This window comes from Molossus molossus, unplaced genomic scaffold (genome assembly GCF_014108415.1).
Source record: "Molossus molossus isolate mMolMol1 unplaced genomic scaffold, mMolMol1.p scaffold_m16_p_21, whole genome shotgun sequence".
In the NCBI taxonomy this organism is placed as follows: Eukaryota; Metazoa; Chordata; class Mammalia; order Chiroptera; family Molossidae; genus Molossus; species Molossus molossus.
The window spans coordinates 7,658,192-7,726,741 of record NW_023425357.1 but is presented as its reverse complement, the minus strand read 5'-3'; the positions used below and the strand labels follow the sequence as shown (position 1 = coordinate 7,726,741).

The 68,550-nt window shown below is 52.2% G+C and overlaps 5 protein-coding genes across 7 annotated transcripts in view; 3 read left to right on the top strand and 2 right to left on the bottom strand.

Moving 5' to 3' along the window:
* ZNF114 (zinc finger protein 114) overlaps positions 1–1,107 on the top strand; it is an 8,725-nt gene extending 7,618 nt beyond the window's left edge. Inside the window, exon 3 of one of the 2 annotated variants that reach the window (XM_036275349.1) lies at positions 1–1,107. This exon is cut by the window's left edge and continues 149 nt beyond it. In XM_036275349.1, the coding sequence (XP_036131242.1) occupies positions 1–939 (939 nt within the window). In that variant the 3' untranslated portion in view covers positions 940–1,107. The other variant, XM_036275350.1, reaches the window with a different exon arrangement.
* Positions 1,108–7,173: 6,066 nt separating this feature from the next.
* Positions 7,174–29,386, bottom strand: ODAD1 (outer dynein arm docking complex subunit 1). Its single transcript, XM_036275839.1, has 15 exons — positions 29,317–29,386; positions 28,396–28,398; positions 28,046–28,142; positions 27,698–27,887; positions 18,385–18,507; positions 17,952–18,065; positions 15,227–15,294; positions 11,858–12,045; positions 11,570–11,704; positions 10,767–10,849; positions 10,482–10,650; positions 8,286–8,449; positions 8,087–8,190; positions 7,739–7,817; positions 7,174–7,668 (listed from the first exon to the last, which is right to left on the bottom strand). The coding sequence occupies exons 1-15, from the start codon at positions 29,384–29,386 to the stop codon at positions 7,174–7,176; spliced, it is 2,082 nt and encodes a 693-aa protein (XP_036131732.1).
* Positions 29,387–30,908: 1,522 nt separating this feature from the next.
* Positions 30,909–37,150, top strand: EMP3 (epithelial membrane protein 3). 2 transcript variants are annotated; one of them, XM_036274592.1, is made up of 5 exons: positions 30,909–31,120; positions 34,608–34,700; positions 34,984–35,086; positions 35,968–36,108; positions 36,905–37,149. In XM_036274592.1, exons 2-5 carry the CDS (start codon positions 34,623–34,625, stop codon positions 37,072–37,074), a joined length of 492 nt encoding a protein of 163 aa, XP_036130485.1. In that variant the 5' UTR covers positions 30,909–31,120; positions 34,608–34,622; the 3' UTR covers positions 37,075–37,149. The 2 variants fall into 2 exon arrangements, with proteins under 2 accessions (XP_036130485.1, XP_036130483.1); XM_036274590.1 differs by lacking the exon at positions 30,909–31,120 and adding an exon at positions 33,345–33,476 and having other exon boundaries at positions 36,905–37,150.
* Positions 37,151–38,137: 987 nt separating this feature from the next.
* On the bottom strand, positions 38,138–58,813 carry TMEM143 (transmembrane protein 143). Its single transcript, XM_036275919.1, has 8 exons — positions 58,777–58,813; positions 58,193–58,433; positions 57,135–57,239; positions 48,333–48,527; positions 47,473–47,603; positions 45,524–45,803; positions 39,878–40,067; positions 38,138–39,181 (listed from the first exon to the last, which is right to left on the bottom strand). Exons 1-8 carry the CDS (start codon positions 58,797–58,799, stop codon positions 38,973–38,975), a joined length of 1,374 nt encoding a protein of 457 aa, XP_036131812.1. The 5' UTR covers positions 58,800–58,813; the 3' UTR covers positions 38,138–38,972.
* Positions 58,814–60,263: 1,450 nt separating this feature from the next.
* Positions 60,264–67,300, top strand: SYNGR4 (synaptogyrin 4). Its single transcript, XM_036276043.1, has 4 exons — positions 60,264–60,356; positions 65,845–66,082; positions 66,655–66,794; positions 67,067–67,300. The coding sequence occupies exons 1-4, from the start codon at positions 60,264–60,266 to the stop codon at positions 67,298–67,300; spliced, it is 705 nt and encodes a 234-aa protein (XP_036131936.1).
* Positions 67,301–68,550: the final 1,250 nt, after the last annotated feature.

Sequence of the window (68,550 nt, the reverse complement as noted above, 5' to 3'; positions counted from 1 at the left end):
CACAAGCAGAGGGGGCAAAAAGAGAAGCGTGTGGCTATTGCCCGAGAGAAAGCTGAGCCTCTGGTTCAAGTCTGTGCATATCCTGAAACGAGGGAGAACCCTGAACCAAGCTCAAAGCGTGTGCCTTCACGGGGAGATTCCACCAGAAAATACATCCCCCAAAGTATTTTGAAGCAAAATTGCATCTTAACAAGTAATCGCAAAAGCTCTGAAAACAGAAAGGATGATAGAGGATGGAGGCACCGCAATCCATCAGCCGCAAATGTGAGAACTCCAACAGAGCTGACATCAAGCCCGTGGGTTGACCATCAGAACCGTGTGCTTCTTACACACAATAAAATGTATATGGGGGGAAATGTCCATGAATGGAATCCACTTGGGAAAGTCTCCCCGAAAGACCGTGTCCTTAGAGCACACGAGACTCACTTTCAAGAGAAAATTTATGTGTCTCGTGAGTACGAAAACATCCTCCAAAGGAACTCGATCCATGGTGTGCAGATGCAATCTCACACAGCAGAGACAGGTAATGAGAATAATCAACGTGGGAAAACCTTTGCCCACGTTCCAAATTCGGAGTCACAAGGAAGCAGCACCAGGATTCGAGAGAAAAGCTATAAATGTCAAGATTGTGGGAAATCCTACGCTTATCATTCATTCCTGGTGAAACACATGAGCATTCATACTGGAGAGAAACCCTATAAGTGTAAGAAATGCGGGCAAGCATTTCGATATTCCTTACACCTTAATAAACATTTATTAAAGCACATTGTGGAGAAGTCCCATAAATGTAAGGAATGTGGGAGGGCCTTCCATAAGGCCTGGAACCTTACCATACACACAAGGATTCACACTGGAGAGAGGCCCTATAAATGTAAGGAATGCGGACGAGGCTATACCAATAATTCAGCGCTGAAAAGCCATCTCAAGAAGCACAACTGAGAGAGGCCCTCGGAATGAAAGGAATATGAAGAAAGCTTTCTTTTTCTCAAAATCCTGAGCCCATATTGGAAGAGAACTCAGTAATTTAATGTGCAGGGAGAAGTCTTCCAGGAACGCTTGTATCTTACAGAAATGGGAACATTCACACTGGAAAGAAAGTCTGTGAAGATTAGGTCTGTGGAAAGCTTTTAACCTTCCTACCCCCCTTTGCCACCCTCCACCCAGCCCCTGCTCCGTCTTTCCCCAGCCTTCACCACATTGTTGTCTGTGTCCGTGAGCTATGCATATATGTTCTTTGGTTAATCTCTTCCAGTCCCTTCCACCTTCCTCCCCTCTGAGATCTGTCAGTCTGCTCCATGTATCCATGCCTCTGGTCCTATTTTGTTCACCAGTTTATTTTATTCATTAGATTCCACATATAAGTGAGATTACATGGTATTATTTTTCTTTCTCTGACTTATTTTGCTTAGCATAATCATCTCCAGGTCCATCCATGCTGTCTCAAAGGGAAATAAATAGATCCTTCTTTTTCACCGCTGCATACTATTCCAGTGTAAATGTACCACAGCTTTTTTATCCACTCATCTACTCATGGACACTTGGGCTGTTTCTAGATCTTAGCTATTGTAAATAGTGCTGCTATGAACATAGGGATGCATATATTCTTTCTGATTGGTGTTTCAGGCTTCTTAGAATATATTCCTAGAAGTGGGATTCCTGGGTCAAATGGCAGTTCCATTATTAATTTTTGAGGAAACTCCATACTGCTTTCCACAGTGGCAATCTGCATGCCCACCAACAGTGCACGAGGGTTCCCATTTCTCCACATCCACCAGCACTTTGTTGATTTTAAATGTTTTTATTGATTTTTTTAGAGAGAGGAAGGGAGAGAAAGATGAAATCTGATGTGAGACGTCTATCGGCTGCCTCCCGCACGCCCCCTACTGGGGATTGAGCCCCCAACCAGGGCATGTGCCCTGACTGGGAATTGAACCAGGACCTCTCAGTCCATGGGACGATCGATGCTCAATCTCTGAGCCACCCCAGCCAAACCCTTTGCCCATTTTTAAATTGGATTGTTTCTTTTTTGGTGTTGAGTTGTATAAGGTTTTTTGTTTTATGGGTTTTTTTTAATCCATATTGAATATTTCTGTGTCTTGCTTCACTCAAAGAGAGAAAGAGAAGCCCAGGTGGGTTGCAGGGGCTATTCATTCTTTCTTTGTCACAAATATATTTTTTTCCCATTTATCTTCAGATAGAGTGGGAAGGATGGGGGATGGGAAAGACACATCGAGTGGTTGCCTCCCACACAACTGGACCAGGGTGGGGACAAACCACAACCGAGGTATGTGCTCTTGACAGGAATCAAACCCGTGACCCTTTAGTCCATGGGCCAATGCTCTAACCTCTGAGCCAAACCAGCCAGGGTGAGTCATATAAGTTTTTTATAAATTTTGGATGTTATCCCCTTATCAGATATATCATTAGCAAATATGTTCTCCCATTCGGTCTTTTCATTTTGTTCATGGTTTCCTTTGTTGTTCAATTTTTTAAAAATTGGGGAATGTGGCTCCCCAAAAGTATATGCAAATGTAAGCACAGAGTTCAAAGTTAATCAGGTGGTCGCCACACACCCACCGTCCAGGTCCACACAGTGCATCATCAAGTGCCAGGCAGTTACATCTGTACTGTGCAGGTGGTGCCCCCTGACCCCAGGAGGAAGCCACTGTCTTACACTCACTCCCTGGCTCGTCTTTATGTTCACCCTGAGCATAAATCCCCAAATATCATAGTTTCTGTATTGGCTGATTTTTATACTGCATATGGTATCATATTGAATATTTCTGTGTCTTGCTTCACTCAAAGAGAGAAAGAGAAGCCCAGGTGGGTTGCAGGGGCTATTCATTCTTTCTTTGTCACTACCCCGTAGGTAAATTTTTAGCTAAATTTATTTAAGAGACGCTTGTCGTGTGTTTCACTGTAGACATTGCAAACATTGATGCTGAAACTGTTTTTTTTTTTTTTTTTAATGTTTTTATTGATTTTTTGGAGAGAGGAAGGGAGAGAGAGAGATAGAAACATCACTGCCTCCTGCATGTCCCCTCCTGGGGGGGTCAGCCTGCAACCCTGAGTGTTCCCTGACGGGAATCGACCCCTTGACCTCTTGGTGCACAGGACGCCCCACCAATTGAGCCACACCGGCTGGAGTTAAAACTGCGTTTGCACAGGGCTCCCGATGGAATCTGTAGAAGTCGCCCTTGACGTGGATGTGCTGGCTTGTATGGTCCACATATGAACAAGACCAACGTATTTTACACAAAATAGGATTGTAAAATTTTATATGGAATTTCCAGAAAAAAGAACTTTAGAGACAGAAACCAGATCAGCAGCAGCGAGGGGTTGGAGGGGGAATAGGAAATTGATTGCAAGCTGTCGAGAGGGAACTTTTGGGGGTCATGAGCTGTGATGATAATTACACACCTCTGTTCAATTCATGAGAAGTCATTGAGTTGTACACTGACAGTGGTGGACTCTGGTAGATTATACTTTAATGAACCTGGGAGGGAAAGAGAGAAACTTGACAGGTTCTCTTCAATGCCCACAGCTGCGTGGCACCCAAAGGCTCTGCTAAGGTAGCTTTTGGTGTTTGGGGAAGATGTGGGGGCAAAGGACCCACCCTGTGGGGGAGAGGACGCTCCAGGTTGGCTCTGTCTCCCTCAGCCCGCCCCCCAAAGTGCGTTTTCCTTCCCCACTCCCACCCGAGGACCAAGGGCCTCGGTTCCTACAGCTGTTAAATGAGAATTTTTTAACAACTGGCTTAACATACATGCCAGGCCCCTTTGAAGTGCTTTATGAATATTAGCTTATTTAATGCTCACGATAACCCTAGGAAGTAGGTGCTATTATTCTCATTTTATAGCAGAGGAAACAGGCACAGAGAGGCTAAGCAAGCTGCCCAAGGTCACACAGCGGGCCCACCGCGGTCTGTCCCGCCCTAGACCAGGTGGGGAGGCCTCCCTTACTGACGAGGTCGGGGATTTGGGGTCTTGTCTGTCCTCCCCACTGGGATGTGAGCTCTGGGATCCGGGACTTCTGGTGCACAGAGGCATTTAAAGAACACGTGGAATGAAGAAGGAATGAATGGGTCTCAGGATGGTCACATCCCTTTGACCGGAGCCCTCCCGCCGCGCTTTGCTCAGGACTGCCTTCGTGGTCAGGGCATCTAGTCCCAGTAAACCGATTCTCCGGGCGACACGACCAGAAAGAAATCACCTCCTTGGCCCATCGCAGGACGCAGCAGAACCGCTCACGGCGGGACACGGGCGACACCTGGCGGCCGAGTGCTGTAAGACAGCGCGGCGGGAGACCCGAAGTATTTGCTATCGAAGGGAGTTAACAGTCAGTTAAGAAAATCAGTGTTCCGAGCTGGGGGCCTTCGACCAGTGGCTTCCAAACTTTTCTGATACACAGTAAGAAATAATTTCATACCAAACACACAGTTCGGTGAAATTCCACCCTGTTCTGCATAATGCTTTTTATTCTACTTTATTTTTAAATGCTGGTTAAATCCCCTTAAATTGACTTCCTGGTTGTCTGAGCCTCCACTGAGAACTAGAACAGTGTTTTCCCCTGTCCTAGATGATCCCTGCTGACAAATTAAGACGGAGAAAGGGCTGGCACCCCGCCCACACCCCGTGAGATTTCACCCGGGTGGTATTTCACTCTGGTTCTGCTTTCCCGCTGAGGAACCGCGCTCACACAGTGAACACACTCAGCTCGTGTGCAGCAGCGACGGCTCCTGCCTCCCTCCTGGAGAAGTCGCCGAATACTCCAAATGTCACTGCTGTGGGGTGTGATTTCATTCAGCCTTTCCTCCACTTTTGCTCATGAGATTGAGCTGCTGGGGTCAGCTATCTTCTTACACTGTGTATGTAAATTCTGACGTTCCAGAGCCGGGGTTTAAAAATGCAAGTCTTCATATGGAGCAAAATGAATCTACCATGGCAATATTTACACCACAGAAACGGGTACACACTACGAGTCAGGATTTTGGGGCCCTGAAGAGCCAGTTGTTACACATTTACCAGCAGACGGATCGGTCAGTCTCACCGGGTTGTAGGGTCAGGTGAAGGCAGGGCAAGCCTGGGTTGTCTGAACGATGAGGAGACACTACACTGACTTTCGCCTTTGTCGTCATCATCCCCATAATCACAGACATTTGTTGGCCTTTACTACATGCCGTTCTGAGGCTTTGCATGTACCAATTTTTATTCTAAAAAATAAACTCCTCTGAGGTACGGACTATTATCAACCCATTTTAAGGGAAGGAGACCCAGAGTTTTACCTTCCTGAGTTAGGAAGGTGGATTATCTGTCTGGATTTAGTTGCATTAAATTTTTTTGTCTTTTTTGGGAGTTGCTGTTTTTTTTTTTCTTTATTGATGTTAGAGAGAAAAACATCGAGAAAGAACATCGATTGGCTGCCTCCTGCATGCCCCCGACCGGAGATCAGGCCCACAACCTGGGCATGAGCCCTGACCAGAAAACGAACCAGTGACCTCTTGGTATATGGGTCGAAGCTCAACCCCTGAGTCACACCGGCTGGGCTACATTAAATTTTGACAGGGCATCCTGGCCAGTGTGGCTCGGTTGGGCATCGTCTCAAGCACCGAAAGGTTGCTGGTTTGATTCCTGGACAGGGCAGATGGCCGGGTTTCGGGCTCAATCCTCAGTAGAGGGTGTGCAGGAAGCAGCCAGTCAATGTTTTGCTCTCACATAAATGTTTCTCTCATCTCCCTTCCTCTCTCTCCCAAAATCAATAAAAATATTTCTAAAAATAATTTTGACAGGGCATCTGACAATGACAGGAAAGAATTATCCATGGCATTCAAATCTCTCTCACTCCCGAACCCGCCCCGCACCAGGAAAGGGACAGAGTCTGTTTTGGCTCTGCGACCCTGAGGCAGGCATTAGGGTTGTCCACAAATATTCCTTTTCCTCTCTCCTTCCAGACTGCACTTCCCACCCACCTTTGAAGTTAAGTATGGTCATGTGACCTGCTTGGGTCAATAAATGTGAGAAGTGATATGTATCGTATCCAGGTAGGAGATTTAAGTCATTACAGCTTTGCTATTTTCTCTTCCCCAGTGACAGAGATTGGCAACCCTCCAGACAGATGCTGTTCCATCTGCCTGGGACACAAGTATGGGTGGAGCAGAGCCCTGAGCTGACTCTCAATAGACCAATAACACTGGCAAGTAATAAACCTTTGTTACGTTAGGCCACTGAGATCCTGGGGTTGTTTGTTACTGCAGCCTAACACAGCCTATCCTGACTGATACAGTGCCCAGTTCTCAGGAGAGTCTGAAATGTGGAGGTCTCAACAAAATAATGAGTGACTGGATGGATGGATGAATGAATGAATGAATGAACAAACAAGGCCATAAATTTTCCTCTGGGCTGCAGGTCGAGAAACATCCACGTCTCTAGATTGCTTTCTCATATAGACACTTGTCACCAGGCTGGGGTAAAAGTTGGGCTCTGACTTTTATTTCCTATGGTCACAGCTCACGCTGACCCTGACCCTCTTTGCCCCGGTTTTTTCCCCAGGCTCAGAACTGGGGACTCTTGGGGAGGGCATGGAATGAGAAGCTAATGAGACAGGGACGTGAGATGCCAGGAATGCCTGGGAGATGGGAATGAGGAGAAGGAATGAGAAATGGGGAAGCAGAGCCCTGGCAGGTGTACTCGGTTGGTTGAGCATCGTCTGGTGCACGGAGAGGTTGCTGGTTCCCGTCAGGGCACATGCCCGGGTTGTGGGCTTGATCCCCTACAGGGGGCGTGCAGGAGACAGCCGATGGATGTTACGCGCTCACATCGATGTTTCTCTCTTCTCCCTTCTTCTCTCTCTAAAAATCAATAAACTATTCTTTAAAAAGAAAAAGAAAGAAGAACAGAAACAGGAAGCGGGGGGAGAACCAGAGGTCAGAATAGAGATGGGGAGACTGATGTGAGACAAGACAGACGCACAATGAATGGGAAATGAGAGGACAGGAGACTGGGAGACAGAAGGGGAAAGGAGGGTGGGGAACAGAGAGAGACCAGGAGTCAGAGACGAGACGATGAAGAGCTGATGGAACAGACCCAGGGAGGGACTCAATGAGGAGGCGGCGGAGACCGCTGTGGGGGCAGACACGGAGAGGGCCGACATGGGCGGGGGTGGGGGGCTGGGTACCTAGTCGAAGCTCTCGGTGTCTTTGCTCACGGTGGAGCCGGGGCTGGTGCTGGAGGCAGGGCCGGCGCTCAGGTCTGACCCGGTGCCTCTCTGCTTGCCCCCCGCGCTTTCGGGGCCCCCGCTGGACTCCGAGTACCCAGTGGACGCCGGGTGGCTGCTAGGGCTTCTGGATCTGAAGGTCATGCGGCCCCCAGTTGAGCCCTGGCTGCTGGTGGAGCTAAGGGTCATGTGGCCTACAGTGGAGCTAGGGTCACCAAAGGTGACATGGCCAATAGTGGAGCTGGTGGCATGGCCAGGGGACATCAGGATGCCGTTAGTCCTATGGCTCATGAGGGACCCAGGGGCAACGCTGGCGTTCCTGGGGATCGCCAGGGGTGTGCCCGAGCCGGCCTTCTGGGTACTGGAGAGGGACATGCTCAAGCTGCTGTCCATCTTCTTCGCTATCTCCATCAGCTCCTTCAGGTGCTGCTCCCGGGACTGCTCGCGGGCCTCCAGCTGCGGGGGAGCTGCGTTAGGCCCCACCGGCAGCTGCGCTCCTGCCCCCCAGGCCGGCTCCCCTTCTCACCGCCTTCATCACATGGCTCAGCAGCTCCTCCTTGCTCAGAGGATAGTCTTCTTTGACCTCAAAGCCTGGGGGGTCCTCCCTAAAATAGGGGACAGGCAGGAAGGGACTACATTCTCCACCCGCACGGGGCTCATGCTCCTCACTGCCGTACCCAGAGACCCTGAGGGCCCCTTCCCTCTGGTGTGCCCGGGGCCCATCTCCCCATACCATCCCCAGGAGCCCTACTCTGGTTCCCCAAAGCACAACCATCTACTTCCTCCAGAGTGACACCCACCCTGGGGTCCCAAAGAGCCCCCCTAAACCCCTGCATTCCATTCGTCCCCTCTGCCGCACGATTCTCGTGCTCACAGGTTGTCCGGGAGCTGAGGTGGGGCCACCTTCTTTGGAAGATCCTCGGGGCTCTGGCCCAGCACCAGGAGGGCAGCGGTAGCCAAGCTGGAAGAGGTGTAGCTCTGGAGGGGATAAGCCGGTGGTCAGCTCGGGTCCATCCCTGGGGCCCCGGCTCCAAGGCTTGGCTCCCTGTCCCCCACACCCCTGGCCTCTCCACCTGGATGTTGAGGTAGGCCTTCACTGTCAGGAGCTCCACCAGTCGCTTCTCAATGAGGCCCAGAAAGAGGTGTATGTCGCGGTCACGCATGTAGGTCTTGACCCCCAGGAGGTCGTCAATGATGGTGCTGTCACAGTTGGCCCTGGTGAAGAGCGTCTGGATGGCTAGGGTCAGGGGAAACCGGCTGGCATGGATCCAGTGCCCGCTGGGTGCCAGCCCTCTCCTCCGCTCGAGTCCCCACTGCCCTGTTCTGTGCAGACAGAGAGCCAGGCTCAAGGATGTCCCCAAAGGCAGACAGCCAGGCAGTGAATGGGAAATCACTGTGCACAGGGCATCACTGTGCACCTGGCACAGGGCTCACAACAACGGAAGGCAAACAGCGAGGGAGGTCAAAGGAAAACCTAAGGCCCCTGCCCTGAAGGAGCCTGGCACTTAGAAGCACCAGCTCCCCCTGCTCCGCAGCCCAGGCTCTCTCCCAGAGGGACGTCCGCGCACGTGCTCCCTCTGTTTCGATACTGGACTCCAGGTGCGCACGGCTGTCCGTGGTTGAGCCGCTGTCATGACCCAGCCGCACAACTGGCCTGTGCCTGACCTGCTTCTGTTAGTTAACCGGTCATTGTTAATGAAATAAGAAGGCGCCCACAGCCCAGGCCGGTGTGTTAGAGTGTCAGCCTGCGCACCGAAGGGTTGTGGGTTTGATTCCTGGTCAAGGGCGCGTGCCTGGGTTGCAGGTGCCATCCCCGACCCTGGTTAGGGTCGTATGGGAGGCAACTAATCGATATGCCTCTCTCACATCAATGTTTCCCTCTCTTCCCGCTCCCCCTCTCCTGTCCACTCTCTCTAAAAATCAATGGAATAATATCCTCGGGTGAGGATTAAGAAAGAAGAAAAAAAAAAAGAAGGCACCACAACTTTGTCAAAAATCTGCACCCAACCACATGGCATCCACACCAGCCTGCCCTGTGCCTCCTCCCCCTGAGCTCCAGGCTCAAGCACAGCAGTTTCCTCCCTGAACACCCCCAGACCGCCCACCCTGAGCTCAGGGTCTTCCCAACCCTGCTCCTTCTCTGGGGCTCCTCATCTCAGGAAGGGGCCCTGCCCTCGCCAGGCCCAACCCAGTGTACCTGGCCCCTTATCCCCCAGAGCCCATCAATCTCATACCTGTGCCCCCTCCTCTTCCTCCTCCTCCCCCTCACCTCCCTACCCACCACCGTCTCCTGCTCACAACCCTCCATGGCTCCCCAGCACTGCCAGGAAGCGCCGCAGCCTGGCATCCCTTCAGGAGCAGGCCCTCTTCCACTCCATTCCGTCCTCTGCACGAAGAACCCACCCACGACCCTGAACGACCCTGTAGGCCTTGGCCCCACCTGCTGGGAGCATCCCCCTGCCTAGTTTTTCAGTTAAATATCCGTCCTTCAAGATCAGCCTCAAGCATCACTGCTTCCAGGAAGACTTCCTGCATTTGCTCTGCTGTTGCCACCTTGAAATTCTTGACAAATTTTTAACAAGGGGCCCCCCACTTTAATTCTGCACTGGCCCCCAAAATTACTGTCCCACACTCCACACTGAGCTAGGGCCCACTCCTGCTTCCAAGTGCCCTGCGGTCCTCCATCCTAGCCCCTGGGTTCCAAGGACGCAGTGTCCATGTCAGGCTCTTCCCACCCCTCCCCACCAGGTCCTCGTCACCCAGCACAGGGTCTGGCACAGTGGCCTCAGTGTCTGGGAAGGCGAAGCTGCCGGTAATTGAGCTCCTACTGTGCGCCATGAGGTGGCGTTCCTGCTGGCTCCCTGTCACCGCTGCCACCTTTCTGTCTCTCTCCACCTTTAGCTTTCCATCCATCATCCCATCTAACTCTCCTGACCACCCTCTGAGGAGGCGCTCCATCCCGTTTCCAGAGGGGATCAGACAGAGGAACCCACACACCAAAGACACAGATGGAGCTGGGATTCAAACCCCGGGCAGCCTGGCTCCGGAGCGCCCTGCGCTGACGGCTGAGTGGATGATGGTGGGTGGCTGGATTCATGGACGATGGTTGGATGGATGGGGGGGTAAAAAATACTCCGGGATGGATGGACGATGGTTATGGCATGGACAAACGTGAGTACACATTCTTGGGAACCTCCCAGTGGCCAGCCCAGGTCTGGGCAGCCACGTGCTCACGGCGTGCTCCCAGATGGAGGGCGGCGGGTGCTCACCGGCCTTGAGCTTCTCCAGCTGCCGCTGTAGCTCCTGGGAGCGGGCCTCGAGGTTATCGGCCTCGGAGCGCGCTGCTTCTAAGCGCTGCTGCAGCGTGGCCCCCTTCTCCTGTTGCAGTGACTGCCGGGTGGACTCGCCAGTGCGCGCTCTCTCCATGGCCCCCTGCATCTGCAGGGCGGGGTGGGGCGTGGGCTCCAGTTCCCGGACAAGGGGCTGACCAGCCAAAGAGGGGACAGGGGCGGAGGTGAGGAGCAAGGGGGGGACTCAGGACCGGCTGGTCTCACCTCCTTGATCTCCTCCTGCAGACGCTCCAGCTCCGAGTTCTGCTCATTGATGAAGTTGAACTCGGCGAAGTTCCGCTGCTCCACTGGGGGCAGAGCGGGAAAGGCAGGGTCCAGGGAGACAGCCAGAGACACGGGACAGAGCACCAGAAACGGGGACACACGGGACAGAGAAAGAGATGTTTTAAAAGACAACACAGAGATAAGACAGAGAGACAGTTACACGAGCAGAGAAACAAACACAGAAAGTCGGAATGAAAGAGCGACAGAAAGAAAGTCACAAAGAGATGCAGAAATAGCGAGAGACAAACAGAAAGGAGGGAGAGAACACAGTAGAGGTGGGTGGAAAGATCGGGACGCCCAGGAGACAGACAGCAACAGGGACACCAGAGAGAAGCAGGGTGGAGGGGAACATTTGGAGAGTGATTCCCAGCCCAAGAATGACAGCCCAGAGCAGGGAGGAAAGGGGACGGGGACATGGGGTAGGCGGGAGACAGACACGCCCAGAGAAATCCGACAGAAACAGGAAAAACTGTCCCAGACTCTCGCAGGGAGACAAACAGAAGGCAGGGGAGAGAGACCGGGGATGGGCGGGGAGGGGAGGGGAGAGACTGGAGGGGGGAGACCGGGGATGGGCGGGGAGGGGGTGGCTGAGGCGGGCCCACAGTAGGTGTGTAGAACCAGCTTGCTCCTCCCGCAGGTGGAAGAGACCCCAGGGCCCTCGGTGACCAAGAGAAAGCACAGTGTATCCCCGACTGAGGTGCTGGGGGCCGCGCCTCACCCCCTCCGGGTGCGCAGGCACTCACTCTCCAAGTACTTGGCCACCAGCAGGTCCGGGTTGCTCTCCCCGGTCATCTGGGACAGTTTATTCAGGGCGTCCTGGTAACGCAACACCAGCTTCTCCTGGGAGGTCTTCCGGAGGCCCTCGGCCACCTCCCGGGCTGGGGGGAAGGGGCAGTGAAGTCGGAGGGGACCTCACTGTCCCTCTCCCCCCGCGGGCAGGGCTGCCGCCTGTCGGGGACCTCGGTGCTCTCCCGCGCCCCCTGCAGGCAGGCCCCGCCCGTGCGCTGTGAGACCTGCGGCCCGGGCCTCACCCCGTTTCTCGCGCTTCTCCAGGACGACCGGGTCCGGCAGCCGGTCGTGGTTCTTGAGCTTGAGGAAGCGGTGCAGCTGCTCCAGGTGCGCTATCTGCCGCTGCAGGACCTGCACCTCCGTCTCGTTCTGGACCACCTCCTTGTCCACCCTCTCCCGCAGCAGCCCCATCTTGGTCTTCGCTTCCTCCCTGGGGGAGGCCGGTCGGGTCAGGGCGATTGGAGGTTGGATTGGAGTCCGCATGGGGTTGGGGGATGGATGGGTGGGGTCAGCCTGGGGTCCCAGGGATGGAGTGGAATCAGGATACTGTTATCCTGAGGTCACAAAGGCAGAAGACATTCTAGGTTCTAGAGGTGGGCCAGAATGGGCCGATGGGGGTGCTGGGCCCCGTAAGCGACGCCTTGCCCGCAGTGGGGGCACTGCAGTGCATGCTGACAGTGGAAACAATAAAATGGAGCAGGCATTGCGAAGAGTCACTTAAATTGGAGTGGAGGCTATTAAGGAAGTGGGGTCCGTGCGGGTCTGCCTCACAACAGCGGTTCTCAGAGCTGCTATTAAGTTGCTAAACTCAGTTCAAGGCTGAGCCTTAAAGAGCCTGGAGCCATCAACATCCTGGCACAGAGCTGCCCCGTGGACCACATGGACCGGATCTCCTCGCAGCCCCGGTCCTGCCGGCCAGCCTTCCTTTGCAGAGAGAACTACGCCTTGTGGGTTTGGCCTTCACACCTGCCTTCCTTTGTCCTCCCCAGAGCCAGCTGAGTTGCCACCTGAACCCGTCTCCCTGATTGAACCCTTTCGCTCAGATCAAAGCCCTGCTCTCTGTTACAGCCTGGTCTCTTCTTTGGTTACCAGGGCACAGGGGCATCCAGGAGGCCGGGCATTATCGCGGGAGCCGTGGAACGGGAGGCGAGATGGCAGTGAGGGCACAGCTAGAGAGTATGCTCAGACCAGGGAGGGGAGACCCGCCGACAAGGTGAGGGCGCTGGAGTTTGGGGACTGTGGGGTTGGAAATATAAGGGGCTTGGACCATTCAGGACCTCATGTGGACAGGCAGGCGACATCAGCAGCAGTTGCACACACACCGTGAGGACGTTGGGGACCCTAGAAGCCTATTCACTGAACTTCCCCTGGCCTGCACCTCTGAACGTGCAGCTTCTAAGCTGTTAAATATTTGCAGCCAACTGAAGGTGCAGGTGCTCCAAGTGCGTGCGTCCCGGGCACAGGGTCCAGTCAGAGGGTCACAGGTTGGGAGACTAGCAGCCCACTTTCCTCAGGTCCCTGCCCCTGGACCATTCCAGTGCCCACCCCCGCACCTTTGCTGACTTGGGCCGCCTTCACCAGACCACCAGCTTCCTGCTCTAGTCTGAGTCCTTAAAGGCTCACTCAGGTCAACCCTCCTCGGTGAGACGCTCCCCCTGGCACCCACCAGCCCAGTGACCCCTCACCTCTGGTGGCAGCCCCTTGGGGATTAGGACTCACATCTCTCTTTTTTCTTTTTTTTTAAAGCTTTTTTTTTCTTTATTGATTTTAGAGAGAGATAGAAACATCGATGAGAGAGAACATCGATTGGCCACCTCCTGCATGCCCCCACTGGTGATTTGGCCCACAACCTGGGCATGTGCCCTGACTGGGAATCGAACTGGCGACCTCTTGGTGCATAGGTCGATGCTCAACCACTGAGCCACACCGGCCTGGCGGACTCACAGCTCTTTATGTGCCTGGGCAGGGAAGAGGGATCCCAACCACCTGACATCCAGGCCCCGCAGGGGTGCTCTACACCGTCCCTGTGAGGTAGACACCATCCTTATTGCCCTGTCACAGTGGAGGTTCAGGGAGGGGAAGTGACCTGGCCCAGATCGTCCAGTAGGAAGCACCGGTGACACTGCCTGGTCTGACAAGAAGTGTTGGGGATGACACCTGTCCCGCCTTCGAGCTGAAACCACCCTGTCCTTGACCCAGCTAGGCTGCCATCGCAATCAAGTGGGGGAGTGCGGCGGGGGCTAGGTCCTGGCATGCGCAGACAGGTCACCGGGCCTCACTGTGGGGCTGGCGGAAAAGATGAGGCGGCCAGTCACATCTGTCCCTCAGGAAGTGAATTGGGAAATGCTAAGAATGGGACCAGAAGCTGAAAGGAGAAGCACGTAGAGAGAGAGGCCACAAAAGGTCCTGTTCCGAAGGCCCAGTTATGTAGAAGCCAAAGCTACGATTGAGCCGAAGCCACGAGGTACAGTCAGGGCTCTGCAGGGGTCATGACGGGGGAGATTACAGAATCGGCGGTAAAATGGAAGGGATGCTGATACACGCTGCTACAGAGATGAGCCTTGAAAGCATTCTGTTAAGTTTAGGAAGACAGGCACAAAAAGTTGCATAATGGCCCGGCCTGTGTGGCTCAGTGGTTGAGCGTCGACCCATGCACCAAGAGGTCGCCGGTTGAATTCCCGGTCAGGGCACATGCCCAGGTTGTGGGCCAAATCCCCACTGGGGGACATGCAGGAGAGCTAATCAATGTTCTCTCTCATTGATGTTTCTATCTCTCTCTCCCTTCCTCTCTCTAACATCAATAAAGAAAAAAAAAAGTCACATATGGACAGAATTTACATGAACTGTCTGGAATAGATAAATCTGAAGAGACAGGAAGAGAGCTGTTTCCAGGGCACTGGGGATGAAGGAAAGAGAGTGTGGCGCTTAATGGGGACAGGTTTCCTCTGGGGTGAGGAAACTGTTTTCGATCTAGATGTGCTGAATGCCACTTGAAAACAGTGAATTTTGTCTGCGCGTCCTGACGATCTCAGAAACCGTAAGGTCGTCTTGGGCTCGAGCTGATGTCAGGAGGAATCATGAACCAGGAGCAAGTGGAAATCACGAGGGGGAAACAAGATACTGAGTGCGCAGAGGAAACCGCCCGGAGCAAGAGAACAGGGCTGGGGCTCTGGAGGGAGAGGGGGATGGAGCCCATGAGAGCCCCGGAGACAGAGCTGATAAGCAGAGCCGATGGGTTCTCCATTCTACACCTGCCTCTTTATCTGACGGTGGCTGGAGAGACTCTCTGTCCCTGTCAACCAATCCAATTACTCGCATTCATCCATGCGTCCTTGTCCAGAGCCCCGTGCTGCGTGTGCTACCTACTCCCTCCTGGTAATTCTCTCCACATCCCGACATGCTACGTGCCATGTACAGACTGGGGCAAAGGGGTTAATTCATACACCCAAGTAGCAGAATCTTGCCCAAGGCTGCTGGGAAATTCGTGGAGAGTAAGGGGCACCTTATGAAAAACAATGTAAGTTCTGGTCAATTTCTTGAGTCCGGAACCTCCCGCCACGGCCTAATGAAAGGTGCGGACAGAGTGAGCCGGGACACCTCCAGGGCCCTACCTGAGGGTGTAGGCTGAGGTGGAGGAGGAGATGAGGGCGCTGAGGTTGTCCCTCTGGTGCTGGATCTCCTGCCGAGAGAACAAAGCAGATGCCACTCTTACGGCCTCCCAGCCTGGGCCTGTCTCAGGGCCTGTCTCCCCAGCGAGAGGTGGAGCTCCGGCGCCTGTGAATATGGAGCTCCCAATGAGCACAGCCCAGCGAGGGATGTGAAAGATGTACACAGTCAATGAACGCCACACAGATGAGCTGGCTGCTGGCTCAGAGGGCTCATCCTGGTGACACGCGCAAGCCAGAATATTCCTAAGAGTACCGACCTAACCTCTGCTCCAATGCAGAAATCGGTGCGAATGTCATCATTGTGACCATGCTCATCTGTCCTCTGCGTCCACGGAAATGTCTGTGCAGTTAGGGTTCTTTCAGGAGAAAAAAGGGAGGAAATGATGTATTTTTTTTACACGTGTACAATGTGTGTTAATGTATATGCAGTATACATACACACTTATATACATGCAGGTGGGATTATGGCTGCAGCGATTCTGAATATTTTTTATGTGCACGTAGGACTGAGCAAATGATTAAGTGTGTTGAGCCAGGGTTTCCGCTGTGGGAGAAGAGATCAAAAGATGAAATGGGCCCTGGCCGGTTTGGCTCAGCGGTTAGAGCGTCAGCCTGCGGTCCAGAGAGACCCGGGTTCGGTTCCCGCTAAGGGCATGTACCTCGGTTGCAGTTTGTCCTCGGCCCTGGTTGGGTCATGTGGGTGGTAACCACTCGATGTGTCTCTTTTACGTCGATGCTTCTCTCTCTCTCCCTCCCACTCTTTCTGAATAAAATATGGTCCTCGGGTGAGGATTAAACAGAAAAAAGATGAAATGGGGAATGTTCCAGAATTCCTAGTGATGCTGGATTGAAGTAGAGGTATCGACATGAACTCATGACTTTATTTTTTATTTTTTATTTTTTTATTTTTTTATCCTCACCCGAGGATATTTTCCTTTTTTTTTTTTTTTGTACAGATAGAGTGGGAGGGAGAGAGAGGAAGGAGAGAGAGAGAGAAACATCGACGTGAAGGGACACATCGAGTGGCTGCCACCCGCACGACCAACCAGGGCCGGGGACAAACTGCAACCGAAGTACGTGCCCTTAGCGGGAACCGAACCCGGGTCTCTCCGGACCGCAGGTCGACGCTCTAACCACTGAGCCAAACTGGCCAGGGCTGAACTCATGATTTTAAACGATATATGAGTTTCCTAGCTCTCTCTAGGCAAAGGTCCTCAATGAGGACTTAGTGCCAGTCAGTATCTTGGTTTCTCAACACCTACTCCCCACTCGAAAGAACCAGGACCCCTTGGAGAATGACTAACAAGACTTGAGACAGAACAAGTATGAAAGAATCTGGAATATCTTCCTGTGCCAGAAAGTAACGAAGTGCTGGAGCACAGGATGGCGCATCGAAAGGACACAGGCCCCAGTCAGTGTGGCTCAGTTGGTTGGAGCATCGCCACATACACCAAAAGTTCCCAGGTTCAATTCCGGGTCAGGGCACATACCCAGGTTGCAGGTTCAATCCCTGGTGGGGGTGTGTCTGGGAGGCAGCCGATCGATGTTTCTCTCTCTCTCTCTCTCTCACTCTCTTTCCCCTTCTCCCTTCCTCTCTCTCTAAAATCAATAATAACACATGCTCAGATGAAGATTAAAAGAGAGAAAGAGAAGGAAGGAAGGAAGGAAGGAAGGAAGGAAGGAAGGAAGGAAGGAAGGAAGGAAGGAAGGAAGGAAGATTGTCTTGCCCAACCGGTGTGGCTCAGTCCACTGAGCGTCCCATGGACTGAGAGGTCCCGGTTCCATTCCTGATCAGGGCACATGCCTGGGTGTGGGCTCGATCTCCAGCAGGGGGTGTGCAGGAGGCAACTGATGGATGTTTCTCTCTCACATCTATGTTTCTATCTCTCTCCTTTCCTCTCTCTCTAAAGAATCAATTTAAAAAAAAGAGCCCTGGCCGATTTGGTTCAGCAGTTAGAGCATTGGCCGGCAGATCAGTGAGTCCTAGGTTCGGTTCCCGCTAAGGGCACGTACCTCGGTTGCAGTTTGTCCCCGGCCCTGGCTGGGTCGTGCAGGTGGCAACCACTCGATGTGTCCCTTTCGTGTCAATGTTTCTCTCTCTTTCCCTCCCACTCTATCTGAACAAAAAACGGAGAAGTATCCTCAGGTGAAGATAAAAAAATAAAATAAAATAAATAAAAATAAAATGGTCTTGTTTTTAGGAAATACACACTTAAGTTCTTAGAGACACAACGTCTGTGTGTACCCTCAACTAGTTCAGCAAACATAATGATACATTATTTTCAGTAGAGATAATAATTACACAGAGTAAATGTGGCAAATGATCCATCTTGGGGAAGGATATGTAGTTCTTTGTTCTATTGTTTCAGGGAAGAGAAGGTGGAAAGAGGAAGGGAGGGTTCTTCAGAGGACTTCAAAGGTTGTTGAGAAACCCGTGGAATGTAAATGGTTTGGCTTGCTCAGTGGTTGCCCTGGGTGATAACAGTCAAAATAACATCTCTGCTTTCTTTTTCAGAGGCTGGGTCTCCATTCCCTCTGAACTAAAGTGAACCTATGACTTCGTCAATTCCGTAGTTGAGGCCTGAGTATTAGAAAAAAGGCAAGGCGACTCTTGTCGTCTCCTCCACCCCAGTGGGGCCAAGGGGTCCTGGGTTTGGGGGCCACTGACCTTCTGCAGCTTGCGGTCCCCATTCAGGTAGCGGTTCCTCTCGATCAGTAGGAGATCCAGCTCCTCCCTCAGAGCTGCATTCTGCACCAGTTGGGAGTCAAAGCGACAGGTGACCTGGGGACAGGAGGCGAAGTCTGTCTGAGGCCTGGCCTGCCAGGTCCCTCCAAACTCAGGCAAGGAGGGAGCATTTGTCTGATTTGGGGAAACTGAGGGCATCACCCAGCACCCCCTTAAGGGCTCAGACATCAGTTTCCTTTCCCTGGGGATCCTCCATCCCTCCAGGATTCTGTTGTCTGACCCCCCTCAAGGAACTCAGTGTTTCAGGACTTCCTGAATCCAGTAATCTGCTCCACTGTTTCCAGAACTTGACCCCTTGTTCATTCTTCCCCTACCCCGAGTTCTGACCTGGAAAGAGCCTAGAGCTGACTCTCACCCTGTCCAACTGGTTTTCCACAACCTTGATCCTTTTCCGGACCTTGGCCTTCTGATCCAGGATGACTCCTGGGGTCCTGGCATCTTTACCACAGACAAAGATCCGGGTCTCCCAGTCCTGGAGCTGGAGGAAAGGGGATTGTACCTGTTTGTTGGCTGAATGTGGGAGAGACTGAAAGACCAAGGAAAGGGATGAGTGGGAAGTTGAGTGGCTGAGTGTGACTCACGTCTTCCATCCTGGTGGCCCCAGACATCTGTCCTACCCTTCTGCTGACAGTCCCCAACCTTCCGTGTGGATCTGGCTTCCAACCACAACAAGCCACCCTGCCAGCCACATGACCCAGGTTTGCACAGTCACAGCGATTGGCCTAGAGATGGCCATGTGACCCGGGCTGAGCCAGCCAGCGCCCTTTCCCGGTATTTGGGGGGAAATGCATGATCTGGATGAATGGGACTCCAGGACTTCTGCTGTCATAGTCCCCACCGCACCGAGCAGCCTGGGAGAACGAGGCTAGTAGGCAAAGAGAAGACAAGAGACTGAGAGATGGTGAGAATGAGCCCTGATGCCATTAGAGTCCCTGGTCTGTTACAGGAAACCAGCTTCCAACCTGTCCTCTTTCCATATTCATCTTCACTGATTGGGCTATGCTGTCTCCCCAACTGAACTGGAAGCTCCAGTCCGCAGGTGTGGCTCACGGGTTGAGCATTGACCCTGCACCAAGAGGTTTCTGGTTCGATCCCCAGTCAGATCACATGCCTGGGTTGTGGGCCAGATCCCCAGTGGGGGGCATGCAGGAGGTGGCCCATTGATGTTCTCTCTCATCGGTGTTTCTATCTCTCTCCCTCTCCTTTCCTCTCTCTCTACTATCAATAAAGGAAAAAATAAATTTTAAAAAATTTTAAATAAACTGGAAGCTCCATGAGGGCAGATTTTTGTTTTCTAGGGTTCGACACAGAATAGGTGCTTAACAAAACGTGCAGACCAGGCGAACTAATGAATTGCTTAAGACTGCGTCTCCCAGCTTGTGCGCGTCACAGGTTGCACGTGTCCGGAAGATTCTGTACATTGAAGTGCTAATCCCCAAGGCATCAGAATGTGACCTTATCCAGAGACAGGGTCTTTACAGAGGTACTCAAGTCGAAATGAGGTCCTTAGGGTGGGCCTGCATCCAATAGGACTGGTGTCTTCATACAAAGGAGAAATTTGCACACACAGACAGCAGACAGGGAGAACGCCACGTGAACATGAAGGCAAAGATGGGGTGATGCATCTGCCCATCAAGGAACACCAAAGGCTGCCAGCAAACCAGCAGAGGCTGGGCGAGAGGCACGGAGCGGATGCTCCCTCCCAGCTCACAGTGACTTTCTCTCAGGTTTCTTTCTAGAAGTTTTATAGGTTTAGGTTTTACATGTAGGTCTATGATGGTTAATATCATTTTTTCCTTTTAAAAATGTTATTGTACACAGAAAAATGCACAGATCCTGTCTGTATGTTTTAATATATACGGAAGTTTTAAGTGAATATCCTTGAACCATCACTCAGGTCAAGAACTGGAGTACTGACAACGTTATGGATGTCCCCTTCTCATCACTACCCCCTTCCTCTTTACAGTGGTACCACTCTCTTGCCTGTTAGTTTTTTTTTTTTTTTTTGTACAGATAGAGTGGGAGGGAGAGAGAGGAAGGGAGAAAGAGACAGAAACATCGACGTGAAGGGACACATCGAGTGGCGGCCACCTGCACGACCAACCAGGGCCGGGGACAAACTGCAACCTGTTAGTTCTTATTGCTGCTGTAAGAAACTACTACGGATTTACTCCCTGGGGATCAGAAGTTTGAAATCAGTTTCACTGGGTCAAGAAATAAGGTGTCAGTTGGGCTGGGCTCCTTCTAGAGGTTCCAGGGGATAATTCCTGCCTTGCCTTTTCCGGCTTCGAGAGGCTGGATTCCTGGGCTTGTGGCCACTCCCGCCTCTACTTCTGTTGTTACACTGCCTCTCTCCGTCACCACATTTCCTCTGGTTCTGACCCTCCTGCTCCTCTTTTTTAATTTTTTATCCTCACCTGAGGACATTTTTTGTTGTTGTTGTTCAGATAGAGTGGGAGGGAGAGAGAGGAAGAGAGAGAGAGAAACATCGACACATCGAGTGGCTGCCACCCACACGACCCAACCAGGGCCGGGGACAATCTGCAACCGAGGTACATGCCCTTAGTGGGAACCAAACCCGGGTCTCTCTGGACCGCAGGCTGATGCTCTAACCGCTGAGCCAAACCGGCCAGGGCTCCTGCTCCTCTCTTTTAAGGACCCTTGTGATCACATTGGGCCCACCCAGGTAATCCAAGGTGATCTCCCCATTTCAAAATCTGTAATCACATCTGCAGAGTCTTTTGCCATTCACAGGCTCTGGAGATTAAGACATTGACCTCTTTGGGGGGCTCATTATTCTGTTTCTTTAAGTGAAATTTGTTTATTTTTAAATAAATTTATCTTTTTTTTTTCTTTATTGATTTTAGAGAGAGAAGAAGTGAGAGGGAGAGAGAGATAGAAACATTGATGAGAGAGAACATCAATTGGCCGCCTCCCGTATGCGCCCCCACTGGGGATTTGGTTCACAACCTGGGCATGTGCCCTGACTGGGAATCGAACCGGCAACCCCTTGGTGCATGGGTCGATGCTCAACCACTGAGCCACACCGGCCAGACAGAAATTTTTTTTTAACTTTTCTTTATTGTTTAATTTAGATAACCCCTAAATAAAAGTTTGGTTTTGGCCTGATTTTGAATTTTATGTAAATGAAATAATGCTACCTATATAGTTTCTGTCTTGCTTCTTTCAAATGTGAAATCCATCCTCGTTGCTGTGTATAATTGGGACTCATTCATTTTTCATTGTTGTATACTATTTCATTATACAAATATACCACAGTTTATTCATTCAATATTGGAAGACATTTTGGTTGCTTCCAGTTTGAAGCTAGTTGTATGAATAATGCTTCTTTCAACATTCTTTTTCATGAACCCTGGCTCCAGGATATATACTCAGAGGTGTAATTGCTGGGTGGGAGAAAAAATTAACAGATAAACCTGTTTTCTATCGGAAGATGGCTTTGGTTTCCATGGGAACATACTGGGTTAAGGTAAATACGGAATACCAGCTGTGTTCCCAGGCAACAAAGTTTATTATAAAAATGACCCCTGAAAGGATTGTGAGTGAGTTCATGGGTCCCAAGGGCGTATGTGACTAAGACTAAATAGAAACCTGGTTTCTCTGTGGGGTATTTCTTATAATTGAATATGTTTCTGGTAGGGCATAGAAGCCACCCTCATGAGCAGTTACAAGAGGTGGCTCCTCTGTGTATGAAGCTTCCTTATGTCAGGGTAGGGAACACCCACACATTCATGCAATATCATACAACTGGAGGTGCTGAGAAGCAGCCCCTGGCCCCTCAAGAAAAATGTTTGATGTTGTCATGCTAAGATGCTGCTGTTTCCTATCCTCTATCTTCCACAGAGCTAAGTGAGCCTGCTGCCAGACTGCAGCCTACTGGATCCCAAGCTGCGTCCAGTGAATGCCGAGTGGATGCAACCCTGGATCTCAGGGTATGTCTGTCTTCAAATGTAACAAATAATGGGGGGGGGGGGATTTCCAGAATACATATGACAATTTATACTCTCACCAACAGTTCGTAAGAGTTTCCACTGCTCTTTCTGTCCCCAACACTTGGTATTTTCAGACACTGATTTTTGAAAATCCAGTGAGGGTTTAAGGGTATCTTGTGACTTTTATTTGCCTTTCTCTGATTACTAATGAGTGATGAATAATTCCTACATTTATTGTACATCGGAATTTCTTATTACGTGATGTGTCAGCTCAAATTCTTTGGCTTTTTTTATAAAAAAATCTTTAATGCCCTGGCCGGTTTTGCTCAGCGGTTAGAGCGCCTGCCTGCGGTCCAGAGAGACCCGGGTTCGGTTCCTGCTAAGGGCACGTACCTCGGTTGCAGTTTGTCCCCTGCCCTGGTTGGTCGTGCAGGTGGCAACCACTCAATGTGTCCCTTTCACATCGATGTTTCTCTCTCTCTCTCTCTCTCTCTCTCTCTCTCTCTCTCTCTCTCTCTCTCCCTCCTACTCTATCTGAACAATAAATGGAACAAATGTCCTCAGGTGAGGATAAAAAAAAACTTTAATTATTTACAACAGTGCCTTATATGGTCTTGATATCTGTCCTTTTTCAGCTGTATGCATTGCAAATAACCTCCCATTTTGAGACCTACTTTGCATACTCTTTATGGCTCTTTTGACAGATGTTATTAACTTTAAGATCATGGGATACACACATCTTTTCTTTAGAAGCAGAGATTTCTGTAACTTAAGGAATTCTTCCCACCTTCCCACATATAGACCTTTGACCCATTTGGGATTAGTTCTGGGGGTGTGGAGTGTGAGGTAAGGATCTGGTTTCATCTTACAGTATGAAAATCCACACTGTCCTCCTTTTCCCATTTCCTGAAGTCAAATATCAAGTGTCTACATATACATAAGTCTCTTTCAGGGTTCCCTGTTCTGTTCCGTCGATCCATTTGACTAGCCCTGCACAAGTTACAAGAATTTTATAATAAATCTTGAAGACTGGTAGAGTAAAGCCTTCTACATTGTTCTTCTTCTTTTAAGTAATCTTAGTCAGCCTGTTCATTGCACTTCCATGTAAAGCTTAGAAGATGCTGATCAGCTCCATCCATTTAAGGGGGGGGAGGCGCTTTTAGTACTTTGGGATTGCACTGAACCTATAAATCATTTGGGGATCTGACATTTTACAACACTAACTCTTCCAATCCATGAATATTGGCTTATCTCTATGTTTATTAAGATCTTCTTTGGTATCCCTCAATAAAATTTACAATTTACTCCACTGAAGTCTTGCACACTTTTGTTAGATTTCTTCCTAGGTACTCATTTTGGCTATTATAAATGTCTTTTCTTCCCTCTCTTTTTTTAAATTGATTTTGAGAGAGAGAAACAGAAACATCAATGTGAGAGAGAAACATTGATCAGTTGCCTCCTGCACGTGCCCTGACTAGGTATCGAAACCACAACCTGAGTATGTGCCCTGACTGGGAACTGAACCCGTGACCATTTATTGTACAGGACGATACTCCAACCAACTGAGCCACTCTGACCAGGGGTTTTATTTTCTAATAGTTACTGCTAATACAGGGAAATATCATTAACTTTGCATATTAATTTTGTATATAGCCATATTGTTAAAATGCCTATGAATTATAAATTAGCATTAGATTCTTTTGGATCGTCTATGTACACAAATATACCATCTGCAAATAATGACAATTTCATGTCTTCATCTCCAATCTTTAAATTGTTTTTGTTTCTTTCTTTTCCTTGCCATATGGCACTGGATAGGATCTCCAGTACAAAGTTAAATAGCAATCATGCTAGTGGAGTTACTGATCTCAAAAAGAATTTTTTATGTTTCACTATCAAATATGATGTTTCCTGTAGAAGTTTTATAGTTGCCCTTTATCAAATTCAGGAAACTTCCTTTTATCCCTGGCTTTCTAAGATTTTTTAACATGAATGGAGATGCTGAATTTTATCAAATACTTTTTTTTTTTTTTTTTATCCTCACCCAAGGACATTTTTTTGTTCAGGTAGAGTGGGAGGGAGAGAGAGGAAGAGAGAGAGAGAGAGAGAAACATCGATGTGAAAGGGACACATCGAGTGGCTGCCACCCGCACGACCGACCAGGGCCGGGGACAAACCACAACCAAGGTACATGCCCTTAGCGGGAACCGAACCCAGGTCTCTCAGGACCGCAGGCTGACGCTCTAACCGCTGAGCCAAACCGGCCAGGGCTCAAATACTTTTTTTATACCTACCTAGACTGGTACTATGAACTGGTACACATATAAGGACTGTCTGTCATCAGTCTCCACATGATAAGTTTAAAAAATGAGCCCTGGCTGGTTTGGCTCAGCGGTTAGAGTGTCAGCCTGTGGTCCAGAGAGACCCGGGTTCGGTTCCCGCTAAGGGCGCGTACCTCGGTTGCAGTTTGTCCTCGGCCCTGGTTGGGTCGTGCAGGTGGCAACCACTGGATGTGTCCCTTTCTTTTTTTTTTTTTTCGTACAGATAGAGTGGGAGGGAGAGAGAGGAAGAGAGAGAGAGGGAAACATCGATATGAAAGGAACACATCGAGTGGTTGCCACCCACACGACCAACCAGGGCCGGGGACAAACTGCAACCGAGGTACGTGCCCTTAGCGGGAACCGAACCCGGGTCTCTCCGGACCGCAGGCGGACGCTCTAACCGCTGAGCCAAACCGGCCAGGGCTGGATGTGTCCCTTTCATGTCGCTTTTTCTCTCTCTCTCTCTTCCTCTCTCTCCCTCCCACTCTATCTGAACAAAAAATGGAAAAATGTTCTCCGGTGAGGATTAAAAAAAAAATGAGAGTAGCCTGGTCGGTGTGGCTCAGTGGTTGAGCATCGACCCATGCACCAAGAGATCACCAGTTCAATTCCTGGTCAGGGCACATGCCCAGGTTGTGGGCTGATCCTCAGTGGGGGGCATGCAGGAGGCGGCCAATCAGTGTTCTCTCTCATCAATGTTTCTATCTCTCTCTCCCTCTCCCTTCCTCTCTCTCTAAAAATCAATAAAAAATATTTTTTTAAAAAATGAGAGTAATCATTTAGAAATGGTGTTTTGGGGTTCTGTTGAATTTGTGTCTCAAAAGACACAAGCCTTTTGAGAAACACCCTGTCTAAATCTACATTATTCTTTGACAGAAAATGTCAATTCTGCTCTCTTGTTTGTGAATGATATTTTCTTTGAATATAGAATTCTAAGTCGACAACTTTCCCTGTTTTGCATTCTAAGGCATCTTGAATCTGTGGATTTGTTCTTTCATTGGTTCCACAATATTCCCAGGTACTATCTCGTCACACATTACCCCTGTCCCACTCTCTTTCTAGTCTTCTTAAATTCTTATTAGATATATATTTAACCTCACTATATCTGCAATATCTCTTTCTCTCTTTTTTTTAAATCCTCACCTGAGGATATTCTTTCGTTGATTTTTAGATAGATGGGGGGGGGGGGCATTGATGTGAGAGAGACACATCAATTGGTGGCCTCCCACCCGACCTCAAACAGGGCTGGGGATCAAACCTGCAACCCAGGTACGTGCCCTTGACTGACGCTATAACTGCTGAGCCAAGCCAGTCAGGGAGCAATGTCACTTAACCACTCGTCCATATTGCCGATCTTTTTGTCTCTCTGTGCTGGATTCTGAGTTGGTTCTGAACAAATTCTTTCTTCAGCTTTTTTTTTTTTAGCTCATCATCTGTCTTTCTAGTAGAATGTAAACAGCATGAGAAGAGGGCCCGTGTCTGTTTTGTTCACTGCTGGGTCCTCAACATGTAGAAGAGTCCCTGGCACTTGGTGAGCACTCAATAAGTATGTGCTTTGTGAATGCATGTCACCAGATAACTACATCCTTTCTTGATCTCATGGGGAATTTTAGAGCTCTCTTCTAGGGACCCTACCCCCCACTTGACTTATAATTCTGCATAATCAATTTTGTTAGGGCAAAGGAATCCATGGGGTCGAGATAAAATCATCCTGCTTGGGCATGACTCTGGTGAGTTTCCATGAAAGACTAAGGAAAACCAATTTAAGCAGCCAACACCCACTAAGCCACTGTACTACCAAGAAACACCCAAAAGTTTGGCATGTGTGAATCAATATTCAGCTTCCTAAAGGCAGCTCAGGGTGATATTGAGAGCTGAACAAACTGATTGATTGGAAGTCAAACATAATAATTATAGACGATGTGGTAGACAGAATAATGCCCCCCCCCCCAATAGATGTCCACATCCTAAACCCTGGAACCGGTGAATATGTGACCTTAAATGGCAAAATGCGACTTTGTAGGTGTAATTAATTCTGTTGAGATAGGGAGATTGCCCTAGACTATCTGGGTGGGCCTAATGTAATCACAAGGGTCCTTACAAGTGAAAGAGGGGGGCAGGAGAGTCAGAATAAGAAACGGAGAGGAGATGACAAAAGCAGAGGTCAGAGAAAAACTCAACTGGTCATAAGAAAAACTCAACTTGGCCCTGGCCGGTTTGGCTCAGTGGTTAGAGCGTCGGCCTGTGGTCTAGAGAGACCCGGGTTCGGTTCCCGCTAAGGGCACGTACCTCGGTTGCAGTTTGTCCCCGGCCCTGGTTGGTTGTGCGGGTGGCAGCCACTCGATGTGTCCCTTCCACGTCGATGTTTCTCTCTCTCTCTCTTCCTCTCTCTCCCTCCCACTCTATCTGAACAAAAAATGGAAAAGTGTCCTCGGGTGAGGATAAAAAAAAAAAAAAAGAAAAAGAAAAACTCAAGTCATCATTGAATGGCTTAGAAGGTAAAGAAAGGAGCCACGAGTAAAGGGACCAGGTGGCCTCTCCAGGAGCTAGAGAAGGCCAGGAAATGGATTCTCCCCTGAAGCCTCCTGGGGGAACACAGCCCTGCTGACACCGAGTTTAGCCCTGTGACACCCATTTTGGACTCCTGTCCTCCAGCACCATAAGATAATTAATGTGTATTATTTTAAGCCATCCGGTTGATGATAATTTATTACAGCAGAAATAGGAAAACTAATGCAGACCACTGAGGCATATACCTTTCAAATTCCTGTTTGTGATCCCATGGTGTACAAGAAATCACTTGGTATAGGCAAGTAACTCTTTTTAATGAAAAGTAGAAAATAAAATAACAATGAATCCCACATAGAAAAAAAGTATGATTTGATTAAACTTTTGTTTCAGATAGGTGTATGTGTGTGTGTGTGTGTGTGTGTGTTTATATCCATATGCATCTGTGTATGTGTCACCAGTCATGGTCATAAAAACTTGAAAGAGCACTGGCATAGAAAAGTCACATTGTTTCCAAGGTCAAGTAGCAAGATCTTGAGGCAGGTGGGATTAGACACCTGTCTCGACTCTGCTCCATTACCAACACCCTCTTTTTGCAGATGGAGGAAGTACGGTCCTGAGAGGTGAAGACTTGCCTGTGGTCACACAGCTCTGACGAGGCAGGACCGGGTTCCAGAAGGTGCACCTTTCCCCTTAACTGCACAAGCCCCCTGAACATGTGGGACTGTGCTCATCACTAAACACCCGCATTCCCATGGTGCCTCAGCACCACTCTCCGAGATGCATGCTTTCGATAACCCCATTTTTCAGATGAGAAAGCTAAGGCTCAAAGCAGTTAAGATATTTGCCCCTAAGTAGGATCCAAAGAGTCTGGTCTCAAACCCACCTGCCTGTCCAGGGCTCTGTTCTGCTTCTGCAGCTCCTTGATCTCAGCCTCCACCTGGGCCCGGCACTTCAGCAAGTGGTTCATGTTCTCCAGCCTCTTATTGTCCTGCAGACGCTTGACCTGGCTCTGGGCAACGCTGATCTGCACCTGCAGTTTGTCCCGCAACTCCTGTAGGCGCTGGATCTCCTCACTGCCCAGGCACGTGGAGGGAAGGCCAGCAAGGAGCAGAGCTCAGCATCACTAAAGGCCAGACACACTGAGCCTGCCCAGACTTTGGACCCAAGAGTCCGGCCTCCAGCCCCTTTAACAGCCCCCTCTCCAGTTCTGAGACCCAGGCACTTGGCTCACGATTGCTTATTGATGCGCTGGTGGACTTCCTTGCTGTAGGCCTGCCTTTCACCCTCCATCACTTTGCACTGTCGCTGCAGACGGCTCAGCTCCCAGTCTATGGAGGGAGGGGCCAAACAAGGGACTCAGTAGGAATCCAGATCCCAGCCCCTTCCTCCCCAGGACCTAGGAATCCTGGATCCCTTAAGATCTCACAAGCTCCAACTGAACTGCAGACCCAGTCCCCAACACGCCTCTAGGACTGCCTCAAGCTTTCTTGTTCCTTCATACTCTCCTGTACCCCAAGCTAACCTGAAAGACTTCACCCCCCAAACCCACTCCTTCGCCAGTTTGGGCATATATCTATCTACCCACTAGAGGGCGCTCCTGGAAGACCTCATGGTCCTCAGAGACCCACCACACAGGCCTGGAACTTGGGAAAGCTGAGGACAGGACACCAGAGTAGCATTCTTGCTCCCTCCCTCGCCTTCAGCCCCCACCGCCCAGCCATCCTCAGTCCCATTCTCCCACCTCCTTGTTTTCAGCCCATCTCCGAGGCTCAGGTCTCATCCTCTCCTGTCTGGACTATCACCCCAGCCTCCTCCCCAACCTCCCAGGCTCCCCTCACAGCCCCAGAGGGTCTTTCTACACCCACAGTGGACCCTGCCCCTTCCCTGCTCCAGTGCTCTCAGGTCAAAATCCCAACTCCTTAGCCTGATGTTCAAGGCTCCACATGCCCTAACCCTACCCAGTTCTCCAAGTCTCCTCCACCAGCTCACCACCTCCCACAGGCCAGTGGTTCTCAACCTGGAGCGATTCTATGGACATTTGGCAATGTCTGGAGACATTTTTAATTGCAGGTGTGGGGGTGCAGAATGTGCTCCTGGCATATAGTGGGTAGAGGCCAGGGATGCTATTAAGCTTCCTACAACACACAGGGCAGCTCCCACAACAAAGGACTACCTGACACCAAGTGTCAACAATGCAAAGGTTGAGAGACCCTGCTCAAGCCACATGCTGGTCTCTGTGCTGAAACTCTTCCCTTCCTCCTCCTGTTGGTAATTCAGGGAGTTCTGGGCCCCACTCAAACATCTCCTCCTGCAGGAAGTCTTCCTGGCCCACCCCACTCTCCAGGCTTGGCCCATACACATGCCCAGCTTTACCTCCATTCCCTCACATGTGCTCCCCCCACTAAAGGGCTCTCTTGGAAGGCCTCCCTGTTCCCAGGGCCCTTCAACACAAGACCTGGAACCTGGGAAGAGAATGAGTGAAATAAAGAACGTATGAATTACCCATTCCTTCCAGGAAGACCTCACTTCCATCCTCGGAGCGGACGGTCCCTGCAGAAAGTCCTAAAGGCATCTTAGCGAAAGAGGGTGGGACTCCTGTAGAGGCAACACAGGACCCCTTCAGACAGGGAGCAGGAGAGGAGGACGAGGAGGTGGGCAATGAACTAGGGACTAGGAATTGGAAGGTGACCCCAGAGCCAACTCTGGCCTCTCTCTGAGTCTCAGTTCCTCCAATGAATCAGAAGGGGACTCCTCTCAGGCCTCTCCCCTCTCCTCTCAGCCTCCTGCTTCTCACATTCTCTGTCTTGCATGGCAGCTCTGCCTGTGGCGTGGGTGCAGGTCCCCTAGGCTCTGGGTATCTATGAGGCGGGCTGTTTGGGGGAAGGAATCACGGAGGAAAGGGAAACCCCAGCCAGGCCAGCTGCGTGGAGTAAGACCCAGTCCCTACCTGCTGGAGTGCCTGACCTGTCCTCGGTGCTCCTAGCTCACTGTTGTGGTCTGGTTACTGGGGAGACAAGGGGCCAATGAGACAGCGGCCCGGGAGGGACTGACAGCCAGAGGAGGCCGTGGAGGAGGAAGCTGGGAGGGAGTGGCCGAGGAGGCTGCGAGACCAGCTGGGATCTCCTGGAGCCCTGAGAAGAGTAGGGCTGAGAGGTGTTGAGGGGCGGGGCTTCGGGGCTTGCAAGAGAGGGCCGGGAGACCTGTAAAGGGCGGAGCTGGAACGGTCTGCTAGGGTTAAATCGGTGAGGGGTGGGATGCTGGTACCTGAAGAAGGAGGGGCTACGGGATAGTGTGAGGGGAGGAGCGAGGGCACCCGAGGAGGGCGGGGCTACGGGACAGTGTGAGGGGAGGAGCGAGGGCACCCGAGGAGGGCGGGGCTACGGGATGGAGTGAGGGGAGGAGCGAGGGCACCCGAGGAGGGCGGGGCTACGGGATAGTGTGAGGGGAGGAGCGAGGGCACCCGAGGAGGGCGGGGCTACGGGATGGAGTGAGGGGAGGAGCAAAGGTAGCTGAGGGGCGTGGCTTCGGGGGCTGGCTAGGGGCGTGGCTAGAAGAACCCGTGAGGAGCCTGTTGGGAGGGCGCTGGAAGGGCTCGGGTTCCCAAGACTTGAGGGGACGGGGCTAACCAGGAGGCCCTCTGGCTGAAAGGGCCTGTGGGGGGTCGGGATGGTCGGCCTGGGAGCACGGGCCTGTGAGGGACGGGCTGTGTGTATCCGGGAGTGGGAGGCAGGAGGTGAAAGCCTGTGATGGCAGGCCTGGGAGGGAAACGTCTGGAAGACTCTGGACCAGCCCGAGAGAAGCGTGTCTTAAGCTAAGACCACGCTATTTTGAGGGTTCATTAGGAAGGAGGCGGTGCCGTCGCCAGAAGTTGTGAGGGGAAGATAACGCTCACCACCGCCTCTGGTCCTCGCAGCGGTTCACTACGCATGCGCGGCCAACGGCCTCCAGAGAAGCCGCCAAAAACTCTCAGCTGCCCGGAATCAGCACTGAGAGGCGGAAGTGGGCGTGGCCTCGCGCGCGCCGCTCCAGTCCCGTTTTCCGGCCACGCCCCTGTAGGCCACACCCCCGCAGCTGGTTGCTGCCACCCACTTGGGCCTCCCCGCCGTGGGCAATGCTCTCCGCAGGCTGGGTGTGCCTGACGCCTGCGGTTTCCTGTGGGAGGAAGCGGCCCGCGGGCACTCAGCTCAGCCCGTTGCCTCGGAGGCCCTAGAAGGGGAGAGCCCTCCACCGCTCTCAGATCCACCGATTCTTCCCCTTCCACGGGGCCCTAACATGGGGGACCTCCTGAACATCCCAGGATACGCAAGTATGGCGCGGACACCATCACGGAACTTGATTCAGGGCCCCCCACCCCCACCTCCCGCCCCTTCTCCGCTCACATTTCCATCTTCCCAACTCCTGGTTCCTGGACTCCTCCCCAGACCAGGTCCAGCCCCCTGGCCCCTCTGCCAGCTCGCCCTGAAAAGCATGTGGCCCTCTAGCTCCGAATTTTTCCCTCGGCAACCTAGCCTTTCTAGCTTGCTTTGGATTCTGAATTCAGATCCCCTCTTTCTGTCCCTCTCAAAGACTCAAGTTTGAGACTACCTACCTATTCCCCAACCCCAGGGACCCTCTTTTGTACTCCAACTTTATAGTCTTTGGACGCAGTAGACCCAAGAATTTGCCTCTTCCTCAAATTCTCAAGATCTTGATCTAGGGTCCACCAGTTCTGAATCCATTCACTCAAGGCCCCAATACCTGATATATCTAAAATAACAGAGCTTATGATGTGCCAAACACTACCCTGTGATGCATTCACGAGTATCCCTATTTTACAGATAGAAAAACTGAGCCAAAATCATCGCTAGTGAGCAAAGCATCTTGGATTTGAATCCAGCCGGTGTGTTTCTAGAGCCTGTGCTGTACTGGTACCTAGCTTCCAGGTCCCCCTAGTACCCATCTAGTCACTGAACTGCCTTCAGGGAGCCTACATGGCCAACCAGTCTCCCTCCCCAGCCCTGGCCCCAACAGATACCCAGACATGTTATCATCCCTTTTCCTTCCTATGGAGGGACCCAAAATTTCAGTTCTCCAGCTCTCGACTCCATATCAGGACCCCTGTTCCTCACTATTCAGCATCACCCAGCCTTTCTAAGAGACCCGGTCCATCACCCCATCCACCCACCCTAACTCAATAATCCAAGAATTAATAATAATAATAATAATAAGAGTTAACATTAAGTCCCTGGTACTGCACTTCTGTTTAAAACCTTCCAGTGACTTCCCATTGCATTTAGAATAAAATCCAAATTCCTCCCCTAGTCTTCAAGGGCCCTCTTTGATTTCCCTTCCTACACTCCCTCTAGCTCCCTATATTCCAGACACACTGGCCCTTCTGTCTGCTCCCCAAACAACCTGAGCTTGTTCTCAAGAGTCTTTGCACTTCCTCTTCGCCCAGCACTCAGATGGCTGTCTTCAGGTCTCAGCTCAGATGTCACCTCCTTGGAGTGGCCTTGCCTGATCTCCCTGTTTAAAGTATCCCCCACCTCACACACACACACACACACACCATCATTATCTCCATCACTATTTTGTTTCCTTCAAAGCATTTATCACTATCTGAAATTTATATTTTTTATTGATGTTCTCTCTTTATTGTCTTTCTCCTCCTCCTAAGAAGGTAAGTTGCACAGTAACAGTTGGCTCACGTCTGGTTTTCTTTTTAAAAAAATTAATTCCTGGTTCATAATAGATGTTCAATAAATGTTTGATGGAGAAAGGAATGAATGTGTTAGGTGTGTTAATGTACTGGTATTACCTTATTCATTTAGAATGTGTCAGACTCACTATTGTCAGTATTAGTACATTGTCAGTATTGTTATACACACAGATTAGGAAACTGAGGCTCAGATCGTTGATGTAATTGGTCAAGGTCCCCCAGGCAGGAAATGGTGGCAGTGGGATCCTTGACTTCCACCCCCTGCCTCCTTCCAGAGTTTCCCAATTCCCCATTTCCCATCCCCTGACCTCCACCATGGTGCCAGCTCCAACAGCCTTCAGCCCACTGCACACCCCAGGAATCTGGCCTTCTCCCTCAGACTCCCATCCTTCTGAGTGTCCAGCCCAAAGCCCCATCAAGGAAAGCAGACATGCAGTCCCAGGTGCCAGGCCCCAGGACAAGACCCAGAGCAGAGGCCTGAGAATCAGGCCCTCCCACCCGCTGAGGCTTGCCCCACCCCGGGGCTCCTGCTCCCTCCAAGGACTGGTAGGGAGCCCCAAAAGAATCGCGTCTAAAGGCTTAGTGGGCGGGCTCAGAGAATGAAGAACTGGAGTGCCTGAGCCCTCCCTCTGGCTGCAGACCTCAGATGGGTGCGGTGAGGGTGGGTATAAAAGGGTCAGTATATATTGAGAGCAGCAAAGGAAGAGAAACCAGGAGAGTGAGACGAGAGAGAAGGAAGAAGGTGTAGGCAGTGAGGACAGGGAGAGACAGAGTGAGAGAGAACAGGTTCTAGGATTGGAGGGGAGAAGGACAGAGAGAACCAGAGGGGAGAGTGAGGGAGGGAGGGAGGAAGGCGGCGAAGGAGGCGGGGGCCTCGAGAGGGTGGAAGGAGGGAGGAGAAGGGCGGGACGCGGAGGCCCAAGCGAGGGACAGACTCCAACTCTGACTTTTTCTGCAGCTCTCGGTAAGTTTCCAGTCCGTTATTCGGACTGGGATTTCTTTATTTACTTGGGAATGCAGCTGTTTGAGAAGTTCACCCCCATGGAAATCCCTGTAATTTCAGAAGTGATCTGTTAGCACTTGGGGTGAGAATTCAAGAAGGGGTGAGGCCCGGCAAGGTTTGGGGGTTCCCAGCAGAGCCCTCCACCTGAAAAGGTCTAGCAGTTTTTCCCCACGGATGTCCACTCTCCCCTGGGCCCCCCCCCAGAGCAATGCTTTGCATGAGAACACCCCAAATCTGGGCCCCCTCCCCTTTCCGGACACTGAATAGTGGTGGCAGACTGGTTCCCTCTTCTCAGTCCTCTTCCCCAAACACAGATCCTATCCATCTTCCCAGCAAGGTGCCCAGTGGGCACCAGTCTGGCAGCAGGGTGGGGTGGGGACCTCGGGGGCACAGTCAGGGTCTGGGGTTTCCCTGGTACTTGGAGGCTGGGATGAGTCACTGATGACTCACCAGGAACCCCTCCTCCCCCTACCCCAGGAGAGGGATGGGGTGAGTCAAGGATGCCTGTCTCTGGGGCAGCCCACAGTTTCTGATGAATCTGAAGGGGTTTCAACTTGAATTTTTATATCCTGAACCCATATGCACCCGGGGTAGGACTCCGAGGCCATAGAGTGAAGCACACTGCTAGTTCTATTCATTCCTGGACTCAAGAGTCCATCCCTGGCCCTGGCCAGTTTGGCTCAGTGAGCATCAGCCCACGAACCAGAGAGTCCCAGGTTCGGTTCCTGATAAGCTCACGTGCCTTGGTTGCAGTTTGTCCCCGGCCCCGGTTGGGATCTCGTGGATGGCAGCCACTCCATGTGTCTCTTTAAAAATGTTTCTCTCTCTCTTCCTCCCTCTCTCCCTCCTGCTCTATCTGAAGATAAATGCAAAAAATGTCCTCGGATGAGGATTAAAAAAAAAAAAAAAAGAGTCCATCCCTGGCCCTCTTCAGCCTCTGGGGAACTCGGGAGTCCAAGCCCCCAGCCCCCTCCTCCCTCAGACCCAAGAGTCTGGAATCAGCCTATTTCTCCACGAGGATTCAGGCTTCTCACCCCCCACCCCCTATGCCAACCTCTTGAACCAACCATCTCCTGACATCCCCTACCCCAGGCTCCCACTGCAGCCATGTCACTCCTCCTGCTGGTGGTGTCTGCCCTCCACATCCTCATTCTCATCCTCCTGTTCGTGGCCACTTTGGACAAGGTAAGCCTACTTGGAGCAGTAGCAGTGGGAGCCCCCACTCTCCTGCAGACTCCAAGCACACCCCTCTAAAGGCACTCCACCCTGCCCCTTTTCCCTAGCATCAGCCTCTGGTGCCCCCACCCTACCCTTTTCCCTGACCCCCTCCCCTTTCCTACTAAACCCGTTTTCCCCCCAATTCAGCCCCTTCTGGGCACCACACCCTTTTTCTAACCCTTCCCACAGACTCCCTGACCTCTTCCACTTTGCTTTCCTATCCTTGCCCTTGTTTCTCTGTCCATCCCAGTCCTGGTGGACCCTCCCCGAGAAGGAGTCTTTGAATCTCTGGTATGACTGCACGTGGATCAATGTCAACAAAACATGGGCCTGCAGTAATGTCAGCGAGAATGGTGAGGGGCACTGGGGACTGATCTGCAAAGGGGAGGGGTAATCCAAGGCTCTTTCCCAGGACCAAGGATTGGGAACCCGCCAAAGTTTGAGTGGGCAGGTCTGTCTCCCAATGCTGAGTGAGAGGGGCCAATGTATGTCGCACCCGTCTTGGTGATAGGGAGCAATGTGCTCATGTTCTAAAGAAGATGAGCTAAAAGCCTCCTCCCTTATATTCAGAGAGTGGAGGCCACGTGCTATAGGTTTAAGGAATTGGGAGAATGCTCCCAAGATTCTGAGAAGATAGGTTATGTTTCCAAAGTTCCAAGGAGATGGGACTGGTGTTCTGAATGGATGGCTGGAACCAAAGTGTGCAAGTTCCAAGAGGGTGGGGCTGGAACCGCATTGAAGTTCTAAAGAGGTGGAGCTGAATCCTCCCAGGGTTCTCAAGGAGGAGCAGTGGCAGATGCATATAAGTTCAAAAGGGGCATCCATCAACATTTCTAAGTTAAAGAAGGTGAAAGGTGAAATGAGTTCACTAAGAGTGAAGCAAGAATTTCTGTTCTCATATCTAATGTTGTACTGGAGGTAAGCCAATGCCACAAGGCAAGAAAAAGAAATAAAAGGCAAAAAGATGGAAAAGAAAGAAGTAAAAATGTCTCTATTGACAGTGGACATGTTTCTGTAGAAAATCCCAAAGACTGCAAAGCAGCTTCTAAAACTGATAAGGGAATTTAGCAAAGTTGCAGGAATCAAAGTTGATAATGTGATACCCCTAAATATCCAAACTTATGTAGCTCTAAACTGGGGGCAGGGGTGGGGTTGTTGCAGATGATGAGCAAGCAGGTGGAGCTGGAACTCTGGACCTGCTGTGACTTCCACCTCTATTTCGTCCTCATTGCAGGCTGGCTGAAGGCAGTGCAGGTCCTCATGGTACTTTCCCTCATCCTCTGCTGTCTGTCCTTCATCCTGTTCATGTTCCAGCTCTACACCATGCGTCGAGGAGGGCTCTTCTACGCCACTGGCTTCTGCCAACTATGCACCAGTGAGCACTGTTCCTTGGGAATTGAAGGGAAGGGAAGGGGCCTATCAGGATGCTGGGGACCCTGAGACTGGACATCTGGTAAAAGGAAACAATTCTCAACAGCCCAAGGACCACCTGAGGTGCCTTCATGGCATCTCTCTGCCCCCAAGGACTTACAGGAGTTGTAGTCTTCAGTGACTCAATGGTGGTTTGTGTCTCTGAGTCATGGGGAAGGGCCCTGGGGCTTCAAGGAGCCAGGGCTGAGAGAGGCTATGATGGGCAAATAGTTTAAATCCTAGGAATGGAGGTGGGGGGAAACAGGGATAGGCGAACAATTAATGCCTCAGAACTCTGAATCATGATAGTAGTGATCCTGTCATTGTAAAGGCAGCCAACTGTTGTTTCTGGTGGATGTACCATGCAACAGACACTTCAGGGAGTTTGATATACTTTTCAATTTTTTTGACTTCATGTGCAAAGGGCTAAGTTAATCATAGTCCTCAGTTTGGGGAACATTATCTTCCCAAGTTCCTGCAAAGCCCTTATCTTATTTTATTAATTTACTCTTTGTGTGCTTGGCTGGTAGAAAGACACTAAAAATAGTTCTTGAATGAATGAATGAGTAGATATTATCCTCCCACTTTATGGATAAGGGGACCCAGAGATTAAAGTGCCCAGGGCCAGTCTGCGGTAGCCTGGTTGCATGGAGTTGGGTGCTGCCCACTTACCCTCCGGAGGCTTCCTGGTCCCATGGGCTGTTGGGATATGCAGTCTTCTTGAGGGTATGGTGTGACACTTGGTTCCTTTCTCCCCACAGGCCTGGCGGTGTTCACCGGGGCACTGATCTACGCCATTCATGCCAAGGAAATCCTGGCAGATCATCCGCCTGGGGGTAGCTTCGGTTACTGCTTTGCCCTGGCCTGGGTGGCCTTCCCCCTCGCCCTGGCCAGTGGCGTCATCTACATCCACCTGCGGAAACGGGAGTGAACGCTGTGCGTCGCGGCCCCAGCCTGCTCCCAGCCCCTTCGCCTCACCTGCCTCCAGAAAATAAAACCATTTAACCACCTGCCGTTGCCTCCTTCCTTCCTTCCTTCCTTCCTTCCTCCTCCAGGGACCTAGGCTGACTGATCTCACCTGAAGCTGGGATAGCCCCCACCACCAGCAGTTCCGCCTTCAGAATGTCCAGCTCCGAGGCCCCAGGTCCTTTTATTTATTTATTTTTTCTTTATTGATTTTAGGGAGGAAGGGAGAGGGAGAGAGAGTTAGAAACACCGATGAGAAAGTACATCGATTGGCTGCCTCCTGCATGCACCCGCCTCCACCTGGGATTGGGCCCACGACCTGGGCATGTGCCCTGACCGGGAAGAGAATCAGCGACCTCTTGCTTGGGTTGACACTCAACCACTGAGCCACACCAGCTGGGCCCCAGGTCCTTTTAAATTAGGACACAGGAGTCCAGGGCCCCAAGGCTGTGAACCCCTCCATCTCAAGTCTCAGGATTCCTCTGCAGTGGAACCTTCAGACGCCTCTGGGAAAGAACTAGGGCTCTGGGTTTCCGGTCCTCCCTTTCCTGGCGAAAGGGCCTGTCTCATTCCCTCAGCTGGGGGGGGGGGGGGTGTTCTAGATTGTTGGTCTCTTTTTCTCTCACTCTGACCTTCCTCTGGGAAGACACGAAACACTTCCCTCTTAGAATGTAGTCTTCGTCCCTCATTACAACCCAACACCTCCTCTTTCCCCTCACCCCCAAATGCTGCCTCTAACCCATAAGACACCCTAGTGCCTGGCTGGTGTGGCTCAGTGGTTGAGCAGCGACCCATGCACCAAGAGGTCCCCGGTTCGATTCCCAGTCAGGGCACATGCCCAGGTTGTGGGCCCGATCTCCAGTAGGGGGCATGCAGGAGGCAGCCAATTGATGTTCTTTCTCATCGATAATTCTCTCTCTCCCCCTCTCCCTTCCTCTCTCTGTAAAAATCAATAAAAAAAAAATTTAAAAAAAGACACCCTAGTAAAAATTAGATGGTACCCCTGTAAACCACTCTACTCATCCAGATTATTAAACATGATTTATTTGGGAGAGGGGGGAATTGACAGACCAATAAATATTGCACAGGCCACTGGCAGAAGGACGGTCTGGACCGAGGTAGTTTCTATAGAAAGGGTGAGGGACCAGCGCAGAGAAGGCACCTGAGGTTGTGGGGCCTGAGTGGAAGGGCATCTTGGGGGTAAGGATGGTTCCTCCTGGCCCACAGTTCCTGCTGGCACTGGGCTCCCACCCCACCTCAGCCTGGACAAGCTGACCAGCAGTTGACCAGATGGTCTGCCTTATGAGTAGTGGTGATTGATAGAAAGATCAGGTTTCTTTTAGGAATTCTGATTGCTTCTATGCAGCGGCAACTGTCTACCCAAAAGCTGAGTGCCCAGAAGCTGCCATTGGCAGTGTGACTCTCATTGGCTGTGGGCAGGGGCTCTGCCCCGGTGAACATGATGGGCAGTTTGCCCAGAACAGGCTAAAAAGACAATGATATATAGCCTCAGGAGGGCACAGCCTAACGACTGTGCCAGGTGGTTGGTAGTGTTAACCGCTGTGATTGGCTGACACTCTCTCCTCAGCGGAAAGCAATTTGGTCGTTTGCATAGGGGGTGGGACTCAGAGCTGGAATAGACTAGAGGCAGAACCAAAAAGCTTGGGTTCGCTGTTCATCAGAAGGGGTGGGGATAGCCAACGGAGGCTGTCTTGACTGGGGCTGTAACACGATTGCCTGGCACTGGAAATTGAGGAGCTGTAAAGCATAGTAGTGTGACTGACAGCTTGTCCTGGAGGAGGCGGGGCTTAGTTCCTAACCAGGTGGCAGGGCAGGGCAGGGCAGGGCTGTGAGAGGGTTCTCTCAGGGGTTGTCACTGATGGGCGGGGTCTTGGGGGAAGTGACTGTAGCCAACCGGTCCAGTTTGGGGAAACCCGGGGGAGGGTACGTCCCCATGCTGGCAGTCAGGGCTTGCAGGTGGCCCAGAGCCCGAGTTCCATTGAAGGTCACGTCACAGCCTGTCTGGGCCAGGAGCCAATTTTCCACTTCCGACTGGAGCCACTGGGAAGTCTCTGTAGAGGGAGAGGCAGGTGCTGTAAGGTCAGAGGGACCTGGGGTGGGGCAGGGCAAGGAAAAGGGCCTGAGTTTGGGAGCAGCCTAGAGGTATATTGAGGGTAGGAGGGGGATGGGACAAGGCCTGGGAGGCTCGGCTGTGGGGCTCTCATGTGGGGACAAGCCAGGAAAGGGTGGGGGCTCCTGTTGGGAAGGCTTCACCTGGGACTTACACAGGGAAGAGACAAGGGGTCCTGTAGGGAAAGCAGGGCTCCTGTAGGAAGGAGAAGCAGGGAATGGGGCGCAAAGGACGGCGTGCCACAACAGGAGTCTGATCCAAGACCCCCAACAAGGTTGAGGTCAGGAAAGGGACGCCACCCCAGGAAAAAACCACGACCATCAAGATTGTAAGCTGGGTTCAGGGGTCCCACCTGCTGAGGGCCAGGGTCACGTGGGAATTGGCCTGGTTCACCCCTGGGAGCAGGGAGTAGGGGGCGGGCAGCATAGGGGTGGTGTCTCACGGGGGCAGGGCTCCTTGGGATTGGGGGAGTCTCAACCGTGTAGTGACAGTGTAGATAGAGTCTGTTTCAGGTGGGGCCCGGTAGGATCCCGGCAGGGATGGGGTGGGGCCGGGCCACAAAGGGGCGGGGCGCCCTAGCGCGCCGGGTGGGGAAGGGGGAGGTGGTGGGAAGGGCAGTTCCAGGGTAGGGTCCTACCATCCGGCGGGCCGCACACGCCGCCGGGCCGCCGGGTCAGAAAGCTGTGCGCCAGCAGCGCCTCCTTGGCGTGCTCGTCCTGCGCGCGCAGGGCCAGGGCGCTGAGCAGCTCCGAGTTGTTGGACGTGCTGCGGTAGTAGAGCATGTGCGCCAGCTCCAGCGCCTGCACGCTGCGCTGCTGTCCGAACATCTGCAGGCGGGACAGCTGCAGCTCGGCCACCGGGAGGGGCAGGGCCGTGCTCGGACCCGGAACACACCCTCCTCGGTCACTCACGCTGGTAGGGCCCTTCCTGTGGACTCCCAAGCCCTCCCCAAACCTGTTCGGTTCAGGTCCCCAGGACTGGGCCCTGGCTATTTGTATTTTTAATCTTCTCGCTCTCCCGCGGGTGACCCCAGGCCGCCGACAATATTTTACAGCCGCTGGGCTGGTGTGCTCAGCTGAGGCACGAATTAATGGATTTGTGCAAGGATTTCCAGTCGATACAAGTTGTAGCCTTGGAACTTTTTGTTACAATTATTTTTTTTAAGTCCTTATCTTTTAGACATATAAGAAAGTATTTGCAGATGATATGTCTAGGATTTGCTTCAGAATAACTCAGTAGTGAAAGAGTGGGGTCTTTAGGTGAAAGGGGACTGTTGCTAATTGTAGACTCCGGATGCTGGCTACAGAGGAGCTCATAATACTATTCTATTTCTGCATTTTAAAAACCTTTCCATAATAAAAAAAATGGTTTAACATAGTACATTGTAAAGAGAAGTGCTACAGACAAAAATACAGGAAGAGCAGCCCTGGCTGGGTGGCTCAGTTGGTTAAAGCGTTGTCTTGTACACCAAAAAGGTTTCGGGTTTGATCCCAGGTCTGGGTGGGTACCGGAGACAACCGATTGATGTTTCTCTCTCACAGAGATTTTTTTTTCTTTTTTCTTTTCTCTCTCTCTCTTCCTTCCTCTCTAAAAGTCAATAAAAAACACATATATTGTGCACGGCTAGTGTGGCTCAGTAGTTGAGCATCGACCCATGCACCAAGAGGTCACTGGTTGGATTCCCAGTCAGGGCACATGCCCAGGTTGTGGGCCAAATCCCCAGTGGGGGGCATGCAGGAGGCAGCCAGCCAATGTTCTCTCTCATCGATGTTTCTATCTCTCCCTCTCCCTTCCTCTCTAAAAAAAAACAATAAAGAAAAAAATGTTTAAAAAATGTGTGTATTGGAAGAGCAGCTTTAAGGGGAGAAGGGGGAAGGGCAGGTCTGGGGCCCAGCTGTCTGTTGGCTGCACCCTTCCCTACTCTTCAGCCCCTCCGGCCCCAACTCCTTTCTCCCTCCTCGGTGTCCCTAAGCAGCGGAATGAGAGCACACCCATGGCTTTTGGGGCTCACACCAAAAACCTCCGACCAATTTCCTCCATTCATCCACAAAACCTCAGACCGCAGGCCTTGAAGCAAGTCCCAACTCTGCCCCCTCCCTGCTGTGACCCCACAGCTAAGACCAAAGACCTCAGGGGGTGGTGTCTGGGCTCTGAGGCAGATGACAGGAAGTGGGCGTCAATACAGGGTTAATGAAACACTTGGCACACGGCATGGGCCCTGAAAGCATTTAAATATTAGCTACGACTAAATATTCATCCACACCTGGGCTGGGGGCCGCCTTTTAATCTTCCCCCACAGAGTGTTGCCCTTCTTACACAGAGACCCGAGGGAAATGCCTCAAGTCAACACCTCCCTGCAAATCCGCTGACACGGCCTGCACGGTACTGATGACACGGCTGTGTGGGGACTGTGCTCTCTTCTCACAAGCCCAGCACAGCTGGTTTATGTCCCTGCACTGGAACGAATCACCATTCCTACGGCTGAAGACGAGATGCAGGAATTGCGCGTGTTAGGGACCGTCTGGCATGAAAATGCATTGGGTTCTGTGTCTGTTTCTGCCGAGCTGATGGTGTCGAGTTCTCATAGGTTAAATGAGCAGGTCGTGCTACTCCACAGCACGCAGATGAGATCAGACCTGTCCCTGGAGAAGGCACGTTCCCTTCAACACTCACTGTGGCCCACGTTGTGTTCAGGGTCTCCCCTCACCTAACCCCTAGCTCACTCCTCCCTCCTCCCCTGGAGTCCTTATCTGGGGCAACCCCACCATCTGTCCAGCCATAGGCCAGACCCCTGGCAGTATCCTTACCCACTCCCACCAGCCTGTCAGCCTCCAGCCCAGTCCCCCTGTCTTCTCTGCCATCCCCTCCTCACCAACCGCCCAGTGCACTGTTCCAGCCTTCTCTGTGAACTCGGTCTCCCCATTCCAGTCTGTCCCTGCACAGCCCCAAAGGTGACCGTGCTCAGAGCACCTCCATGGCTTCCCAGTGCCCTCGAGAGTCCAAGCTCCTTGGCCTAGGCCTGAGGATTTCTCCCACTCACCTCCCACTCCTCCCCTCTGAGTGAAGCCCGTTTAACAAGCCAATTTACCCTGAACCTTACCCTGAGCGTGCCCTGCTCTCGGCCTCTGGAACAAGCCAAGCCACCTCTCATCATTCTTAGAAAATACTCGCTGCCTCGATATCAAGGTTCAGGATAAATATCACTTCCCACAGAGAAGCAGCCGTGTCCTTGGGTTCGGGCCTGCCCTGGGCTGGGTTGAAACCCACAGTGAGCCAGAGCATGGCGGGTACCCACAGAAGCATCACCCCTGCCCATGGAGTCTAGGAAAGCTTTCTGGAGCCCCTGAGCTGAGGGTAAGGACTGAGCGGGGTTGGTCAGCCAGTAAGGGGGAAAAGACATTTCAGTGGGAGGAACAGCATGTGCAAAGGGAGAGAAGGGAAGGGAAGCAGGGGGAGCTGACGCACAGAATTGTGTGGGCTGAGGCTGGGGAGCCGGGGTCTCTGTGATAGGTTGTGAGCATGGGAGCAGGGCCAGCCTGGGGCCCTCAGGGTGGGCTGGAGGGGACGGACTGAGAGGCTGGGAAGAGGGTCTGAGCTGGAGCTGGAACAGAGGAGAGCAGGTAGCACAGAGACTCAGGGTGCAGGAAGGACAGGCTGGGGGCTGACAAACTGAAGGCAGAGCGAGGGCAACTTCTAGGGGTCTAGCAAGTGAGTGGGGGGAAACAAGGCCATCTGCAGATGAAGAACCAGGAGGAGGAGCGGGTGGAGGTGGGGGATGTGCTCCGGGTGGCGAAGTTGGCTGCACCAGGCTAAGCACAGAGCAGCCTGATCTAGGAAACCAGGAGAACTGTGCTTGGGAACCACAGAAGTGGATGAGCTCTTTGAGGGTGAAAAAAGTGGGGTGTGTATCCTGCACCAAAACTGGCTTCCCCGGTGTCTGATATGAGTGACCGTCCCAAGATAGGGACTCCAGAGAAGAAGGGGGCTTGGGGAAGACGGATGCTGAGCCCAGTGGGGAAGAGGTGCATGTGGGAAGGTTTGGGCGTGCCCAAGTAGCAGGTGGGGACAAGGGCTGGGGGACTGGGAGAAAAGCCTGCAGTGGAGACAGCGAGCTAGGAGTGACCTACAAGAGGGCATCAGTGTGCACCAGTGAGGGATGGGGCTGCTGGACTGAGGCTGCAGGCGGCCCATATTTAAGGCTCGGAGGCTCAGCTGGGGGCGTGGGAAAACATTTAACGGATGTACTGAATTAACTACAGAACTGGGTTTTAAACTGGGCCCTTTGGAGACCGAGGGTCAGGCACTCTCATGTTTACATGTTAACCCTTCCCTGGCTCCTGCTGCCCTGCCTTGGCATTCAAGGCCGCCTCTGGGGTCCCCCTTCTCCACTCTGCACCCTGGACTCCAGTCCTGGGAGTTCCCCCAAACCGGGCGCACCCAGCCCCCTCTCCACCAGGCTCAGTCCTCCCCATTCAATGCTGTCCTCAATCCTCCTGATCCCTGGTCCTAGGGATTGCTCCCTGCGCCCTGCCCCAGCCCCGCCCCCTCTCAGCCAGCACAGCCTGGCTGTTATCTGCGGAATTTATTACCAGTCTTCCTAACAGTCCATTGGGATGGCTGAAAACAGCTTGAAAACCAATGAACCGACGCGTGAATGATCGGGTACAACAGACGCCTCATGCCAGTCCATACTCCCAGGGCTAGTGCCAACCCTGGGGAGAGTCAGTACAAGGCAGCCCCCTGGGCCCACTCAGCACCCGGACAGGACACACAGCTCGGCCAGCAAAGCAGAGACTGGGTGCCAGCCCCCACCTGTCCTCTCCCTGTGAATCCTTAGTGAACCTGAGCAGCTGCATGAGGCCGCCCTGCGCTCACACGTGGCAGAATCGAGAAGGGAGCATGTTAAAAATAGTTTCCTGGGCCCCAGTCCCAAAGTTTCCAATTCAGTCCAGTTGGGCTGGAGCCCAAAAGGCTGCATTAATAACAGCTCCCCTGGCCCTGGCCGGGTGGCTCATTTGGTTAGAGTGCCATTTGGATACACCAAGGTTTCGGGTTCAATCCCGGTCAGGGCACTTACAAGAATCAACCAATGGCCCTGGCCAGTTTGGCTCAGTGGATAGAGAGCTGGCCCATGGACCAAAGAGTCCCAGGTTCGATTCTGGCCAAGGGCATATACATCGGTTGCGCAGGTGGCAACCGATCAATGTATCTCTCTCACATAGATGTATCTCTCTCACATAGATGTATCTCTCTCACATAGATGTTTCTCTCTCTCTCTCTCTCTCTCTCTCTCTCTCTCTCTCTCCCCCTCCCTCCCTCCCTCCCTCCCTCCCCCTCTGTCTGAAGATAAATGTAAAAATATCCTTGGGTGAGGATTAAAAAAAAAAGAATAAGAATCAACCAATGAATGCATGAATAAGTGAAACAATAAATCGAAGTTTTTCTCTCCCTAAAATTAATAAAATAAAATAAAATAAAATAAAACTATATAAAAAAAGCTCCTCTGGTGATAGTGATTCCTGGCCAGGATGGAGAGCCCAGACTCAGGGCACAATATCCCAGGTAGTAGTAGTAATAATAATAATAATAATAATAATAATAATGGCAATAGCTAACTCTCATATAGTACCTTCTGTACTAAGTATCAGGCTCTGTTCTCAGTACCGTATGTATTAATTAATCCAACCCCCACAACAACTCCATGAATTAGGTCCTATTGACATCCTCATTTTGCAGATGCAGGAGCTGAGGCACAGAGAGGTTAAGCGTCTTATTCAAGGTCACACAGCTAGAAGACAGTAGAGGTTGACTCAAACCCAGGCAGTCTGGTTCTAAAACACACACCCTTCACCCTGTCACTAGGTGCCTCTCAAAGCAGGTGCTCAGTGAGTAGCTGTGAGTACAAATGTAGCACCTACCACCCGCCAGGCACTGCGCCCAGTGCTTCTCATGGATGCGCTCATTTAATCCTCGTAACAACCTATAAGGTAGGTCTCACTATTACCGCCATTTTCCAGATGAGGAAACGGAAGCACAGAGAGATCAAGAGACCTGCTTAAGATTGTGTTGAGTATATAAAGAGAGGAAGGAAGGGAGGAATGGGAGAAGGAAGGGAGGGAAGAAAGGAGAAAAGGAAGGAAAGACAAAGGAACGGAAAGGGAAGGTGTGAAGCACACCATGAAGCAGGAATAATGCACCAAATAAAAAAAACATGGGGCGTCCTGACCTTCTGGTTGAATGCCTAGAAGTAGGGACCCAGGTGGCATGGGGGTGGCCCACTTACCTTGGAGGCCCGCAGGCCCATGAAGGCAGCGAAGAACAGCAGCAGCAGGGAGGTGCCCACCTTGAGGTCTGTGAGCACCACCATGCCCACATTGACGAAGACCGCCACGCCCGAGACCACCAGCGTGAGGTTGAGCAGGGCCCGCTGCAGGGTGGGCGTGCGCACCTTCACCTCAGGCAGCAGCTGCTCCAGGCCCTCCAGGGGGGTGTCCTTGAAGCTCTTCAGCACTAAGTGGCCCCCTTTTGTTCGGGCTGCTAGGACCACCCGCTTAAAGTATCTCCTGCAGGATAGAGACAGAGAGGCCAGGGTGGTCAGGACTGCCCCGGAGCTGCTTCCAAGCCCAGGACACTCTCTAGCTCTGCAGTCACAGTCATTTTAAAGGCTACATAACAACGATGGGAGGGAAGTCAGATATAAGCTAGGTGCCCAACAGTAGGGGATGGGTTACATAATCCAATCCCCTATTATTGGACACATAGGTTGTTTCTGATTTTATGTACTTGATAAAGAAGAGCTGAGTAAAATTCTTTTGTTTAGTTAATTTTCTTTTTCTTTACAAAATTTTTTTTCTTTATTGATTTTAGATAGAGAGGATGGGAGAGGGGGAGAGATAGAAATATCGATGAGCGAGAACATCAATTGGCCGCCTCCTGCATGCCCCCCACTGGGGATCGGGCCCACAGCCTGGGCATGTGCCCTGACCGGGAATCAAACTGGTGACCTCTTAGTGCATGGGTCGATGCTCAACCACTGAGCCACACCGGCCTGGCTGTTTAGTTAATTTTCAAATTCAAATTCTCCATATATTTTAGAGTGGCTGCTAGGTGCCAGGGAGCCTACGAAGCTCTGAAAAGACAACAAAATGATTCAGTCACTGCCTTTGTGAGCAGCATGAGAGACAGATAATTAAGCATACACTGCGCAAGTATAAATACCTCTTTGGAATAGATCCCTGAGGGTGGAATTACTGGTTTAAGGGATGTAAGGGGTTCTTTGTCTTTGGTTTTTATTTTGGTTTGGTGTTTTGGATTCGTGACCATATGACCGAATCAACTGATTTCCAGAAAGATTGGGTAATGGACAGGCCCACTGACTGACTGTGAGGAGATCTGGCTCTCCTGCCCCTGTTCTGTATTTGAATATCCTCTGTTAAAACTATGATGTTCAGCCTGGCCGGTGTGGCTCAGTGGATTGAGCATCGTCCCATGGACTGAGTGGTCCTGGTTTGATTCCCACAACCCGGTCAAGGCACATGCCCGGGTTGCAGGCTCGATCACCAGAAGGGGGCGTGCAGGAGGCAGCCAATCAATATTTCCACCTCTCTCTCCCTTCCTCTCTCTCTAAAAAATCAATAAAAAATAAAATAAAATAAACAAAATAAAAATATAATGTTCATCAGAACGCTGGCTGCGCCACTTTTTCAGAATGTGGTCTTCCCTCTCTGAGCCCAGCTTCCCTCGTTTGAAAACTGGAGAAAATGTCCCTACCCTTTCTCTTCCCCTGGAAATTATAGTTCTTACTTTCCTTTGGGAAGGAAAAAGCAGCGTTTGGCCCTGGCCGGTGTGGATCACCGTTAGGGTGTCGGCCGGCACATCGTAAGGGTCTCGGATTTGAGTTCCAGTCAAGGGCATGTGCCTGGGTTGCAGGTCCAGTCCCCGACCCTGGTTGGGGTTGTGATGGAGGCATCCAATGGATGTGTTTCTCTCACATCGATGTTTCTCCCCCCACCCCCCGCCCCGCCTTTCCACTTGCTCTGAAAATCAATGGAAAAAATACTCTGGTGAGTATTAACAACAACAACAAAAAGATAAAAAGAAAAAAAAAGTAGCATTTGGATGATTCACCCCTCCCCCTTTCTCGACTTCCCACCTGGGCCCCAGACCCCCAAGTCCCCTCTCAACTCTAACCTTGCCCCCCTCACTGCAGCTGAGGAACAAGGGCTGCCTCACCTCTCTGCAGGGGACGACTTGAGAAAGAAGCTACGCCTGGAGCCCACGCTGGACTTACGAGGCATCGGTCCGACTCTCTGGCCCAGGGCCCAGAACTGCATGTAGATATACTGATCCAGGTTTATTGTCACCTGCCAAGGGCACAAAGGAAGCGGAGAAAGCTGAGCCTGGGCTGGAGTGTGAGTGCAGGATATGGACAGCAGACGCCTTCCCCCCTGGTGACCCTGCCCCTCTCCCAGGCTTATCATCACCTGGTGTCTGGGCAGGGCAGCCATGCACGGTTGTTCAGATCATACACTGCACAGAGCACACCGTCTAAGGTGGCACCATTCACTCAATAGTTCTTACTACCATATTTCCTTGAATATAAGATGCCACTGATTTTAAGCGACTCCATTATTTTATAAAGCAACTAAAAGAGAAAATATATTGCCAATTAAACTGTATCACACCACTGCTTATAAGTTACATCCCAATTTTGGAGACAATAAAATATGATTTTCCAGAACAGCACATCTTAAAATCACAAAAATAAGGAATTTTGGAAGCTGTTAGTATTTTTATTATAATTATGTTGACTTTAAGGATGAGCATTTTGTATTATCTATTATTATAATTTTCTGGCAGGTGGCAATAAAATCTTTAGTTCAAAGAGGATCCATATCTTATGATACTTTTCCAACAGATGGCAGTGAAGTGACCTAAGAAAGAGGTGTCTTTTTCTAATTCACCAAAGGCACCACTGGGCTAGTGTCCTGTGTGCAGAACTACAACTCCCAGCAGCCTCTGCCTCCCCCAAAGGCCCCACCCCTGCCCCAGGGCCTCCTGGGAGTATTGGTTCTCCTCTGGAGGACAGGTACCTGGACCTCATCCTGAGGGTGGTGGACCACTAAAGCGTAGGCCAGGGTGTCCTCGGAGAGTGGGGAGAAGTTGGCCTGGGCCAGCAGGGGCTCCAGCTCCAGAAGCACCTCCTGCTCATTGGACAGACGCTGGGGGTCCGTTAGCGAAGGCTGGTCAAGGGTCTCCCTGTCAGGGTTGATGGGGTCATATAAGGCCTGAGGAGAGAGTCAGAGAGAAGAAAAACAGGCTAGGTCACAGCATGAGCGGTCGTGGGTAAACTTCAGGATGTTCCTGGCCTCATCCTTTAAATGATGGGGTAACCCAGGGCTTGACTCTGGGCCCCTCTTACATTCTCTCTCTCCAGCCTTGCTCTAAGTGGCCTCACCACTCCCATGCCTTTAAACACCCTCTCTGGCAGATGACTGCCCACTCACATCTCCAGCCTGGACCTCTCCTCCAAGTGCCAGACCTAATACCCACTTCCAGTGCGTGAGCATTGGTTCTCCTGATCTCCCACAGAAATGGAAGTAAAGGTGGACACAGACTTCCCAGAGAGACTACATTTCCCAGTCTCCCTTGATGCTAGGTGTGGTCAAAAGACAAAGGTTTCATCCATAGAATGTGAGCAGAAGTGATGGGTGTCCCTCTGCACTTTCCACTCTTTCCTTGTTCTGACAGCTTAGAACACTGTTCTACCCATGACCCAGTTTTGACCACAGAGACATGAAGACAATGTCCTAGGGTATGGCAGAGCAACAGGATGGAAAGAAACTGGGTCCCAGCATAATCTCTTGTGGGACAGGGAAGCCTATGCAGCCTGGCCCATTTACCACCGGGCTGTTAAGTGGGAGGGAAATGATCCTCCATCTCCTTTAAACCATCTGATTGTGGGGTCTGCTTGTTATAGCAGCTAAGCCTCTATACAAACTAATACAAACTCTCTACTTGCCATTGCTTTCTTTCTTTTCTTTTTTTTTTTCTACTTGTCATTTCTTTTTGGATGTCCCAGTCACCTCAAATCTAACATGCCAAATCCACAGAGCACACCTTCCCATCCCCAACCTTCCAACAAAACCACCGAATGGATTTCCTGTCTCAAACCGATTCCCTTCAGTCATCCCTGGCTTCTCCCTGAGTGCCAAACTCTTAGATTCAATGATCTCTTTGACCTCTCCACTTGGATGTCTCATGGCACCTTGTATCTAACATGGCCCGAGGAACATGCTTCATTTCTCAGCCCACCCCAGGCTTCTCCTGTCAGGAAATGGCACTACTATCCATTCGGAGGCTCTGGTTCCTTTCTTGCCATCACTCCCATATCCAGTCTTTTCGCAAGTTCGCTGGCTGAACCTCTGAATCTCTCTTGACTTTATCTTCCCTTCTATTGCCACTGCTGCCTTCTTGTCCAAGTCACCTTTGCCCCTTGTCTAAACAGCTGCACCGGGCTCCTGCTCTGCCTGCTTCGTCTCGCCACTTCCAAACCACTTTCCCCAAAGAGCTTATTTAGAGGACAGAGCCCACACCCTATCCTTCCCACAGCTTCCCACTGCATTTGGAACATGGTCCAGAACGCTTCCATGACCGTCAAGGTCCCTGTAGAGATAACCTCTGCCTTGCCCACATCATCTTCCACATCCGCCCACCTAACCCCAAAGTTGCTGAATGAATGAGCGAGCTTCCAGTTGCCTAGCTTACTTTGCTCAAGGAGAGGTTGAGTTTCAGGATGACTGTCCCAGACCAAACAGCAAGCCTCAGAGGGAAACCACCCCTTCATAAAACAAGTCCATAAACCTGCCCTCTGTGTGTCTCTCAGGAAAGGGAGCCTTAAGGAACAACCTGGTTAGGCCAGGTGTGACTTTGAATGAGTGGCAGGAAATAAGAGAAGGTGTTCCAGGTGGGAGGAACAGCCTGGGCAATGGTTTGGAGGTGGGAAGGCCCAGGGCCTCAGAAACTGAGCAAGGAGCCTGGTGATGCAGGGGAGAGGGAAGCCCAGCTAATTCTCTTCAGAACTAACTCTCAGGGCTGTGGCTTGCTGGCTGAGGCTAAGACTTGAGGCCAAAGCAAAGACCTGTGTCCGAGTCCTTCAGCCCCGGCTGACAGAGCAGGTCCCACAGGCCACATTGAGACTCATGGAGTGACCTTGAGAAATTCCATTCCCAGGGCTGAGCTGCTCTTTGAGAGTGAGGGAATCTCAGAGCTGGAGGAGAGAGAAATCCACATTCATCAAATGTCTGCTGCGAGCCAGATTCTTCTCTGGGAATTTCAAGTTCACCAGGGCTTCAAGCCAGAAACCTGGATGCTGCAGGTGACCCCAGCTGCTCCCTCCCCTCAAACAGTGAACCCCCTGTCCATCCCACCTCCACTTTGCCCAGCGCTCTCCTCCCCGTCCACACCACCACCGTCTCCTCCTTCCTCAGTGAGTCCAACAGCCTTCTCAATGGTCTCCCCCAACCCCCTTGGTCCCCCTCCCCTGCCAATCTGCTCCCTACACAGAAGCAGGGAAGAGCTCAGCAAACAATAATAGTAGTAGTAACACATAAGAAAGGCGCACATTTATGCAGCACTTACTGTGTGTCAGGCACTATTAGAAGCGTGTTGTACACATTTCACAGTGTGACGACGGTACTTTTGTTATCCTCACTGACAGATGTGGAAACTGCGGCACAGACAGGTGAAGTAACTGCCCGAGTTCACAGAGCCAGGAAGTAAGGTACCAGGAACTACACATCCAACTATGTCAAGCTCCTGCCAAAACTCTTCCAAGGTTCCCACTGCCCTCAGAGGGGACGGGGCTCTGCACTATGGCCTGCAAGCCCCCTAGCTCCCTTTACCCCACAACCCCCTTGGTCCCTTTACCCCAGCCATCCTGGCTTTCATTCCTCCAGGCACAGGGACTTTGCACATGCTGTTGGGAGACTCTCCCTGGCCCCCTTCCTGCCTCCTTTCCTTTCCACTACTGAATGTCTACTCCTCTATTGTATTCCAGCTCTTATCACTCTCCAAAAGCCTTCCTCCGCTTCCTAGGCTGAGCAGGGCCACCCGTGTGCTTGGGCAGGATCTAAGAGGCATCACTGTACATGCCGAAGACCTGGACATGTATCCTAACAGTCACCTTTTCGGATGGAAATAAAGGGTACAGCGCAGCACCACCCGACAGACCTTCCTGCAATGATGGAAACACCTAGGTCCGCACCCCCCATTATGTGGCTGGCTACTGAGCACGTGAAATGTGGTGAATGCAACTGAGGAATCGAATTTTTAAATCTTATTGAATTTTGATTATTCCAAATTTAAACAGCCACATGTGCATGGGAACCCTCCTTTGAGACAGCCCCTGGCTAGGGAAAGGGGTGCCTTTTCCTCATTTGCACACAGACCCTGGTACCGAGACCAAGGTCAGCTTTGTTATCCGTTCGCAGGGACTGTGCCCCTCGAATTCACAATCCGAACTGATCCATTCATTGAGAGAGTCTGATCCACGGCTGTCGCCATCACCTGCCTTCAGCTCCCAGAGGGCAGGGCGCAGGCTCGAGTTGGCTCCTCCATGAGGCCCCGGCACCTGGCACCGGGCCTCGCACAAACATCCGCTGAACGAATGGAAAATGTCCCGGCGTTTTTGTGGCAATTGTTGCCATTTTCTAGCCTCAAGCATTCCCTTGGGGCCTCAAATACCATCTGTCTCCTGAGGACGCCCAGATTTGTCTCCAGTCCGGACGTCTTTGCTGAGCTCCACTCTCACTCAGCCAAGAGCCTACCCAACACTTCCACACGATGGCCACGCGGCCTCTCGGTGCATCCACCCGGGCCCGTGGGCTTCCTCTCAAAGCCTCTGTGTGCTCTACCTCCCAAACTGGGCTCCTGAAACTCCGCCCCACACCTGCTCCTCCCGCCATCCTCCCCACTCAGAGGCCAAGTCCATCCTTCTGGGTACTCAGGCCCAAAGTCTGGGGTCCCCCTGGACACCCCTCTTTCTCATACATTCAACCCATCAGCAAATCCTGATGGTACCACGTTCAAAACAGATCCAGAATCCGACCACTTCTCAACACCTGTCTGAGCCACCCATATACCCTGGACGGTTGCAGTGGCCCCAGCGCCGGGTTCCCTGCTCCCACCTCCATCCCCACCCTGTCTGTTCCCCGTGCGGTCAGCAGAGGGCGCCTGCTGCAATCTAAGTCCACTCATGTCCCTCCTCTGCTCAGAGTCTTCCTGTGGCTTCCACCTCATTCAGAGTCCTCACCTGTGTCCCACAGGGCCCGGCGGGATCTGCCCTCACTCCCATCTCTGCTCTCACCTCCAGCCCTGTCGCCTTTGCTCACTCAGCTCTATCCCCACCAGCCTCCTTGCTGTTTCTCCTGCCTCAGGACCTTTGTACTTACTGTTCCTGCCCCTCTCCATATGGCTCACTCTCGCCACCTTCAGGTCTCGGCTCAAATTCCAACCCCTCAGTGAGGCCTTCCTTCCCTGACCACCCTACCTAAAATTACAAAACACCTCTGCTTTCTTTGTCTTTTTAATTAGTTACCAGATTTAGGCAAAAATAAAATAAAAAATACAGGACACCATGTTAAATTTGATTTGCAGATCAATGACAAATAATTTTTCATGCAATATTTGATGTGCATGGGGCATAATTATGCTTTTAAAAATTATTCAAAGCTTTTCTGAATTTCAAATTTAACCGGGTAGAGAGAGTTGAATAGTGTCCCCTAAAAATTCATGTCCTCTCAGAACCTCAGAATATGATCTCATTTGGAAAGAGTCTTTGCAGGTGTAATTGAGGATTAAGATGAGATCATACTGGAGTAAGGCGGGCCCTAAATCCAATGAGGGTGTCCTTATACGAGACAGAAGAAACCAGAGAGAGGCACAGAGAAGAAGGAGATGTGAAGGAGATGGAGCGATGTGTCCACATGTCGAGGAAGGCCCAGGTTTGCCAGCAGCCGCAGGAGCTAAGAGGAGCCCTGGAACGATTCTTCCCTCAGAACCACCAGAAGAAACGAACTCTGCCCACACCTTCTGGGCTCCTGAACTCGGAGAGAATACAGTTATGTTTTTGTTTTTTAAATTGTTTCCCTTTATTGATTTTAGAGAGAGAGGAAGGGAGGGAGAGAGAAACATCAATGTGAGAGAGACACATCAGTTGGTTGCCTCCTGCACAACCCGGACCCAGGTATGTGCCCTTGACTGGGAATCGAACCCATGACCACAGGCTGACGCTCTAACTGCTGAGCCAAACTGGCCAGGGCCATTTCTGTTTTTTAAAGCCTCCCAGTTCATGGTAATTTGTTTGGCAGTAGTAGTAAAGGAATAAACAAGGCAGTCTGTACTTTACCTGGCAACCCTATCCTTAGCACTTAACATCTCTTAACATATTTTCCTTCTTCCCTTTGTTGAGGGTCTGTCTCCCTCACTAGAACATGACCAAATGAGGCAGATACACACATCTGTCAGGCTCACTGCTGTGTCCCGGGGTATGGAACCATTTGGGGGACACAGTAGGTGCTCAATAAATATATCCTGAGCAAATTCAATGAATGAATGAATGAATGAGGGAAAGGAGGAGCAGAGAGAGGTCACCTGCATGACTAGCAAACAACAAAGCCAGCTTTTGAACCGGGGCTATTCTTATTCTTTTCCTGTCCTGGGTTGCGTCCCCTAGGGACTTAGGTCATCAACAAGTGGTCACCCAGTGTCTCACACCCCTCTGGTGCTTCCACCCTGCCCCTCTTAGTACCTCAGTTTAAAACCTGCTGCTTTGCCCTGGCCAGTTTGGCTCAGCAGTTGGAGCATCGGCCCATGAACCAAAGGGTCTCAGGTTCAATTCCAGTCAAGGGCATGTACCTGGGTTGCAGGTTCGATCCCCAGGCCCGGTCAGGGTCATGTGGAAGGCAACCAATCAATGTGTCTCTCTCACATCGATGGATGTTTCTCTCTCTCTCTCTCCTTCCTCCCTCCCTTCCTTCCATTCTTTCTAAAAATTCCCCCGGATGAGGATTAAATAAATAAATAGAACCTCCTGCCTCCCCTGGCTGGTGTGGCTCAGTGGTTGAGCATTGTCTCATGTACCAAGAGGTAACCGGGTCGATTCTTGGTCGGGCTCCATCCCTGGTAGGGGGCGTGCAAGAGGCAGTTGATTGATGTTCCACTCTCACATTGGTGTTTCTTTCTCTCTCCATCTCCCTTCCTCTCTCTAAAAATCAATTAAAAAATATCTTAAAATCTCCTGCCTCCACAGAAATATGCATCTTCATTGATTATTCTTTCTATATAGTTAAATGTTTATATAATATTTTTTTAAATAACAATAAAATGACCTGACTCCAGAGGCCACAAGTGCCCTAGGGAAGAGCTTGGAGGCAGATGGACCAGGGCGCCAGTCCTGGCTCTGCCACTTGTGAACTGTGCGACCTTGGGCACATCCTGGGCCCTCTGCAAATGGGGCTGAATGCAGCTGCACCCAGGTGCCACAGGAAGGAGTCAATGAGCCCAACAGAGTGAGCGCTCAGCAACGAGGGGTCATTGTCCGTGGCTGCTATTCAAAGCAAAGAGGGGACCTGTAGGAGGGCGTGGCAGTGTACAGTGAAGGGCTAACTCAGCAGACCTGGGCTGTCCAAACCCTGCACATTTCAAACAAAAGGCTTCTTGTGGAAACCTCTAGGTCCATGGAATGCCCTGCCTGGTGAGAGTGTCTTGGGCCACACTGGATAGTCTATGCCAACAATGTGATTGATGGTGGGGGTCTTGGGCCATGAGGTAGCAGTCTGACCTCTGGAGGGGCTGGAGACTGAGTAACTAAGGCAGCCACACAGGTGGCCAGCCAGGCCTACATGACCAATCTCTAATAAAAACCCTGAACAAAGCTCAGGTGAGCTTCCCTGGTTGGCAATGTTCCATAAGTGTCATCACATATCGTTGGAGGGAGAATTAAATGCTGTTCTTGAGACAATCATGGGAGAGGACAAGTGGCAGCTCCGGCCTGGTCTCCCCTGGACCCCGCCCCATAGCCTTTTCCTTTGCTAATTTTGTTTACTATCCTTTCACTGTAACAAACTATTACTGTGAACATAACAGCTTTCCTGAACCCTGGGAGTCCCTCTAGAAAATCTGAGGGTGGTCTTGAGGACCCTCAACACAGGCAGGACCAGGGAGGAGGAGAAGGAGGATGCTAAGAATTTATCTCCTGACCACTCTCCCTTGGGGTTCCACTTCTCTCTCTGGCTGCTCTTGCCTACCCTCCTCCTCAGTTTCTGTTCCCTTTCCTGATCTCAAGGCTGGCACACCCCAGGGTTCAGATAATTCCTGCATGGCACCATTTAGTACCGTCTAGATCCTCCCTGTTGCTTCTCAGCCCAAACCCCTCCCTTGACCTCCAGACCCCACATTCAAGTCCATCTCTCTACCTGGCTGTCTGATAGACAGCTCAAATTCCTAAGTCCAAAGCTGAGCTGTCAATCTCCCCTGCAGATCTGCCTCCCGCCCCTGCCCTGTCCTGCACATCTCAGCAAATGGCAGCTCCATCATTCTGGGGGAGCAAGCCAGAACAGCAGGAGGCACCCCGGACTCCTCTCTCTCCCTCATGGCCCTGCCCACACAGCTGAATGCTGCAGCCTTCCAACTATTACCAGCGTCTGACCACTTTCCACCACTTCCACTGCTATTACTCTCATCAGAGCTGCCATTACCTCTCGCCCCGGCAAACATAATAGACCCTTTACTGGATCTCTCTGCCTCTGACAGTCCGTTCCCTACACAGCAGCCAGAGGGATGTGGTTAACACCTAAATCAGCTGGAGTTTCTCCTCCGCTCAGAGCCCTCCTGTGGCTCCCAGCTTGCTTAGAGTAAAACCAAGTCCTCACCACAGCCCACAGGCCAGGCACAATTTGCCCCACTCGTTCTCTGTTCTCATCTTCCACCCTCATCTTCCCTTCTAGCTTTAGCGGTCCCTTGGCTGTTTTTGCAACACTCCAGGCCCTCTCTCACCTCAGGGTCTTTGCACTTGCTCTTCCTTCTGCCTGGCACACCCTCCCCCAGACATCCATCAGGCACACTCTCGGGTCTTAGCTTACCCCTGACCGCCTGGTCTAAAATAGGCCCCCATCTCATCCCTGGCTAACCTTTTTTTTTTATCCTCACCGGAGGACATTTTTCCATTTTTTATTCAGATAGAGCGGGAGGAAGAGAGAGAGAAACATCGATGTGAAAGGGACACACCGAGTGGCTGCCACCCGCACGACCCAACCAGGGCCGGGGACAAACTGCAACCAAAGTACATGCCCTTAGTGGGAACCGAACCCGGGTCTCTCTGGACCGCAGGCCGATGCTGTAACCGCTGAGCCAAACCGGCCAGGGCTTTTTTTTTTTCTTTATTGAGTTTAGAGAGAGAGAAAGGGAGAGGGAGAGAGAGATAGAAACATTGATGAGATAGAACATCGATTGGCCACCTCCTGCACGCCCCCCACTGGGGATCGGGCTCACAACCTGGGCATGTGCCCTGACCAGGAATCGAACTGGCGACTTCTTGGTGCATGGGTCGACGCTCAACCACTGAGCCACACCAGCCAGGCCCTAGCTAACCTTTAATCTCTGCTTTGTTGTTCTTCACAGCACTTACCACTCCTGGGTATCATATTTCATATTTATTTATTATCTCCCCAACTGGAATGCCAGCTCCCTGAGGGTGTGGTGTCATCTGTCCTGTTCACTGCAGCATCCCCAGGGCTTAAAACCGGGCCAGGTTCCACGTGGGTGCTCAGAGAACTTTTGCTGAATGAATAGATAAGCAAACAAGCACGACAGGGCAGGAGGGGCCCCATCCTCACCTGCAGCCGGCTCAGGATGTGCTGGTAGTGGAACAAGGTGCAGAAGTCCACGTGGGCCGAGAACTCCTCCAAAGCCGCCTTCTCCGCAGGACTGGAGTGGAATTCCTGTTACCTCAGGAAGCAAAACTGCTCTTTAGGCCTCTTTCCCCTTCCTCCTGGGGAGGAATTCTTTCCCTGGCAGCCCATACAGGCAAGCAGGGCTCTGGGCTTTTCAAAATTTGGTTTTGTTTGGGGGAAGGTGTCATTTGTATTGACCAAGAAACTGAGGTAGCCGGTAGAGTGAAAAACAGAGCACCGGAAGAGCTAAGAGTTCAAGTTTTCACTTTGACACTGACTTGCCAACATTCATACAATGCTGACGGTACCCAGGTACCGCTTGCCCACATGCTATCATCCTCCAGAGATGCAAGGAGGCCCATGGAACGACAACCCCCATTTGTCAGAGGGGGAAAATGAGGCTCAGGGAAGTCACCTGCTGAGGGCCACAACGCCTAGATAAAGAGAAACAGACTCCCGCTTAGCCCTGTCTGACTCCAGAGCACACCTATTTAACCAATTATTTATGCTTGTCACTTTCTTTCTCCTGCTTCAGTGCCCTCCTTTATAAAATGGGGATGATGGTGGTATCCCTTCTACTGGGTTGCTCTGATGATTCAATACATGGAAACTGCTTAGCACCGTGTCTTTAGTAAGAGCTCAGTGTGATAATTATGATTCTAGCTAGATAGGTTAATAATTATTAGGTAGTAGTGATAGTCATGATGAAGATGACTACACTCATTTTGCGGAGGGAAAAACCATGCCCCGCAGAGCGCTTGTTCAAGCCCCCAGATCACGCTAGGGTGGAATTGCTGCTGTATTTGCATCTCGGCGTTCTTCCCCCGCCCCCTGCCCCTCTGTTCCAATGCACTTCGCGCCCACTAGGGACGGAAAGCGGAACGTGAACTACAACTCCCAGGAGGGGTCCAGGCAGCCCTCTCTGGCACGCAGGGCCCTGCCGCCGCAAGGCCTGCCGGGAGTCAGAGGCCCCAGGCTCTTGGACCCCGGACGGGCGGTACCTGTGTTAGGAGGCGGAGCAGCTGCTCCTTGGAGAATGGGATGAACCGCTCGCGGTACTGCTGTGCCCAGTCGCGGGGCTCCGTGGGGTTCCACATCTTGCGGTACTCCCCCATCTTGGCCGCCAATGAGGATAGGGCCCGGGGGGGCCCGAGGAGCGGGGGCAACAGCGGCCATCCTCGGACGCGGGATCCCCAGACCCCCCGGGTCACGTGCAACATGGCCAGCCCCTGTCCCCAGAGCCTAAACGAGGGAAATGGGTAGGGGGGTCAAAGGACATCTGATGGACCAGCGCCCTCGCCACCTCCCGGAGCTGTCGCCACCCCAGGCGGGGCGCAGCGCCCATCCGCTCGCCTCGTAGCAATTCTTGCGGGTCCCCTCCCACACTGCTCGGAGGACCTGCGCCAGAGAAGTCTTAGGTCCTGGGGCGTTTTGAGGGCCCAGACAACCTGTAGTGGTACAACTGGTTTCTGCGGGGTCTAGGCGATGAGGTGGACTTTAGGACCATAGGAGAAGCTCGGAAAGGCTACCTAGACGGTGCAGGGCCGTCCTGCCTTGGCCATGCAATCCCCTTCCCTCCCCTCACCTTAGCCAACGCTCGGCTGTCATTGAGCCTCCTGCGCATGTGCAAGGAGGCCCCCCCGGAGGTTCGCCTTCATCCAGCAGTGGGACGCATGCGCAAAATCTGTCACTCAGCCCTGTCCATTTTTTTTTTTTTTTCCCCTCTAAGGCCGTCTCAACTGCGCACGAGCAATATGCCTGCCTTTCTCCACTACCCGCCTTGTTTGGGGCGCAGCGCATGCGCAGCAGGAATGTCTCCTTGTCTCCGAACTTCAAAGAGAAGGAGACGGAGCGGGCGCGAGACTCCCTGGAGAGCTGGGGTGGGGTAGGGCTCCCACGCGCGCAGTTCGCCAACGGCGGGCAGCCCAACGTCCGCTGTGGACACGCCCCCGCTCGCGCCCGCCACTGAGTGGGAGGGAAAATGAAGGGGGCGGGGCCTGGGCACAGCCAATTAGCTGTGGAGGAGCGAAAAGGCGGGAAAAGAAGGAAGCAAAAGAAGCCTGAGGTGGGGCCAGGGACCGGGATGGGGAGGGTGAGCGAAGGGAAGAGTGGCCCCCAGGTGACGCAGACCCGGCCTCAGAGTAGGGGTAACCCTTTGGCAGGAGCGTCCCCTCAAGCCTCACCACCCCCATTTCCCGTCCTTGAAGGGAAGACCTTGATTCTAAGAAGGTAACCTAGTGCCTGGGGCATGGCCTCATTGAGGGGACAGCTCAGTTCTAAGCCCATGTCCCCACACGTCTGAGATCCAGACCCCCCCAACTTGAGGAAACACCCTTTTATGAAGCTGAATTCGAGGCGGAGGCCTGTATTCTAAGGAAATAACCCCAAGTCATTAGGACAGCCGAAACTACTCCCTATTCTGCCTGGGTTCTCCATTGCGGGGGCTGTCACCCCAAACCTGAAAGAGATCCCCCTGGTCCAGATATTCCAGGAGTTCTGACCCAGCACCTCAACTCCCTGGAAATGCCACTGTGTCCTCTCACAGGGAGAACACAGTCCTTCAGAGGGGCCCTTTGGCTTCAGTGTCAGGGACATGACCCTAATATCGCAGCCCGCTCTCCACCCCTTCTCCTGCCTGGGATTTCCTCACCCGGCTCTCCACCTCTGGTACCCCCCATCTTCCACCTCACCTGGGGACCCTAACTCTAGAATTCTCGGGATCCCCTTTACCTTGCACCCTAACTCATGAGATCCTCAGCAACCCTCTCATCCTGCGCTCCCACCTCTGGGACCCCCAGCAGCCCTTTCACCCCATTCCCTTACTCCTAAGAACCACACCAGACCCTTCGCCTCCCACAACCCCATTCCTGGGACCCCCCCCAGCACGCCCCTATCTCATGTCCCCTTCTCCTGGGACCCCTGGAAGTTCCTTCACCCCATGCCTCTGACTCTAACCTCCCATCGCCCATCTTGTCTTTCAGCAGCTGAGCCCCAGGGGCACCTGGACTCTCTGGAAGACAGCCAAGCATCCCTGCTCCCACCTCCCGGAGCCCCAGAAGCAGAGCAGCGGCCATGCACATCCCCGACAGCCTCCAGGACCTGGCGAACAGTGAAGTCGTGCAGTTCCTGAAGCGGCCGAAGACGGTCGTGAGGATCTTCGCAGGGGTGAGGCCCTCCTGTGGCCCAGCTGCCCCCTGGGCGGCAGGGGGCAGGAGGCCTCACCTCTCAGACACAGTGTGCAGGGAGCGGGGGCCACGAAGGGGTCAGATGGGGAAAAGGGAGCTAATACCTGAAGTCACCTTTCACCGAGCACCCAACTATAGGCCCTGCCCTGCGCTATTCTGAGCACTTATTACTCTCCTAGGAAAAAACAACCCTTCCGAGTGCATGCTATCAGCCCCACTTTTGAGATAAGAAAACTGAGCCCTGGCCGGTTTGGTTCAGCGGTTAGAGCGTCGGCCTGCGGTCCTGAGAGACCCGGATTCAGTTCCCGCTAAGGGCACGTACCTCGGTTGCAGTTTGTCCCCGGCCCTGGTCGGTTGTGCGGGTGGCAGCCACTCGATTCGATGTGTTCCTTTCACATCGATGTTTCTCTCTCTCTCTCTCTCTCTGTTCCTCTCTCTCCCTCCCACTCTACCTGAACAAAAAAAATGGAAAAATGTTCTCGGGTGAGGATAAAAACAAAAACAACTGAGGATCAGAGCTTAATCATTTTTTTTCTTTATTGATATATTAGAGAGAGGAAGGCAGAGGGAGAGAGAGATGGAAACATCGATGAGAGAGAACATCGATTGGCCGCCTCCTGCATGCTCCCCAACAGGGGATCGAGCCCACAACCTGGGCATGTGCCCTGACCGGGAATCGAACCGGCAACCTCTTGTGCATGGGTCGACGCTCAACCACTGAGCCACACCGGCCGGGCAAAGTTGAACTGTTTTTTTAAGGCTGTACTGTCTAAAGGGAGCCACAAGCCGCATGTGGCTATTTCACTTTAAACCAATTAAAATAAAATGTTCTGTTCCTCAGTCACAGGAGCCACATTTCAGGTGCCCAACTGCCACGGGTGGCTGGTGGCTCACATACTGGACAGTGCATCTCAGATCTAGAACATTTCCATCATGGCAAACTGTGTTGGCTAAGGTCACACAGTAGACGCAGGGCCGGGATTCAAACTGGGGTCTCTGAGGGGCTAAAGCCTGTTCGTTTTCCACCTTTCAGACAAGGGACTAGGAGATGAGCAGGGGCCGGGGCCTCTAGGAAGGGAGTGGTACACAGACGTGGGAAGAGATTATGTAACAGACCTAAGACACCAGATGTTGGGTGGTCACTGTGCCAGGCAGGCACGGTACCAAGCAAGGGTTTTACAGGCATTTGTTTACTCATCACCACATTCCCAAAGAGTCAAGACACCGAGGCTCAGATCCTCATCCAGCCCAGACTTCGCTGTGTGGTCTTGGCCCAGTTACTGCTCCTCTCTGGGCTTTAGGCTGTGCTGCCACTATTCCTTTCCTTTGACAGGGAGATGATGAGACTTGATCAGGGTCAAGGAAGTAGGTGAGGTGCCCAGGATCAAACCCACGGTCCTAATCCAGAGTGTCCCCTTCCTACCCCCTCGGGAACCTGTGGTCAGAAGATCCAACAGGCCTGGCTTAGAATCCTGGCTCGGCCACGTGCTGTCCACATAAGGTGCCACACTCCTCAGTTTGCCTGGCATAATGATCAGTAGCACCATCTTTCATCCTCAAAAGCACCCTGTTTTGTTTGATGACTTACTGAGTCACCCTATGTCTGTGTGACCTTGAGAAGGTACTTGATTTCTCTGAACTTCTATACCCTCACGTATAAGAGAACCCTAATACCCTGCTCATAGGAAGGATTGTTGTGAATGAAACAAGTTAATGTCCCTAAACCGGTTAGCATGGGCCTGGCATGTGGTAAGCTTTCGTTAAATAGCAATTATTATTGAGGCAAATCATTATTTGTAAGCAAGGAAAGATATGGGTTTCAGGGGGCCTAGGGTGATGGGGACACATGTCCACTGTCGTTCTCAGCCAGGGAAAGAGGGGAATTATGAATCCCACACCCTAGTTCCGGGTCCCTCGCTGGTGTCACTCTTCTCCTCACCACAACCCTATGATATGGGCGTTATTACCCCTGGTTGACACAGGGGGAAACTGAGGCCCACAGAGATTGAGTGACTTGCCCAAGGACATCATCCAGCTGGTGAACAAGTCAGAAGGCTCTGCACGTCTCCAAAACTTTGAAAGGAAGGGCAGGTGGCGAGGGAGAAGGAGGCCCAGCTGGTGTGGACTGGTGTGGGGAAGAGGGAGGGAAGGGCCGCAGACCAGACGGTTTGGTCACAGACTTTGCCCACTGCCGGCATCCACCCTCCCTCCCTCCCAACTCTCCTCCTTCCCCCCTGGCCTGGCTCCTCAGTAGGGACTCTGGGCAGCTGGCGAGCTTGTCTTCACCGCCGCCCGCCAGCTGGTGCCTTAACTGATGAATCTTTGCTCCCTCCCTAGGGAAAGGCCAGAGAGGGTGTGGAAGGAGGTTTGGACTCAGGCTTCTGAGGGCTAGGGCACCCCAGGCCCAGCGGAGGCTCCTCCCCATGTCTCCGGTGCCGCAGCCGAAGGTTTTGGGGGTCAGTGGACAGAGAACCCACCAGCCTAGAAGTCAGGAAGGCTGGATCCCAAAGCCCTCTCCTCCACTGCTGACCTTGAGAGGACACGCTGTCTCCTCTCTGGGTGATTCATGAGGACTATCCTTAGGGCCAAGCCCCCACCCCCCACACACCCCCTCTTCGCAGCATGGAGACAGACCGGGAAACCGAGGCTCCAAGAAGTGAGAGATTTGCCCAAGGCCACACAGCTGGCGGAGTCAGCCATGTCTGGCTCTTTCCACCCCACTATAATGGCTTCGATTTATCACCTGTGAAGCAGAACTGAATTAGTAACATCTAGCGTGTGGGGCTGGTGGGAGGCTTCAGGGAGGTGACGCAGGTAAAATGAATACGGGCTCAGAAATGATCAATGGGCCTGCTGGTCCTCAGCCTGGCTCTGCCTCAGACCACCAGGGCAAGCCGCTCCCCTTCCCTGCACTCGTTCTTCAGCCCGAGACAGAATGGAGGCCAGTGCCCTTGGTTAATGTTAATGTGCTGCACGAAAAGAGGGACTCTCGTTGCTGTTGTTGTTGTTGTTGTTGTTGTTGTTGTTATTTAGAGAAGGCAACTAAAGGATCAAGGAGGAGGAATGGAGGCTGAAGAGTTTAGGGATGGATCCTTTCCCTCCCCAGTCCCCACTCTGAAGGTCAGGGCAAGAACAAAGAAGAAAGACCCAAGGTCATTTCCTCTTTCAACACACATTAGCTGAGGTCCATTCTGGTGCTGGGTGCTGGGGACAGAGGGGTCCCAAGCGGACCCTGTCCAGAAGGAGTTCAATTCCTAATGGATTCCCCTACCCCTCACCTACTCCCCCACTCCAGACCCAGTGCTGCTGTCAATCAATTCCCAATTCCAGTTTTACGCCCTAAATATCACTGGGTTCCCCAGAGCCCCAACCTCAGCTCAGGCCTCAGCGTTGCTTGCCTGTGCCTGCCCACCAAACTCTGATCTGGTGGCTTCTTGTCCTGTCCCTTCCAAACCATCATAACCCTGGAGATTTGCTCTAACTCCCGGGTCTGACCCTGACCGTCCTGTGCTCAGAACCTCTCCATGGATGTCATTAAATCCAAGTAAGAAATTTCACTTTCCATGGCTCCCAAGACCAGAGCTCTCAGTCTGGTGTTCAGCCTCTGAGAGTCGGGTCCTCACCTCTCTCACCAGATCCTGCACATCAAATTTCTCTCCAGTCCCTGAAGGAGCTGCCCCCTGCACATCTGGAATGCCCTTCCTCCTCTGTCTGCCTGAAAACCCCTCATTCTTTAAGATGCAGTTTAGATCTCATTCTGTTTCCTCCCAAAGCCAGTTCCGGCTCAAACCTTGACTCTTTCCCTGACCCCAGGCCCTAGTCACCTCCCGGCCTCCAATCTCTAGTCTCACCCCCTCCATTCCATCTCTATACGGCCCCAAAGGGGTCTCCATGCACCCAGAACTGACCCTGCCCCTCCCCTACTCAGAGCCCTGCTGTGGCTCCCTATTGCCCTCCCAGCAATGCCCCCATTCCTTCGCCTTTCCCAACCAATGCTCCTTACAGGCATCAACTCACCCAGAATATCTTCCAGCATCAACTCCCACCGCCCACCCCATATCACACCGGACCCTTTCACGTACAGCGTGGACCTCACCATGCTGCACTGCAGCTGTCTGGGACCAGTAATGGGGCTTAACATTTTCACTGAGCGGTATTGATAGAAACCTCTTCCCTGGAGGCATCTGGTCCAGCTGGAGGCAGTATAGCCGGGCACTAGACAGACTCAGGAGCCAGGCAGCGTGGCTCAAATCCAGGTGCTGCCACTTGCTAACTGGGTGACTGGGCAATTTCCCATCCTTTCTGTGCCTCAGTTCCATTATCTAAAACTCGGGGCTGTTAGTAGTGCCCGCATCCTAGGGGGATGTAAGCATGACACGGGCTAGTGCTTGTGAAGTACTCCTGAGGTGCTTAATCCACACCGTGAAAGACAAGCGTACACACAGACAAGGGTACTACAGTGTGAAGCGTACACACAGACAAGGGTACTACAGTGTGAAGCGTACACACAGTCAAATGTGCTATAGTGTGAAGCGTACACACAGTCAAGGGTACTACAATGTGAAGCGTACACACAGACAAGGGTGCTACAGTGTGAAGCATACACACAGACAAGTGTACCACAGTGTGCTCCGTGCGACATGCACAGATGAGAAAGTTTGGGCTACCCTCTTTCTGAGGTTGTATTCTTAAAAAAAAAAGTCCTGAAGCAAAAAAAAAAAAAAAATATATATATATATATATATATATATATATATATATATATATATATATAATGTTTGTTATGTCCTGCATGTTTGTTACACACCTCTTCATACTTTTCTGTATTTTTGGACTGCTTCACAGATTTCTTTCTAAGAGTAAATAGGGATTAGTCAAGCTGGGCGGGCAGAGAAAGAAGCTGCAGGCAGGGGAAGAGTTTAGAGGCAGAGAAAATCATCATGATGACAAATACTTGTTGAGCTGGTCCTGTGCCCCAGCCACTGCGCTAACCATTTGAGGTTGGTACCTGGGCTTGGTGACAGGTACCAGTTTCGGGTGGTGGAAAGGGAGTGTGGATGAGGCAGGGTGAGTGGGGAGACCACAGACCAGGCTGAGGGGCTGGAACTCTGTCCTGGGGGCACTAGGGAGCCCCAGGGAGCTGTGAGCAGGGAGTGGCAGGCTGTGGAGAGGCTTCTCTGGGGCCAGGTGGGAAGAGGCTGAGATTGGAGGCAGGGAGGCCCACAGGGGGCTGGGGTGAGGGCCCAGGGGGAGGAGAGGGCCTGAGCTGGGATGGAGAAGATGGGCGAGGGGGCAACCGGAGAGACAGAGCTCGGAGGCTCTGAGAACCGGACAGGGAGGGAGGGGCCAGAATGCCAGTGGGTGGATGGCAGGGTCCAGTTCACAGATGGGGAACCCAAGAGGATGAGACAGTTTGGGGAGATGCTGAGCTCGACTCGGGGCCCTGGAATGTGCCCCCGCATCCGCAGGTCTTCTCCCTCATCGTCTTCTCCTCCCTGCTGACCGACGGCTACCAGAACAAGACGGACTCTTCGCAGCTCCACTGCGTGCTCAACAGCAACAACGTGGCCTGCAGCTTTGCCGTGGGGGCCGGCCTCCTGGCCCTGCTCAGCTGCCTGGCCTTCCTGGCCCTGGACGCCCATGAGAGCCACATCGCCGACAGCCGCTTCCGGACGGCCTTCCAGCTCCTAGACTTCATCCTGGCTGGTGAGCCCCGGGTCCACTGCCCACGGCCCTCCTGGCTCCGGAGGGGACACGACACCGCCCTTCCCCGCCCAGCTGGCCACCTGTGACCCGAGCACTGCCCTCGCTTCTCACACTCATTGGCACGTGCAGTTTCCTCCTGGGGGAATTATTACTGTGTCCTTTAGACCTGGGGTAAGGGTCACCTCTTCTCATCCCCAGGCCAGTTCTAGAAGCTTCCCTTTGGCCACACTTCCTTCCCCTCCTCTGCCTTCTCCTCACAGGGCCCAGCCCAGCGGCTGGGGGCTGGGCGGGCCCTCACTGGGAACTTTCCGTGAGGGTGGGAGTGTTTGGTACCTGCGCTTCCCAATATGGGAGCCACTGGCCACATGCCCCCCACCCCCGCCCAGCACTAGAAGTGGGACCAGTGGGACCATGGGGCTGAATTTTTTATTTTTATTTTAATTGATTGAAATGGACACAGCCCTCTGTGGCCGCAGTGGGCAGCGTGGCTCCCCTCCAGTGGGCATCTTCGGGGGGAGGGCTGGGGGGACAGGCCACACAGCCCCCACCTCTCCTCTTCCCTGCGGCCCCAGTCCTCTGGGCAGGCGCCTGGTTCCTGGGCTTCTGCTTCCTGACCAACCAGTGGAAGCTCTCGCCGCCCAAACAGTTCCTCCTCGGGAGCAGCAGCGCCAAGGCCGCCATCACCTTCTCTTTCTTCTCCATCCCGCTCTGGGTGAGGACGAGCCCCTCCCCGGCACCCTCTGCAGGGCAGCGGTGGGAGGGCCAGACCATCTTCCCTCTCGCGCAGCGCCCCTGGGCCTCCCCCAGCCCTGTCCCTGACTCCCAGGCAGATTGAAAATAGGGCGCCCCTCCCTCTGAGCAGACAGGGCCAGCGTTAGGCATCGTGCTGGGTGACTAGTGAGCAGTGGGCACAGCCACACCCTGAGCCTCCCTCCCAGGCCAGGCCCAGCCCAGGGCCTTCAGCACACCCTCCTCTGCCCCCAGGTATTCCAGGCCTACCTGGCCCTTCAGGACCTCCGCCACGATGCTCCTGTTCCCTACAAGCGCTCCATGGATGAGGGTGGTGTGGTGCTGACCACCCTCTCCCCGCCCTCTGCCACCAGCCCTATCAACACGCCCACCACTGGCCCCAACAACATGAGTTATGCCAGCTCCGCCCTGTCCCCCTATCTGACCTCTGCGAAGGTCCCCCGCCTTGCCATGATGCCCGACAACTAGACCACCTCCTCTGCCCCAGTAAAGAGCTCACCCTCCCTCCAGAAGGGTTTCTGAAAACAGCCCTCTGTCCTTTTGTTTTTTAGTTTTTTCATGTTTGTTCTTTATTGATTTTAGAGAGAGAGGAAGGGAGAGGGAAAGATTGAAACATGGATGAGAAGAACATCGATTGGCCGCCTCCTGCATGCCCCCTTCTGGGGATCAGGCCCACAACCTGGGCATGTGCCCTGACCCGGAACCAAACCCGCGACCTCTTGGTGCATGGGTCAATGCTCACCCACTGAGTCACACCGGCCAGGTGCCCTCTGTCCTTCTCATGTCTGTCCCTCTCCAGTTCCTGGAGTGGCTAGGGGTGGGGAGAAATCCAAGGTCATCCCAGGGGTCTCGAGAGTGGGTCTGTACCACCTCCAAGACCCTCCATCTGGGTACCACCTTGAGAGGCACAGGAGAGGTGGTGACAGGAGAGAGGCGGGTCTTTGGGGCCCGTTAGCCATGGGAGAGAGGCAGGTACCCCACTGCGCAGTTCCGGGAGTTCAAGTTCAGAGAAGGCGCCAAGAAGCAGGGCCAACAGTGGGTCCAGCCCTGTTGCTGACACCAAAGCCCACGCTGTTTCACTCTCTAGTGACAAGGAGCCCAACTCAAAACCAAGCTCAGTGAGGACTCATAAAAGAACAGGGGTGGTGAGTCAGTGACTGAGGTCAGGGAGATCCTTATCTTCAAATATTTGGGAGACTGTTGGGAAGAGGAGGGGTTTTATTCTAGAACCCTCGAGTTCATTGAGGGCTCATGCACAGGCCACACAATGCTCCTGTCTGTAGGGCCCAGCGGGTAACCCCAGGGGTGAAGCACCCATGAAGTTCATAGTGGGGGCAGGGCCGGTTCAGCACCCATCACTGGGCACCATGGCCCTGGGGTACCTAGAGCAGGCCATAGGCCTGAATCTAATTTGAGGCACAGGGCCTGGCATTTTAAATGGTCTAGTAGCCACCTTAAGAAAAGTAGAACAAAACAAGTGAAATTAACTTTCATACATTTTATTTAACCCATGATTTCCAAAATATTATAATTTCAACATGTCATCAGTATAAAATATTAGATACCTTACATTCTCTCATACCCGGTTTTCGACTTTGCAAATCTCGCATCTCAGTTTGGACCCGCCACCTTTCAAGTGCAAACGGTCGCATGCGGCTGACACAGTGCAGCTCTAGCGCCAGCTGGCTTTTCTAGAACAATTGCACATCCTTTTATGT

Coding starts and splice junctions, on each gene's coding strand:
- TMEM143 (XM_036275919.1), bottom strand. CDS start 58,799: ATGACAGCCGAGCGTTGGCTAAG. Junction 48,528..57,134: donor ACATCCTGAGCCGGCTGCAG/GTGAGGATGGGG, acceptor CTCTCTCCTCAG/GCCTTATATGACCCCATCAA. Junction 39,182..39,877: donor CGTGTGCGGCCCGCCGGATG/GTAGGACCCTAC, acceptor CTCCCTCTACAG/AGACTTCCCAGTGGCTCCAG.
- SYNGR4 (XM_036276043.1), top strand. CDS start 60,264: ATGCACATCCCCGACAGCCTCCAGGACCTGGCGAACAGTGAAGTCGTG. Junction 60,357..65,844: donor TCGTGAGGATCTTCGCAGGG/GTGAGGCCCTCC, acceptor CCGCATCCGCAG/GTCTTCTCCCTCATCGTCTT. Junction 66,795..67,066: donor TCTTCTCCATCCCGCTCTGG/GTGAGGACGAGC, acceptor CTCTGCCCCCAG/GTATTCCAGGCCTACCTGGC.
- ODAD1 (XM_036275839.1), bottom strand. CDS start 29,386: ATGCCTTTAGGACTTTCTGCAGGGACCGTCCGCTCCGAGGATGGAAGT. Junction 18,066..18,384: donor TGGAAAACCAGTTGGACAGG/GTGAGAGTCAGC, acceptor TCCTGTCCCCAG/GTCACCTGTCGCTTTGACTC. Junction 7,669..7,738: donor TGAGCCATGTGATGAAGGCG/GTGAGAAGGGGA, acceptor GCTCCCCCGCAG/CTGGAGGCCCGCGAGCAGTC.
- EMP3 (XM_036274590.1), top strand. CDS start 34,623: ATGTCACTCCTCCTGCTGGTGGTGTCTGCCCTCCACATCCTCATTCTC. Junction 34,701..34,983: donor TCGTGGCCACTTTGGACAAG/GTAAGCCTACTT, acceptor TGTCCATCCCAG/TCCTGGTGGACCCTCCCCGA. Junction 35,087..35,967: donor CAGTAATGTCAGCGAGAATG/GTGAGGGGCACT, acceptor TCCTCATTGCAG/GCTGGCTGAAGGCAGTGCAG.